Source organism: Callospermophilus lateralis, chromosome 1 (assembly GCF_048772815.1).
Source record: "Callospermophilus lateralis isolate mCalLat2 chromosome 1, mCalLat2.hap1, whole genome shotgun sequence".
NCBI classification, from domain to species: Eukaryota; Metazoa; Chordata; class Mammalia; order Rodentia; family Sciuridae; genus Callospermophilus; species Callospermophilus lateralis.
In genome coordinates, this window is record NC_135305.1 from 192815006 (window position 1) to 192887094 (window position 72089).

Here is a 72089-nt window from a genome sequence, read left to right on the forward strand (position 1 = left end):
CTCTCCTAAGAACAATCGGGTTCATCCAGCTTTGGTTACGTCCCATCATCTCAGTCCAGTCAGCTAGAGAAAAGGAATAAAGTTAGCTATTACTGAAAAAACAAAACAAAACAAAACAAAACAAAACTGGCTGTCAGACTCCGGGCCATATACTGTACATGGGTGTTCATAAACCTCCATACAGGAGAGAGTGCTGATATCACACTTCTAAATGGATATTTAAACCAAACCTCAGAGAATTTAAGTTACTTACTCAGTGTCACATAGACTGGTGTTTCAGAGCTAGGTTTCACATCCACCATCTACCTTTAGGCTACTTTACCAGTATTCACAGAGACTAGCTACCAAGGAAATAAGGATGAAGATCTATGGCTTGTACAGATCCTTTATGTTCCTAAGATTTATTTTTTAATCATTATTACTATTTTTTTAGTTGTCGATGGACCTTTACTTATATGCGGTGCTGAGAATCGAACCCCGTGCCTCACACATGCTAGGCAAGTGCTCTACCACTGAACCACAAACCCAGCCCAGGGTAGAGTCCTAAAACCGTAAATATTGGGTCACAAGGGATACTGCCCAGTCATTTTCCTGAAAAGCTACTCTAACTGATGTCCCAGGAGAAATGTATGAAAGCACTTCTCTCATCACATTTTTCCCAACATTGAGTATTTAAATTTTATTTCATTTTGCTAACTGAGTAGGGAAGTAGATTAGGCAGAATTCTGAGTGGGGCAATTAGGGAAATGTCCACAGAGGAAGTGGTATAGATGCTGGCCCATGAGAGCACAGCGAAAGCAAAGCATAAAGGTCTGGAACATCACAGCCTATTTGGAGGAATCAGGGCCACTGGGCTGGCTTGAAAATAGTATGAGAAATTATTCTAGTGAGCCACGAAAATCAGAATGAAATATAGTGCTCTTGTTAAAAACAGCTTAGAGATGAAAGGTGATGATATTCTACAAGAAAGTAGCCCCTGAAAAATCTTGGTGTGAGATATTTGCCTATGGTAGATATATATCTTATATGCATATGTACATATGCACACATATATATGTATACACACACACACACACACACACACACACACTTTTTTCTCTTTATCACCACCACCTCTCCCCTCCATTTGATCGTTTTCAAACAAGTAACCATTTTGTTTAGAAACTGCTGATGGGGCTCACGTAGGACTGCTTGTATTAGGGTAAAATGAATTCACTAATGGGGTGACAGGTGTGAAGGTTTTCAGCTTTGAAATGCTTCCACCAGCGACATTTGCATTCTACGAGAAGTCTATGCTAATATAACATTCACACTCACAGAGTTTAAATTGCAAATTCTGAAAAGCTTGAAGTCAGTAAATAATATTTGGAGGGAGAAGGGTGGTAGTGCCCAGACAATATCAGTGTGGAAGGGGAGTGGAAGGCATTATTTGCCAGGTGTTCTTGGAGCTGAGGTCAGGCCCAACAACTTCCATTTGTAGAAAAAAAAAAAAAGTAAAAAAGAAAAAAATCCCAGGTGCTGTCTATCCCAGAGACTGCACTCTGAAAAACCATTGTTCCAAGAAAACCTTAGGAGTGCACTTGCTTGCCAAAGTGGGTGGGAGAGGCTAACTGAATAATAACTAAAGATTCTGCTTGGTGAAGTTGAGACTGGTCAGTGTTTCTCCATGCTTTGAAAGGTTGCTTTATTTCTTGGAAGAACAGAAGGGCAGAGAGTAGGGGCAAATATTTCCCTCACCTTCCGGGGACCAACCCTGGTTCCCAACTCCTTTCTGTTCTGAGCTGGCAGTTTGGAAGGAGAGAAATCCCTAGTCTCCAGGCTGCTGCAGCCACTGCTGAGAGCAGCATCTTAAGCCAGTTTTCCCTGGCGGCTTTGGAGCCAGCCAGCCGATCACCCTCAGTGATGATGTCAGCACTCTGCTCCATCACACCTGGCTGGAGGAATCAGATAAGCTCCCTGGGAAGAGGCCTGAGGAATGAGGAATGAACACAGCCTTGACAGGTGAACCAAAGACCCTTTTGTTTTCTGGGCTGGGGCTGGCTGCCAGGTTGTGGGTTTCTGTCAATCAGCTGTTTGCAACACTTTTCTGCTTTTCTATTTTTCTGAATTAAAAGAAGAAGAAGAAGAAGAAGAAAGAAAGAAAGTGTTAGTGATTTGCAAAGCTGCTCCAGAGCCCATGAGGTTTTCATGTGAGACCAAGAGTCAGGTAGGATGGGGACTCCATCTTCCTACTTTGGCCAGAAGACACCTCCAAGAGCGAGACTTACCAATTAGCAGCAGCTGAAGGGGCTCTGTAGGTAGAAAGATGCACCCCTTGGTGGTGAGTGAGGCTTCCTGGGATCTTTTGGCAAAATCCTGAACAGTTCTTTTCCAGGTGCAGTGTAGGCTGATATGTCCCTGATAATGGGCATGGCAGCCACTTTATGCTCAGTCCTTCCAGGCAGGTGACTTACCTGGATTTCTTGTCCTGTTTGAGGCTCTCCAAGTTGGGACACCAGTGAGTTTTGTGCTTACCATGATTGCTGCTCTGTACACATGGTGGAACTCACAGCAATATTTTTGGGAGTTAGAACCTTTAATGTTCTTTGTCCCTAGAGCAGTTTGAGTCAATCCTATTCATTTTCCATCAATCAAGGGACAGTGATCTAACCTTGGCATCTGGCTTTCTTACCTTGTGATTGCTAGGTGTGAGGGGATGATGGGCAGTGTATACTCTCTGGATATGATCTATTCACTGATCAAAATTTTTTAAAGGGTGATATTTTACACACATACACACACACACACACACTTCTATGTATAATTACAATTGTTGGTAGGTCTGAGAATGCTCTTAAGAATTTTCTCCATGTGGGATGGGGTTTTAGCTCAGTGGTAGAGTGCTTGCCTAGAGTGAGGCACTGGATTCAATTCTCAGCATTGCATACGAATAAGTAAATAAATAAAATAAAGGTCCATTGACAACTAAAAATAAAAATATTCTTTAAAAAATTCTCCAAGTGAGAAGGGATAGGAAGGAAAGACATATACTCTTTATGTAGTACAAGACTGAGAAAGAATTCCAGGGGCTCACTCTGATCAGACCTGGACAAGCAGCCAGGGATAGGGTCTGCTTTCACCCCATAGGAGGGGCCTACCTCAATCTCAGCTTCCCACAGGACTCATGGCTTCCTCTCCTGTCAGGAGGACTACAACTTTCATGGACCCAAGGCCACCAGATACTGGACAGAAGGTGCTCCCAGATACCTACTGTAAATACCTGGCACCCAAATCTACACTGACTTGGACCAAAATGACTGTCCCCATGGACAGAATTGCTCTCATGCTTGTCTATAATGAGGTTTCACACTCTAAAAACTATTGACATTGGGGCCAGATACTTTTTCTTGGCAGTGGGCTATCCTGGGCAGTGTAGAATATTTAGCAGTTTCTTGGTCTCGGCCCACCAGATGTCAGTAGCAACACTCATACCCAGATATGACAAGGAAAAATACCTCCAGATATCTCCATGGATCCTCTGGGATTAAAGATGCCTGACACTGAAAACCACTGATTTCTACGGAGATGCAGCAGGGTTTAGAATTCTCTACAGGATCAAAAATCCATTACTGCATGGAATTTCCAGGACCCAGCTACCTTTTTCATAAGGCCAGTAAAAGGATGGTGTTTGTACCTTTTCTTCTGAAACTGACCCATGTCTTAATTTGGGTTTTTCCAAAAGCAGGGAAAGCTCAGGTAATTTATTTAGAAGGACAAGAAAGCACACACACCAAAAAAAAAAAAAAAAAAAAAAAATGAGGAAAGTGAGACTGGAAATAGAGGGAAGTTAATACAATGTATGCAAATGAGTAGATTACTGGTATGGATAAATGAGACTGTATGTCTTTGAGAAAAGTGTAGAAGGCACTTCAGCAGTAACCCTCCAAAGAATGGAGAGTTGAGCATTTATCTACCTATCCATTGGTATAGACTGCCCCTAAGGATGTCAGTCTCCTTGTACTTCCTTCTTGTAGTGCTTACTACCTAGCAAGCTTAGGTTGTGCACTGAGAATACCCTGAAGCAGGGTTCAGAGAGATGAGAAGAAGCTCTCAGGATGCTAGAAACTGTCTGTTGCAGCCAGAGAAGCCAGGTGTACCAAGAAGTTCAATACATTGCAACCTCAGCAGCATCTTCAGTATTTTTTTTTTGTTTCTTTTGTATTCAATTAAAAACCTGTTCCTTAGTCTATAGCATGTGATATTGCAGAATTTGTCCCAAACCCTGTCATGACAACTAGGACCCCTTCCAAAGGATTGAACTTGAAGGATACTCTGTGATTGCCATGCTGTGGGCTAAGGAGATAGTTTCCTGTATCTTTAACTCTCATTAAAGATACTGAAACTACAAATTGAAGAGAAAATAAGTAGTACTTTCTGAAAAATACTGGAGTGTCTGAAGGTTTGCTTTGCAGATGGCCTTGAAAGTGTTAAAATGAACTGTTTATCCCATTCTGTATTATCTATCTTTACGAGGGGTTTGTGATTTATCAGGGACATGCATGTGTTAAAAGTCTGTGGAATGTCCCTGGACTTAATATGCAGGCAGCATGTTTGTGAGATACTCTGAATTCCAACGAGCCTGATGAAAGATGGGAGTTAGAGTTATTGCGGTCTTTTGTGAATAAGGAAATTGAGACGCAATGTGGAGGGTCTACAGGGATTTCAATGACCTTAGCTGGTTCTGTGAGAGTCCACAATAGCCCAGGATTATTGTTGTTGCTTATGGGCGGACAGGTTTGAATGCCAACCTGAGGGGTTTGGATTAAGTATGACAAGCCCCAGGAAGCTCTGAGCTTTGGCTAGGAGGGAAGTGACATGATAGAAATGGTGATGGAGAGCTTCATTCTCACTGTTGTTGGAAGACAATTATTCTAGGAACTGCCTGGCCACTGGGAGGGTTGGAAGGAAGAGAAACTGGAGTGGCGGAGGCCAGCCAAGAAACTGTTATAATAATACAAGGAGAAGATGGTGAGGATTGTAGAGTCAAATCTGAACCCAGATAAGAAATTCAATCTTTCTAGATCTAAAAATAGTGAGGCAATACCAGACTATCCTGATATTAATGTAGAAAGTGTTCTCTGAGAAGTCTCCCTGTAAGTCATGGATTTATCTAATGTGGTAGCTGGAAGGATCCAAGGTGATCTACTTCAGGGGTGGTTAATTTGGATGTCTACAGAGGCCAGACAGGAAGTTATGTGTGCAAAGCAGGTGTGGTTTTAATGCACATCCCTGCATTCTATGGATGGGGATATTGGACATTGGTCAGTGGTATGGTGGAAACAGCTCATGAGGGCCAAATGTTAAATTTTCGAGAAAATTTTAAATTGTTTGACATCATGGTAGCAATTAGAAACTGTGGCAAGAGTATTTATGTCATTGTAGCCAGTGCTACAGATCAGGGCTCTCTTATTTCCCAAGAACTGGTTGTTAAACATTTGCTCAGGGGCATTGCTGGCACAGTGGCAAATGAGTATATACCTAGCCAGGTTGCAGTGATAGAGCTACTCAGCTTCCACCTTATGGCCTGATGGAAATGTGGGTTCATTGTATCCAGATCTTCAAATGTTTCAAGAGTCAAATACCTTCATTTTACACATGATGTCATACAGGCCTAGGTGCAAGGGTGGTATTTTTGAGTGAAAGTGTGGAGGGCCAAGGGTAGAGAAACCAAGGAAACAAGTACCTCCATCAAACAGTATATTATTAAAACATCTGTCTGTTCTCTGCTCATTGCCATAAGAGAATTAAACAAATAGAGCTCTACCATATGGTAAAAACCAAAAGAGGTCAAGGCATCCTTCAGCCTGAGTATAGCAACTGCCACATAGCTGGAGGAAATATTTCCTACTTCTACTATTCAGTTACTTTGAGAAACAAGTGTAAGTATAAATCTAAGAGCAAATCTAAAGCAAAATTAGTCACTGTAAGAGTCCTCTCTTGGGTGGGTCATCATAATTCTTGAGTTCCCTCAATATCCATGGAAACAAACAGGTACTTTCTGTGATCCTTTTAATTTAAACCTTGGGAGATGATTTTGCACAAATGACATACATATCTTATGCTTACAACGCTTCAATACCGTGTCAAAAGCTTATGATCTCTTCCATCCCATTTTCTCTTTTAATATTCAGGACTTCTTGTCATTCTAGGCAATTCACCGACACTTGGGAAAGGATCCTAAATTTGGCTAATTTCATAAGAAAGGTTCTAAAGTCTACTTTAGCATATATGAGGAACATAAAAAAAAATTAGAAAGGCCCTCCTAATTGACTGTCATGTGTGTGCAAGGTTCTGGAGAGAAATAACAATTAAGTTAAAATCTACTTTTGCATCATAAATCCACGTTCCTTGAAAAAGATGACTTATTTTAAATTAATTGCAAAAACTTTGTATGATATGGAATTTCGACTTCCTTTACACAGAGAATAGTATGACTAAGTATTTAAATTCTTTCTCTTTACCTGGAAACTTTAATTAAGGTTTTGTGTTTTATGACCTTGTCAGATCATTGTTCTGTCTTGGTCTTAAAATAAGTTTTATGGCCTTCTTGACCTTCATTTACCTTAGAAATAGAAACAGGCCCAAGTAAAAGTAGAAGAGCTCTGTACATTTAAAAATACTGCAGACTTACTGGTGACTTGGGATTGCATGGTTCTTTAGTGTTCTCTTGGAAGTGTTTGCTAGCTCATTAACCACTGTTCATGCACTCTTTAATTGCTCTTTATCTATATACCATTACAAGTTCTGTTCCTTCCAAAATCAGTTTAATGCAAAGGCCATCAGAAAGAAAGTTATTTTATTGACAAGAAACAGTGACCACAGTCATCCTATTATAGATCAGAGGAAGTCAAGCCTTAAGCCAAAGCTACAAGCTGCTCTCCACTGGTCTCCCCAGTTCCTCCTTTCACATGGAAGAAATGTACTTCTCAGGCCTGTGTGACAAGTCAAGGCTCTAGGACAGGTTCTAAATCACTGCATTGGATCACAAGTGGTTTGTGTGACTAGCAACATTCCGACTTCTAGCTGATATATCAGTTGGAACTCTGAGTGATTGACTTTGACAAGTGAGTGCCACCACCTGTTCCTTTCTAGCCACTCATATAGAAGTTTAGCTTAAGTATGAAATAAACTGTTTTTATTTCAAGCCATTTGAGATTTGGGAGCTATGTGTTATAGCAGCATACCCTATTCTGCCCTGAGTGACATAGGAGGCCTGTGATTCTGACAGAAATGATCCAAGTGCAAGGATGTATCTTTATCCCTGGGTGCTGTGCTGTTTTTCAGGTCATCTGGGGATTGGGGTGTAAGAGTTCAGAAAGATTCTCAATCATGCAGAATACTATGGATGACCAGTTTTGGTAGCCAGCTCTCAAGATACTATCAATACAATGACCACAATTACCTTTTCAGTTTTCTCAGGTCAACATTTTAGGGATTAGAAGAAACCATACAGTGTTTGGGGTAGAGTAAGGTTTTCAAGATAGAACAGCCAGTACAAAGGCCCAGAGTTGAGAAGGAGCTTGATATGTTAACCTGCAGCTGATGACCTGCTGACTTGGGCAACAGGAAAATTCTGTTCATGTTGTATGTTCCAGAGCTTCTCCCCATCTCTAATCAGCCCCTTTCTCTTTTCTACCATACCTTCCTCACTCTATTACATATTTGTTTCCTCAACAACCCAAACATAACCATATCCCTGTCTCAGGCTCTATTTCTATAAAACTCAATAGAAGACTGTACTGGATAAGAAAGAGTCCAAAGGGCAGAATATGTGGTGAACCACTGGGTGCTGTTGATTCTTCTTGAAAGTTCTTTACAACAGGGTATTACCTTCTTTTAAGTCATGCAACAGAGCAATTTGTCTGACTTCAACTTATTTAATTTTGAGAAGTGAAGGAGCTCTGATGTGGAGTTGAAGATCTTAATATCAGACCCCTGCTTTACAGTAACAAGTTTAGTCATCTTATGCAAGGTCCCTAATTGTCTTGAGCTTCCCTTCCCTCTCAACAAGATGGGACTATATTTATTGGTGGTGGAAAGATAAATGCAGAATTGCCAATTTCTACCCACGACAATTGGTAATATAGATCCACACTAAGATGTACATAAGTGTTCATAGTGGCATTATTTGTAACAAACATGGAGCCAACCCAAATATCCACCAACCATTCAGCAATCAAAGGTAAGAACTACTGATACATTCTACAACATGAACCTCAAAAACATCATGTTATGTGAAAGTAGACAAGCACAGAAAACTATGAAATATGTGATTCCATTTATAGGAAATTCCCAGATTAGAGATTGCCTAGGTCTTGTGGAGGTTGTGAAATCAACTATAAATGGACATGGGGGAGCTTTTGGGGAGTGCTGCAAATGTCATAAACATAGTTGTAGAGATGGTTGTATAACCACAAATTTAGTAAACATCATTTGAAAAATGGTATATTTATAATAGCTGAACTTTATGGTATGTATGCTATGCCAGTAAAACTGCCCAAAACAGAACTTCATTGCTTCATCCTCCCTTTATATACATATGTGTGATATGTGTATATATATTATATAATGTTATATATACATATACATATATGTGTGTATATATACATATAATTAGATATGGGGATTTATTCCTAATAAATAAAAATATAGATAGTAAAATATCAGGGTGTGGGTACTATCATAGTTACTTCCTGGGATTGCTCTAAGGAGTACATGAAATAAGTATGTGGTATTCAAATTATGATAATAATTCTTGTTGTTTTTTCTGTTGTAGTTGAGCCAACATTTCTCCCACTTAATTTTAAGAGCAAAACTTTTTTTCATGGAAGTGCTGATAACCAGGATGCTTTGGGATCTGCTGTATGAGACATTTTGTCCATTAGTGTAGACCTATATTACCAATTATCCTTGGTAGAAATTGGCAATTCTGTATTTATCTTTCCACTACCAATAAATATAGTGACATCTTGTTGAGAGGGAAGGGAAACTCAAGATAATAAATGTTTTAACATTTATTTAGTCATTTCTTGTAACTTAATTAGGGTACATTTGATTTGAGAAAACCTTTTCATTCCTCATGTAAACATAGGCTGCAAAACATGGTGACTTCTCAGCATTCCAGATGCAATAAAACGTTAACCTGTGGTTCGAGCAAGGACACAATTCTGCAACAGGCGTTACATTCTGATCAAATTCATATTATTTTTGAGAAATTGAATATAGTATGTTGGGCCAAGTATCTCTGAAAAACCAATACATATTTTCCCTCTCTATCTTGGTGACATTAGACACACTGAAAATTCTACCTAGATGACCTTGTATTTTTTGAAAGGCAAATACACGGGCTGGTGTGTTGTTTTGGGCTTAGCCAGAAATTATTGTTAATTTTGTGCGCCCCCTCCAAAAGCAGATTACTAAAATACATTATCTTTGGGGGCATATGCAGTATGGACCAATTTGGACCAATTTAAGCCTTCAGAGCAAGATTACACCCAAACAGAAGTGCTTGTAGAAATGAATTGACGACTCCAGTAGTTTTAAATCAATGCATGCTGGGCAATCAGACTCCCTTATCGCTCCCCAAAATGACCTGCTTACAGGAAATTGAAGCACTGTTATAGTTGAGATAGCTGTGCAATCCCCATGCTCAAAGTGGTGATCACCTTCAAATTTAAGCACTTAATTTAAGAGCTCCAATAATTTTAAATTGCTATGTGCCGCAAAGAGTGACAGACGGTTACCAGAGTGCGCCAGTATTTTTAAAACACTTCACTGTTCCGTTTAATATATTTCTGTGGAAAGGTTCACAGCAAGTTGAAGCAAATTTCCAAATTAACACTGAAAAATGAAAAGAGACATAGCAACAAACTTCAGATTGGTTTTCTTTTTCCTTTTCCTTTTTTTTCCCTCCCTAGCCAAAAGAACGGAGTAAGCCTAGTCACTCATCTTTCCTTTGTATTTGAAAAGCCTTGGGGATTTGTCAGGAGCTAAAAATAAGTCTGCCTTTTAAAGTATGGAACCCCCTGGCGAAGCCACACTTGGCAGTAGAATAGCTCTGCAGAGAGAACCAGCAAGAATGGCCCAGGGAGCCAAAGGGAGCCAGGCAGCTTGCATTAATAGTGGCTCTGAAAATCCCTGCTAGAGTTTTGAAGCTCCAGGGAGGCACCTGGAATCTGGCCTGTGTAGTGAAATTTAGAGGGTGCGATTTGGAAGCCTCACACAACCAGAGGCTGTGTCTGGAAGCGCCTCTGTGTCCTGATACCTTTCTTTGCTCTTTTGCCCTGAATTTCTGTGTAAACCCAGTGCCTTGCTCAAACACCTGCCAAGTCCCTGGCCTCACCCTGTCACTTTGCCTAGGCCAGGCCAAACCCCTGAGGCTCTGCTCACTATGCCTCCCTCTTCTCTCTTCCTCCTCTGGCCTCTCACTCCCCTTTTCTTCCCTTTATGGGTAAATTGCTAGTCAGGACTCGACATTGGTCCCTGATCCTTGCCTCCCCTCTCCAGTTTTATCTCTATTGATTTTATCTGTACAATGTTCCTTTACTTCCTAATAGGGTCTATTTTTTCTCCCTTGCAATTGGATATGTAGTCTATAGCCTCTTTTACCCTCTTCATTGACAACAAGTTTTTTTAAAAAATTTTATTTTTGTATACTTTAAACCATAAACTCTATCTGCTTTAGGTATACAGGTTTTTGTTGTTGTTGTTTTAATATTACATCCAAGTAATCATCACTGCAATCAAGATAAAGAATATCTGTCATCCCCCTCCCCTCAATTTTCCTTCATGCCCATTTGTGGTCAGCGCTGCTGATCCTGGGCCTAGGAAGCCTTTGCTCTGTTTTGCGCCACTGCCGATTTTTGTGCTTGATTCTTCACTAATGAAATGACCATGACAATAACCTACGGTTTATAGGCTGTTCTGAGATTTGAGTGGGGACCTAATGTTTCCTAACAACACTGAGGGCAAAGGAAAGAGCCTGCCCCTGGGATGGGGGAGAACTTTCTGCAGGCCTTCGTTTCTTTGGAAAATTTGGGTTTAAGTTAAAATTATTTTCTTTTACTTCTTCTGCATTCACATTTATCACTTAATAGTTACACTTTAAATTCCTTATCATCCAGTAAAAATAATGTTCATTGAGATGGGCTGCATTTACTCTGTGGTTTCTTGTGTATCCAGACAGATCAAGGCTCTCCCCAGAGTGAGGAACTATCTAGGAGTTACCTCGGTTTAGGGAAGTTATCTAAAATGTTTCTCCCAGCAAATCATGCCACGGAGCTGTCACTCAGGATCCACAAGTTCTTATAAATTTCAATCACCAACAAAGGTTGGTCTATCAACGTAGGGCTTCCTGAAATACTACTTAGGGAGGAATTTAGGCTTGAAAAGACATTGATTTGGCGATATGGAGCTTTAGGAGGAAGGTTGATTCATTTGCAAGCCTTATATGCATAGGGGCTAGGTCTACATGTGGAATTCTTAACTTTGCATTTATGATGTTAATTCACTAATTATTATAATTTGACCACATTCATTGAACATGGATGTGTCAGGAGCTGTTCTAGGTGTACAGTTGCTTTGTGCATTTAGCTTACCACAGGATTTTGCAAAGTAGAAACAAGTATCTTCATTTTGTTGATTGAAGAAACTGCCTCACCCCCAACCAGAGTATTTAGCGAAGCTACTAAAACTTGTATAGTCCCATAGTGAGTAGGTGGTGAACTCTGGAATCATAGTCACATTAGACCCTAAATGTATCCAACTATAACATCTCCATATTAAAAAAACAAAATTGGTACCCAAATAAAAGGTGAAAGTTCAATGTACTATTATCATCTCAGGCTTAGTATGACTTTACATTGTGAAATGACGTGTTTTAGCAAGAAATTTCCAGTGATGGAGTATGTCTCTCTCTGTGTGTGTGTGTGTGTGTGTGTGTGTGTGTGTGTGTTTAATCTCTCCTCTTTTTTCATCATCCCCACTTTAACCTAGTTCAGACCTGGAAAGGATGGTTCTCTTTGGAAAGTCAGATCTCTGGAAGGGTTAAATAACTTTGATCTTCTATGAGAAAAGGATCCCAAAAAGAAAATTGGCAAATGATGAACCATGTGGCTGTGATAGAGGTCATCAGGCACAATGGGCTGCCTGGACCTTGTGATATTGATTGGAAAGGGTCATGGATTTCAGCAAGAGAGAGAGAGAGAGAGAGAGAGAGAGAGAGAGAGAGAGAGAGAAGGTAGCAAGCATTCTTCATGTGAGAGGCTCTTATTCTGCTGCAGGCAAGTGGCACCAAAATAGATAGGGCTTGGCTGCTGTGGGATGTGGGGATGAGGGCACAGCATGTCCTTGGCTCTGGGAAGGATCTAGTTCCAAATGGAAGCTGAACATCTCAGCACCTCCTGTCTCCCAGCAGCCCCTCCAGTCCCTATAGAGGGAGGGTGACTTTTCATTTGGAACAATGCTAATGGAGTCATTCAGGTCAGTGTCTCTGAGATAAAATCTGTCACTCCCTTCTGCAGGCTCATTATTTCTACCTTCAGGCTGCAAGGAGGTGGCAGAACACTAGAGGATAGGGTTGTTTCCTCCTAGGGCTGACTCTGTGTGTGTGTTTTGTGTGTGTGTGTGTGTGTGTGTGTGGTCTTAAAGGTGTGATGAATTAGGAGAAAGCCTTTTGTCTTAAACAAAGAAGGTGTCCAAGTTTCAATTCCATACATAAATTTTATTGCCCCCCAATTCTGACCTCAGTTCACTTCTGTACATGCTTTAAATGAGACATTTAACAATGATAACAATGAAAACAACCACCAAAAATGAGCTGCATATGGGGCTGGACTCAGCCTGGAATTACACCCCTCACGGCTCTAATTGTTTAGTAATTTAAACAGAAGAGTGGCATTATGTTGAGTCTGCGATTCCAAATTATGCTAAAGCAGGATTTTGTCAGCTGGAACCTTGGCCTCGTTCAGGAACATACTTGGCGGTATGCAACAGGGACCACGAATCCACAAGGGTAGAGAAAAATGAAACGTTTTTAAAGACAGAGTCTTCCAGAAACCAGCAAACAATCACTAATCAAGATGCTACTACTTCACAATGAGTGGGAACACTGCAATTATGTGAGCAGTGTTAACACCTTGTCCTTCGGTGAGCTCAGCTGTCAATCAAAGATGAAATACCACCTTTGTCTAACAGCAAGGACAGAGGCACACACACTGGATATTTCTCTCCGATTCTTGGAAAGTTACATTTTTTCCTAAAGACTTGATTCCATTTTGTGCCTTCCTGCCTGGCAGTCTTAGGAAATATTGACAATAAATACCTTAGATTCACATATCTCTAAAGTTTTCATGGCCACCTGCAATTCAAATGCTTATAGAGTTTGCCACCTGTGGGCTGACCAGGGGCTGTGGTGAAATGTTACTCTTTGTTTTTACAAGGCAGGCAGCTCTTTTATTCTCCATTCTACAAGTTCCCATTGACTGACTACTTGGTAGCTTTTATGACCACCATTGAAGCCTCTGTGGTTGTTCTAATGACCACTGTCCCCTCAGAGTCCTCCCCTTCCAGCCACAGCTGACTTTGTAAAGCATGGAACTAGGCTCTGTGTTGCCAGATCTTTATTCTGGATTCTAATGTAAAATTTCCCATTATTTAAATATAAAGCAACTACCCGACAATGAAACAAACACATACCTACAGTGAAATCCAGAGAAAATACCTGTATGGGCCAGATAGGGCTGTCAGGACATTAGTTTTGATGCCTGGTCTCTCGCGTCTTGGATTCCCATGATTTGCTGCTCTATGGCATCTTCTGTCTTTTACTTTGTAGACCAAGGAGGTGTCTTTCCCCTCCTGGGAGGTGGCTATTGTAGGTGGCAGGAGCATTGCACTGGACATTAGGATTACTTTAGGTCAGACTGGGCTTTGATTCCTGAATGATCCTAGGTAGGTTGTTTCTCCACTCTGCACCTCATTAAGCTGCTCCATCATTGAGATGTGAATGAGTGCTAGCCTTGTTTCTTGTTTTTTAGATTTTATTTTATCAGGATTTAATGAAGAATGGATATGAAAGTCCAGTGCCTGGTGAACTATTGAGCACTACAGAGGAACAAAGCTTAGGATGGTGGTTAAAATCAGGCTGTGTCCTGTTGGGTACATAACAAACCAGCTGTGAGATATGGTTAGGTCTGTTATCTCTCTGGATAGGTCTGTGATCCCTCTGGATTTCAAGTTTCTCATTTGTAAGAATTTTTTCTTTTGGGTGGGGTGTAGGTAGTATAGTGAAGGGTAGGAGACACACCTGAATTCAAGTGGAGGCTTGGCAATTGTTTACTGGGTCAGTCCTGTGATCCCTTGCTACTCAGGGTGGTGGGGCAGCATCAGCATTTCCTGGAGCTTTTTTGAAATGTAGAGTCTCAGGTCCTGCCCCAAATTTGCCGATCACAATCTGTTCTCCAGGCAGTGTTTAATCTCATAAAAGTTTGGGAAACATTGACTTAATCTAATGGTGTTCAGATGTAGTCCAGGGCCAACAACATCATCATCTGGAAACTTATTAGAAAAGTAACTTCTTGGTGTCCCTTGCAGACCTGCTGAATCAGCAATGTGAGGATGCCTATCAGGAATCTGTGGCTCAACAAAGCTGGTAGGTGATCCGGAGGCACTACTGATTAACCTGTTTGAGGTTCTTTTACATCCTCATCTTTAAAGTAACTGCAACCCTTTGACAATCATTTAGATATTTGAAAGATGGCAAAAAACATGGTAGTCGTTTATCTAATACAACAGAATATAATATAGTAGAATGTAATATATTTTATAATATGTATACATGAATAATGATATACATGATGAAAAGAACTTAGTGTGCATTAAATAATGAAAAACAAATTGGAAACAGGCAATTGGTAGGGATCTGTACCTATGGCATGTTAGTTTCGAACCAATAGAAGCTAGCCTTGGATAACTGAAGGAAAATGGAATTTATTGGAAGGATATGGTGTGGGTCATATAATTAAATTTAAGAGCAAAAAATAAAAATGAGCCTCCAGCACTTGGAAAAGACAATGAGGAGGGAAGCTAGGACAGCTGTAGAAGTTGATAAATGGTCTCTCCAGGGCACCTCTGTCAGGGTGACTCTCTTCCAGTTGCCCTTAGGCCATTCCATTCAAGATCCAAATTCTTGGTGAAGTAATTGCCTAGCAGGGTTGAGTCTTTGGCAGGAAGAGACACCTGAATTGCCATGTGTACTGGGGGGGGGGGGTGTGTGTGCGAGAGTTTCTCAAAGTAATGTGCTATTCCCCCAAAATGCAGGAATGGGAACTGGATGAGCTAATTGACAGGAGCTTATCATGGATATTTCTAGCTCTAGCATTCTGAATCTAATATTATGCATGGACCTTGGACCTGTACAATGACGGGGAACTCCTGAAACAGCAAGGTGAAAGACGAAGTACAACTCTTTTGGGAAATCTGTCTGTTCCCTTCCATGCACAGCTGTAGGACTTTTCTTTGTATCCAGGCTTAAGTAGTTTTGCTTTGGATGATGAAAGGAGTTGTACGTGCCACCAGAACTAAGTGCTCCTTCACCTACGCCACTGTGGCTCACAAGCCTCCTAGCTCACAGCAAAGCTGTGAGGTTTCCCTTGAGAAAGGGCAGCTCCTGCCCACTCACTAATGAAGCCAGGAAGCAAACAGCAAAGCATGGGGGAATGACTTGTTGGACATCTTTCTTTTCCTCCCACAGAAGACAAGCTCAGGCTTGAGATTTGCCATATGGATTTAATGTACTGTTTGTTTTCATGGATATTTTGTTCCTGAGGGGCAAATGGCTATGCATTGCTTGGGCTCTGGTCCTATTATTTTTTCTCATGATGATTGTGCCAAATAATCACAAAAATGACTCTTCTGTGTGGGGTTTCCCCTGGCATGTGTCTGTGCCATGGTAACAGTAGAGATAATGTCTATTCTGTGAGGAAACATTGGCATGAAGGCTGGCTTATTTAATGTGCATGTGAGGGAACAAGGGGTTTGAGAGCTTTTTAAGATGATTGTGCTGATACCTTGACCATTGTCTTGTGCCTCCTAACTTTGCTAAGCAAAGCCTAGAACCCCTGAAGAGGCCAGGAAGGCCAGGATTGCAGTGCCCACCTGCCATCCAGCAGGTATGCCCAGCACGAGCCGTTAACTCACTTTTTTACATATCCTGGGTGACCTGGAATTTTTTTCATCACAACTTACAAGAAAGGTATCAATGATTATCTTACAACATTGTATTTAAAATAGCCAGTAGACCTAGGCCAAGGTAGCCAGTACCAATGAAAAAAAGTAAAAGTGATTAGTTTTCAATGTGAAGGAGTAAAGAGTTCCTTAGCTCAATGTCAGACCTATTTCTGTCTGCAGGAGGAAGGCTGGTGAAGTACTGTGAGAAGAACAGATGTAGTGACATCACCCCTTATGAAAAAGGTCTAATTCTCATGTATTTATTGAAGGTGGAAATTACATAAATTAAGATCATGGGCTGGGGTTGTTGCTCAGTGGTAGAGCACTTGCCTAACATTCACAGACCCTGGGTTCCATCTGTAGTAACACACACACACACACACACACACACACACACACGTAGAAAAATCTCTTGAGTTTCAAATTAAGTTAGAATCTATAGTTTCTATAGTTTTAAATATATATATATATTTATGCAGCAATATAACAGTATATATAGTATATGATATGTATATATGATGTATTATGTATTATATTTTATATGTAACACATTATGCAATATATTATATACCAGGTATATACACATACTAACAAATATCATATATTTATAATACATACATAAATGATAAATATGTAAATGTATACATTTAATTTATAATATTTTACATATAGTATGTATATTATATATATAATATACATACTATGCAAGCCCATATACCTGTATATTTAACATTATGTTTGGATGCATGTTCATAATATAATTTTAGAGAATTTTAATTATATATTTGAATGTGTTTATATTAGGAATCCCAGACATTATGGCACATGTGATTAACTTCTCTCCACCTCAAGGCCTTATTATAGAATAGGAAACAACTTCTCTTGGCTCCATCAGGAATTTTCTCATTTTCTCCCTGCATACAGGCATAGTCTGAGCTCAGCATTTGATATTAGGTCTGGTTTTTCTGCCTAAATGCTGTGAATTTAAGATATGTGTATGTGTAAATATAAAGCATAGGTCATATTTGAAGTGTACTTCTTCTTCTTCTTTTTTTTTTTTTTTTAACCAATTTTAGTTTTGGACCCAGGTAATTTGGAGCAAAAGAAGTCAAGGAAATTGCTAGTCTGCTAGAAATGTCTTCAAGAATAGCAATTGTTTTGTATCCATTCAAAGAGAAGCTGAGGATTCTGGCAAATGGATGATATTTTAAATCCTCATAATTTATTTACTCTTATTTTAACCATCATAAAATTATGATCAATTATACATGAAACTGAATATTAGAAGCCGGCAGAGAAACATGCTGGCACACATTTCCTTTGTGCTCGGTCACCTCAAATGATAAACAACTTACTTCTATACTTATGTCTGTGAAGATGCATATATATATATTATGCATGTCAAGTACTATGTAAATCAGCAGTTATCATTGCTGCACACACTATTTTCCTATAAACTCCAATTTGATTTTCATAAACAACTTTTCAAAAACGATGTTTAGCATTTTCCTCCCGAAGAACCTCTGTTGAACTAAGTATATTATGTGCTTTTTCCTTGCGTTGTCATTAAGAAGCAAAAGAGGGTACCTTGCAAACTAAACTTGTTCCTACTTTTCCTGTAGAAGATGATCGGATGGGGATAATTTTCTGATTTGTTGGATTTCTTTTTGTTTGGCTCTAATTTGTTCTGGATTGACTATAAAGAATTAAAATTAGTTTTTGAGTATGGTTCTTAGAATCCATCTCATTAGATTAGACTTTTACCTTAAATTTCATCATTGAAAAAGTTAACACTTGGTGGCGGGGGTTGGGGGAAGCCTAGATCAGGAAGTACAGAAAAAAAAAAAAAAGTATTTCAAATGAAGTTTTTCACTCGGTTTTCCCTACAACCTGTCAATAGAATATTCTAAGGAACTCTACTGACGACAGAATTTGTGCCCTCCAAAGGTCCCAAATATGCATAATACGTTGTGTTATGACAGGATTCTCTTCATTGTCATTTCAGGTTGTGTAGAATGACAGGAATAAAACAGAAAACAAGAGTTTTGTGTAGAATAAGAGTAGAGTTCATCACGGCTATTAAAAATTCTAATGACATGAAAGCCAATTATTGTGAATTCAGGTGGTTATTCTGAATGTACTTCGGTACGTGACAGCTGAGGTAAACATTTCAGTCCCAGACAGCTCCATTAATTAATTACCACTCAGGATTCTAAAGCTTGCTTAGGTGCTTCAAGAGCCACGCGGAATACTTATAAGATGCGCACTCCAGGCAAGTCCAGACAGGCAAACTAGTACCTAATAACAGTTTCTCCGTGTACTTGTTTGACATTTATTTATTAGAGCAAAGCTCTGATTTAAAGAATATTTTACCCCAAACTCCATTTTCCCCCGTATAGAAAATTGGTAGAAAATCTATAGCAACTTTAAAAGAAAAAAATTCTGTGTCTGAAGAGGGCAGCCTTTCCACAATTTCTTGGAATTCTCTCCACTTAAATGCACGTTGCATTGGTCAGTTAATTTTGTGTGTGTGTGATTTAATGCTTGTGAATGCTTTTATGCATGCCTGTTCTCTTCGAATTAGCCCTGATTCTTAACCTCATTTTCCTTTTCCATATTTGTTTCAAAATTTCCAATCCTGTAGACGGCAGCAAGATTCTACTCTGTAGACGTTTGTATTTGGAAGAAATAATTTCACCCCCAATTGAACAATTTAATTGTGTGGAGTTGCTTATTTCTGTATAAAATTTTAAACTTTACAAAGTCAAGTTGTCCCTTCTTTTAAGGATTCTACGATCTTAATTTCTCTGAAGAGGAAAAATGGACTATGTTTTCTTAATTTTCTACCCACAGGAAGGATCAGATCCATGCATATTTTCAAGAAAAGTCATAATAGCACTTTTTCTGACACTCTCTTTAGCTAGAGAGTGAAAACATCAGAGCTTTTCTACTTGTAGTCACATTTTCCTGGGAAACGTGCATGTCAAGGGCATTTTGTATGTGGCAGTTAGCATTGCAGGATGGAAAGTCATAGTCCATTTTAGAAGGGATGCCATGCTTTTCTGGCTACCCACATCCAAATGGTTAAGTCGGGGCCTTTTTACAACTGTCCACAGTTAGGAACTTGTTGTAGAAGAGGTAGAATCTGGGGCTGTTTTTGCAGAGGAGAACTTGGTCTTTCAGCTTCCTTTCATAATGCAGATGAAGAGGCAGGAGGAAACCCCAGGATAAACCTTTCCACCACACTATGTCACTGGACATATTAGTACAGCAGAGAACTTCTTGAGAGTTTCATGTCTCTGTGTGATAAGGCAAAGTATATGGGATAGGAAAGGGAATCTCTAATTCAATAGGAGTTTGATTAATTCTTAAGATTCAGTGAATGACACTACCGTCCTCAAACTTTTAAAAGTTCAAGTTTTGAAGAGCTTTGTGGAGACTAGGACCATGGTGGCTCCAAAGTGGAGGGAGGTCTGACTATCCTGAGGATTCTATGGCTTGAAGGAAAGGGAGTTGAATCCTAGATTAGAGGCAGCCCCCTTCTGGGAAATGGAGTTCTAGTCGACCTGCGGCAGCTCCTTCTGTATGGCATCGTTTATAAGAAAATACTTTGAAAATATATAATGTAATATATGAATACAGGAAGACTCATATTTTCACAGAAGATTTGACTTTTGTTCAACCTTCCCAATTTATAGATGAGCAGAAATGACCTGATTAATGCCATGTAATTAGTCTCAGATCCAGGAGGGGAAAAAAAGGGTTCTTCCTAGATTTATTTCCTTAAACCTTACGAGGCCATCAGTCCTCAGAAAGGCCTCTAATCCCTGCCTCTTGGAATTCACATCCTGTTTGGACCCTTCCCATGTTGTGCCATGATTGCTCTTTTTGGCCAATAATCACTGGTAATCATTGGTGATGAATGAGAAAATTTAAGATTTCTTTGTTTAAAAGAACTCTGCCAGTGCCTGACCATTGCTATTTGTGTCTTACAAGTTTAGAAAACACTGTACGAGAAAATCTTCTATTAATTAGGCCAGTGAAACCTACTCTTAGGTTGAGGTTATAGATATACTAATGTCTTCGCATTTTCTGGAGGTAATAACCCTATCTGTAACTTCCTAATGTGATGGTTTGCATAGTGTAAGTCTCAAAAGTAGTACTTACTCTGTGATGGGAGTATGGAAAGATTGAGGACCTGGGAAAACATGTCAAGCAGTTGATCAGTCTTCTATTAAAAAAAAATTTAAAACCCCAAACCAAACACTTTTTAGACTTCAAACCTTTGTGCAATTGTATGTAATAAAATCAAGAAGTCGAGTTTGTCTTAAAAGTGTTCATGGACCCTCCACTTTCCAAACCGGTTCCCTGAGGAGGGAGGATCAAATTATTTAGTTAGGCTGATATACCTGCAAGTTAGAGAAACCGTTATTTCCTTAGGGCTGTTCTAAGACTACTTTCTGAGATGTTAGTAGATATTCAAAAGTTCAATTGAGAGAGCAGGAGAGACAGATAAAAATTAAGTAAACAGGTGATTTAGACAAATAACATTGGGACACTGAGTTGAACAAATTGGTCCTGGCTATTTTAGTAGATCCATGCAGAAAACCACTCTGTACCAGTAAGTTTCCAAGAGCCTTGAAGGCCATCTGTGGAACAGTAATTCTCAGGGTTTTTTTTTTATATATATATGCTAAAATATCCAGTGATTCTTTAAGAGAAGGATCAGAGCACTGTCCTGCTTTCCTTGCACCTTAACATTCCATAAGAGTAAAGGACAGCAAAGCTGGCGAACCAAACCTAGCCCAAGACAGGTCTTCCAAAGATGTTTTAATGGTGTAGAGCCACACCTGTTTACCTTAGCCTGTGGCTACTTTTTCTTGGTACAGTGGCTCACTTGAGAAGTTGGGAAAGAGACTACATGGTTTACATGGTAAACTATTAACTGTGTCCCTTATAGAAAAGGTTGAGTGAGGCTTGGGGTGGAGCCATTATTCCGTAGCTCATTCTGTGGGCTCAATTTCTGTATAACACAGTTTGGGAACACTGAATCGACTCAAGCTCTCCAAATGGGTCTGTGTGTGCCTCACCTCCACATACTCTCTTAGAAGCCGAATCCCCTCACTGTCCTGTTTTGTGACTGGTAGAGGAGGATGTCTATTTCTCTAAGACATGGAGGGTGGCAGATTGAGCCCAGTAGCTAAAGTGAATCAGTGCCTTTCTGTACGATGCAGCAAGATCAAATTGAGTTACAGAGAGAGCCGCATGATAAGAGGAAGCTTATCATTTATTTACTGAGCATCCTGTTGGCTGTTTTTTAGTCTTGTGCAGGAAGAGAGCTAGAGGTTACCTCGTTCTCAGGTCTTCAGGGACTTAGGTTCTGTCTCCTTGAAGAAAGTGACTGCAAGGCATGCTAAATAACGATGTGAAAATCCAGGGACTTAATTTTTAAAAAGGACTTAAAGGTGGAAAGAGAAGTCCTAAAAGTCCTGTTTTCCATGATTCAGAATAATGTTTTCCTCTCCCTCAGGTATGATTCCCAAGATACAGTTTGCATTCTATAGACCTTTTTTCTTGTATTATGGTAAGATAAGAGGTGAATAGCTTTGTCTGGTAATAAGGTACTTTAGTTATCTATTGCTGTGTAAATCAAATTACCCCCATAGTTAGCAACTTCACATTTATTATCTTACTCCATTTCTAAGGATATGGATTATGCACGCACATTGGCTGGGTAGTTCTGGTTCAGGGGCTCTCCTTAAGCTCTAGTCAAGTCATTCACCAGGATGACAGTCTTCGAAGATTTGCCTGGGGCTCAAGTTTCTGTTTTCAAGTTCACTGGCTTGGCCGGGAACAAGAAACTTAAGTTCTTCTCCATGTGGAACTCCCCTAGAGGGACTTGTAGCTTTTTCTCAGAATGATTCAAGAGTGAGAGAGCACAGCAAAGGTCTTTTATAACCTCAGCCTTTTATAACCTAACCTAGGAAGTGACATGCCATTCCTTTCCACTGCATTCTATTGGTCAAATGGACTAATCTTGGGATGGTGTGGGAGGGGATTATACAACAGTGTCAGAAAGCAGAGATTTATAGTGACCATCTTGGAGCCTGGCTTCTACATTGTAGATACCTACAGCCGTATGTGTTGGTGGAGAAACAACCATGCCCTCCTTTCTTCTCCTCGACCAGGACACTCAAAACCCATGCCCAGGGAATTGCCCTAATGTTAACTCTCATATGCAACACCATTGCTATTCCCCTAGAACATCTTTCTGTAAATGAGAAAAAACTACCCTCCTTTAAATAGTTTACTTCCACCCATAGGAGACTTGCCATATTATATAATTGTGTCATAGCAAGACACTTTGTACTTTGGCTGGAAAGTGTTGTAATATACCAATGTTTGTTTTAATTTTGTACATGACTTCCTCATTCAGTGCACAATACACATAGTGAAGACCACACTTAGTCTTCAGTATTAGGATTCTAATCATGTAATGATACATTTAAAATGGCTAAATATATTGGCCACCGCATCTTGACTATAGTGTTTTTAGAATCTCTCAAACAGATTTAGTTTCTCCTTTTCAGTGTTCCCCTAACACTAACTCTTGTATTATAGCCATTGTATACTATTCCTTGTAAAAGAATTTGTTATGTATTAACTTCCTCAGTGGACTGTCAACTTTTGAGGGTAGGGACCTCATTCGCTCGCTCACTCACTCATCTGTCTCATATGTTCTGAGTCACTTCTTTGTGCATGATGGTAAAAGTAATGGTCAACAAAGAAAAGTGGTAAGAAAGACAACCCTGCTCTGGTATTTATGTTCTAGTGTGAAGCAGTGTGAAACAAATACATGAACAAGGAAATTCCAGATAGCCATGAATACTGTGAAGAAATTACAATAGGGTAAACGGATAAAGACTGACAGAGTGGACTTACACGTGGTTCTTTGGGGAAAGGGGGGAAGAGGTAGGAGAAGGAAAAACTTCTTAGAGGAGAATTTCATCCATCTTTTATAACTCCTGTTACTAATATAGTGCCTTTCACATACTACATAGGGAACAAGAATGGTTGTAAAGTTCAGGGAACTGAGGGTCAAAGAACTAGCAAATAAAAAACCCCTGGGTATACCATTTTGATTTCAATAATTACGTACCATATTTTAACTCCGAGAGGAAGACGGAGTCTTTGTTATTTCACATCTGCTTTTTGTAAGCAAAGCACAAAGGCTTGGTTAGGTCTCCTTAAATGAGATTCATTTATTTCTCCTCCCTCCCTGGAAAATAAATAAAACCAAGAGGCAAAGCCTATTGAATATAGTTACTGAATCAATCTTTAGTGCTTAATTGTATTGAGAATTTTCCCTTTTGTTATTTTGCACTGAGGCTAGCTCAGATTTATTTTACGTTTTGTATTGGAATGAGGACACAATGAGTAACTTGTCCAAGATCAGATTGCACAACTTCAGAGGGAGGAGGAGTGGTGATTTTGGAAGTGGTCTAGAGGAGCTCATTGAAATGATGGAAAGCCTGGAAAGTGGGGCCCAGGGAGAAAGGTTAAAAAACAAAACAAAACAAATGAGTTGATTTAATCAAGAAAAAAAAATACCAAAGGATGGTTAGTATTAAAAAGATATGGAGAATATGGAATATGTGAGCTTCTTGCCATATACTTTAATGATCTGGGGGTTTATTGAAACTGGAGAGATTTGGCTCCACTTTTACATAACATTCCTTTACCAATTGTTAGGAGTCTCTGTGGCATTAGGAATTTGTTAGAACTCCTTTTCTGAGTGAACTAGATCCAGACTTATTGGTTTCCATTATTGAGTTCAATAACTTTTTATTAAAATAAGGGCAATTAGAGCATGATTGTGTTTATACAGGTCAGAGTAAAGGTTATTTCTTATGTATCTCGTGGATACCAGTAGCATAGACCCTCAGGAAATTCTGAATCAATGTCGTTTCTAGATCCATACCTTGTGTATTGAAAATGCCACTGCTGTCTAGGTCATTTGCTTTGCTGGTCTTCTTGCATGATTCACTTCTTTGGAGTGGGAAAACTGTTTTTTTTTCCAGCTGAAATTAAAATTCCAAAACTTAGTTCTGCCATCCAGAGTTCAGTCTGTCTGAGCAACCCACGTTGGTTCCTGAATCATATTTGTCAATGACTTTCTTGTGCTAAGATGTGAAATGCAGATGTCGGATTGGCAACCTCTAACACGGTTTATTGGTTTTTCATTTTTCTTTCTTCAAACGCGTTCAAGGCTTAATACAGCAATACCAGGGAAAAAAATCTGGTTACTGAAAAATGTACAGGCTCCTAAAATTTCTTATCTTATGGTGATGGGCAATTGAGACTTGAAGGAGCTGGCCAGGTACAGGATAGTCGTGGGATGGAGCCTAGCGGCTGCCTAGTTGCCATCATTCTTTAACACTAAACTGCCATTACATTTGGTCTGTTTTCAGGGTTCCTATGAGGCACTTCTTCTTTTTCCTTTGTTTAACAGAACATTCTGTTAAAGAGGAATGCGCCAAATAGCATGCTTTTGCCACCCAAATGTTCTATATTATCTTCCTCCTAGATTCCCTTCTCTATCACATAAGTAACCTGGATTTTCCATAAGCCCCACCTACATGTGGAGGGAGAGAGAAAATGCAAAGTAGGGTAAATATTTTGGTCTCCATATTTCTTTGAAACTTCTGGCTTCTGCCTGCTTCTGTAGATCACCTAGTTCTTTCAAAGCAACCTCACAGCATTCCTGACTCTTTTCAGTGGGTACATCATGAACTTTAACTTCAAAGGGGTTTCTACCATTTTCATTATTCCTTGCCCTGGCTGCTTTTGCCATTTATATATATTTTTTTTATGAAAACATATGGAGGAAACTCCCCAGGTTAATTTTTTGAAGTCTGGGTCAATGACACTACACTTCCTAAGAAATTACAGAAGACATTGGAGCTCTTAAGTCCTACCAATTTTTATAGGTACTGGTTCTCAATTCCTTAATCACCAATGTCCTTAATTTGTCTCCTGATCATACTTGCCAGAGGTGAATAGGGTTAAGTTTACTGAAGCTATTAATTAATTCGTTTGAGGTTTACTTGGAAATTACTGTATTTCCAGCACAGAGTGGTCTGGTTAGATGAATGAATAAGACCCAGCCCCACTTTGCTCCTACCACCCACCATGACTATAAATATAGAGTCAATGGAGGGGGGCAATATTTAGAAGACCATCTCGAGACAGTGGAGTAAGAATTTTGGTAAGGGGCAAGCGTGGATGGGTTAGAAGCAGATCAGGAGGGCAACAGTCTTTCTTGGTATTCAGAGTTTTCCAAGGAGAAGGTGGGTTTGTAAACTAAAGATTTTGTTCAGCCATTTAATTGACATGTGGTTCAAGGTTCAATCTTTATTGTCAGTTAAAAATCAGACTCTTTCTTCCTTAGGTAACTTCCTATGGTTTCCAGAAGCATTTTTCTGGAGTTTGAGTGTTCATTTTATCTACTTAGAGAAAACTTAACTTCAATGACTATATGTGGCTGTAGAAGGGTGTGCAGGGATTATTCAGGAAATTTTCTTGGCTTCTAAAATTTCCTGTGAATAAATTAAAAAGCCTCTTAAAATGCAAATCACTGGATCCCACTCCCAGAAATTTGTAAATTCCTGAGGTCAGAAAATTTGCATTTTAAACAAGCATCCCTCATTATTCAAATCTGGATACTGCCCTTTAACTACTGGTTGCTAGGGACATTAGTAGGAGGAAAATGAGAATATGAAAAATTACTTAGCTGGTTTGTCAGGTAAGCTGAAATCCAAGCTATACATTATGGCTAGTCCTTTCCAAAAAAGCACATCAAGGAAACTTGGCCAGATTTTGGGATCTGAGTTTGATTTTTGACTATAGCCATATCCACTGGGCAATTCTGAACTTTGTCATATCTTGTCTTTCCCTTGTAATAGATGTTGACCAGTTGTTTTGTTGTTTAAGTCTGACTTTTCACATTTATCCTTAGCACTAGAAAGGACATGAATGGGTGAATCACAATAGACTGCAATTACCATTATAAAGTTAATTATACTTTTGTCAGTGCTGAAATGTGTGTGACCTTTTGTTAAAAGTTAAGCGAAGCATGGGCATGGGAATATTGTGACACTTATCAAGAAAGGATAGGTGTTCATTTCACATTGAGTTATCATTGCATTCAAATCCATAATGCCCATCTTCTTCCCTTCCTACTGTAAGGTTCCTTATTGACTTGCATTGTATGTTGCAAGCCTCAGGTCTTCCTTTAAAATGTGCTTTGCATATCAGCCATCATAGCTTGACTTTACCATAATTTTATTTTCTTATTAAGAAAAAACAAACTTTGTTTTTCTGATCATAAAAGATAAAATTTATTATTGCAGTTTCAGAATCCCATATTGTGGCATTAAACAAAGATGAGTTATATTCCAAAAACATGGTGCCTCAAATATTAGGCTGATGGTAAATTCCAAAGTATTGTGATTTAGAGGGATTTGCTGCTATAGGGACTCTCTGCTAAAGCCCAAATCATCAGGCTAGGAAACCAGTTGACAGCCCCTTCCTAAACATAGCAGAGAAGTTGGAATCTATTGACATATTCAGGCAAGGGTGTATTTTGAATTATTAATATTTTTGAATTAATTCAGGTTTAAAATGTTTCTTTGGTATTTTTAAAAACATAATATTGGAAGGAATCCAATCTTCTCGTGGACATGGTATCGCCACACTATCATCAGTAATCATTTATGCACTTCACAAGTGTAGAATCACTAAATTGTATAGATTGGGGCTGGATTAATTAACATGGAGGCCATCTAATTTAACCTTGTTTCACAATTAGGAAAATGAATATCAGAGGAGGTCATGATTATTCAGTAGTGGAGTCTGATATATTTGAAGTTCATTTCTGTTTCTTGTCAATGAGGAGATAAGGTTCAGCTTTTGGTTTAACATCTAGCTGTTTTCTTGCTAGCTCACCCGTCATTCAAGCTGAGACCCAAAATGCTGCATTTACACTTTGCTCTAGGGTCCAGCTCCATCAGCCTCAGGAACTGGGAAGACATGGGAGCTGAACCCAGCTCTGCCTCCTCAGATGGCCAGATGCTAGAAAGAAGTTGAATTGAGCTGACGGAGCACAGCATTTAGCCAGTATGCCATCCTCTCTGTGGCAGAGATTCAGGAAAGCTGTCAGAACCAGCGAAAGCCAAGACAGAATTACACAGGGACCCTGAAAGGCAGATGTAGTGTGTGGTGGTGAATGCAGGAGTTGACCGTATTACATTGGCATGCCGATCATTTTCCAAATGCCCCAATCCCTTGCACATCTTCACGCCTCTGTCATTCTGTTCTCTCCTCCTATAGCACCCATAGCTTCTGATGAATTAAATTCTGATAAATTGACTTTTCATTTGAATGAGATAGCAGAGTTCTATCATTAAACTCTGCAAGTAGCAGAAAAATGTGATTCCGATGAATGGCATAAGAAGGATTCAGGAAGAAAAAAAAAATTAGCAGCCTGAAGCTTTGCTTCATCTGCTTAACAACATCAAAATAGGCATCTCTGCTCTCCTCTGGTCTTTTCCTCATGGTCACAAAAATATTGTTCCAGCTCCAGAGAGCATATCTGTACGTAGAGTGGAAGAAAGGTGGTGGAAAGGTACAAGCCTCTTTTGCCCTTTGACTAGGAAAACAATTTTCCCTCAAAAGTATGAGAGTCGTGCTCCACTGACCAGAATCATGCTCCCTGTCCATTCCTGAAGGGGAAGAATTCTGGGAAAGTATGGAGCTTTCTTGCAGTAGACGCAAAGAAAATGGGAATGGTTTGGGATGAGTTTATTTATAACGGGATTACAGCACTTCTTAAACCCAGGGACTTAACAGCAATGATGTGGTCAGGTCTTTCCTAAGATGTAGGATCTCTTTATAACAAGACTGACTGACTCTCAAAGGATCTCATTTTTTAACTTGAATATTCCTATGCCAGTTTTGTTTCAAGTAGAAACTTCTAAAAATGTGATTTATTTTCTGTTTGTTGAAGTAATGCCTTATGTATGCGTAGCACTTTACTGTACCAAGTGCTTCATAATGTCATTTTGATCCTCACAGAAATTCATAATATAGAAGTGACTATCCCAGCATTATGGAAGAGAGAACTGAGTTAGGGAGGTGGGTTCAAAGAGCTCACACAAACTGAGACTTGAGCAAAGCAGGTGGCACACTCCTGTAATCCTAGAGACTTGGGAGGCTGAGACAGGAGGATGCAGAGTTCAAAGACAGCCTCAGCAAAATCAAGACACTAAGCAACTCAGTGAGACTGTTTTAGTCAGGTTTTTGCTGCTGTGACTAAAAGACCCAAGCAGCACAAGAGTAGAAGAGGAAAATGTATTGGGGGCTCATGGACTCAGAACTCAGTCCAAGGACAGTTGGTTCCATTCCTTGGGGCTCAAGGTGAGGCAGGACATCATGGTGGAAGAGTGTAGGGAAGGGAAATGGTGACCAGGAAGCAGAGGGAGTGAGCGAGCGACAGAGAGAGAGAGAGAGAGAGAGAGAGAGAGAGTGAGAGAGAGAGAGAGAGTGTCTCCACTTGCCAGATACAAAATGCATACCCCAAAGCCACATCCCCAATGAACCACTTCCTCTAGCCACACCCCACCGGCCTCCAGTCATCACCCAGTTAATCCCATCAGAGATTATTTCACTGATTAGGTTAAGGCTATGACCCAATCATTTCTCCTCCAAACCTCCTTGCATTGTCTCACACCACATGAACTTTTGGAGGACACCTCACATCCAAACCATATCAAAGACCCTATCTCTAAATAAAATACAAAATAGGGCTGGGGATGTGGCTCAGTGATTGATGCCCCTGGTACCCGCCCCCAAACCAAACAAACAAAAAAACCTGGGACTTGAATCTAGATAGATTTGCTATATCATCCTCACGTGTCTTTATCCTCATATGTGCTGTGGACAATAGGTTTTAAGACACGTGAAACAGGTTAAGTTCAGACTGAGTCTAGATGGGTTAGATTTTGGAACCGTAGGCATTGAATAAATAGTTTGTTTAGAGGAATATAAAGTGTCTTCTGTCTGGGTGACAGCATGAAAATCTTTTTTTTCCTCCCCTTTCTCAGAGATCCTCAGCCAGCAAATCTCTTGGTGCTCCTTCCTACGGCAGATGGTCCAGTTCACAGCCACATCAGGTAATATGCTCTTTTTAAGAACCTCCACGTACTTGTTTTCCTGGAAGTGTGTGCTTGAACTTGCAATTGCTTTTTTACCGGGCAACTGAGGGAAGCTACCAGGTTCTTGTGTACTCTCTCCATAAACCCTCTTGATAAGGGGCTGGGCAATTCACTGTGTCAAATTACTTTCCTCCACCTCAATTGGATTCGGGGCTTGTGAGGAGAACAGTGAGAGGAAAGTAAGGAGTTTAGAAAGGCTGAAGTTCCCCTTCCAAAGCCCTCCTGGGTGAATAACAAAGAAAAATCATCAATTTCGCAATTATTGGAAATGAAGTTTGCTTTATTTTCCCTCAGTGAACAATGTCCTTTCTGTATCTTTTATTCCAGGAAATTGGTGTACACACCCACATATATGTGCCTTCACATGTATGGTACACAGTCTCTCTGTAAGTTGATACATGAATACATTTGGAAAAGGTACTAATATTTCCAAGGATTGCTTTTGTGCTTAGTTTTTAGCGTGATTAACAACCCCTGTTGAGGTTGATAAACAGAGAGCATTATGTGCTTTTTTTAGGTAAAGTTAAGCTACTCTTGGTGTGATATCTATGTGTATGAAAGAACAGGGTCTTTTCTGTTGGTGAGCAGGTTTTACAGGTGACAACACTGTGACATGTGTGGTCACACCTTCCAATGCTTGAAGCTTCATGTAGTTGGAACACTGGCTTTGTACTGTCCTCTGGGGAGGACAAACGTTTGCATCACCTACTAGTTATGAGATCAAGAAGACCTGAACTCCTACTTGTCCTTTGAGTTCTTGGTTCAATTTCCTTCTTAGACTTTTTCAGGTCACCTCAGGTTCTGCAGTGATTTTGAAGACAAGCATGTGATCAATACTTTATATTCACACCCCCCCCTTCCATTTTATGGACTTTCTCTGAAATAGAGTATGGGTGCTAATTTACTCCAACTTCAGAATAACGGGAGAACTTTTTGTGTGTTCATTTTTACCTTTTGTTTTTGAATGACAAATTGATATTTTCAGTGAATAAAATTAATAAGAAAAGTAAATTATTACATGATGCAGTATTGTATCCAAGTGCCTATTTCTCATCTTGAATGGGTTGATGAAACTTGAAGTGAAGGTGATGGCTCTGCCCCCGTTGGCATTGGTTTTGTGAGGATGCTGTACCACCTGCTAACTTTGGAAGGACATATTGCTTCATGCATTGGAACCGAGCAAGGGGGCAGATGAAAGGGGCAGATGTCAGAAAACATAGGTTGCTTTGAATATCCAGGTTCCATTTATTTCTTACCAAGTAGCCATAGCCAGAAGGTGCACAGTGGGTTAGGAATATTTCTGAGCCTGCTCTGAGGCTTTCTAGGCCCAGAGTTGAACAAGTCACATCTCACCTCTCTGCTCTCACCCTGAAAAAGTCTTTTGGGATGTTCTAATCTAATCTTTAGTCTAGGGCAAGAGAGACCCTGAGATTGAAATTGTTTATGATTATATGAATTTAGTTGTTCTAAAAGTTTAAGAGTTTCCCAGAACTCATTCCATTTCACAATTCAGTAAGATCCTTCTGGATCTTTTGAGGAAACTTCCCAGTGAGATAATCCAATGTTTCTTTTCTGCGAGTCTGTGCTGATCTTGGAAAACTTTGCATGTGAGACAATGAAATAAGGAGTGAAGACAGAGAATTTGGGGCAGTCCTTCTAATGAGAATATATCCTTTTAGTTTTCTGTGGTTAAAATGACCTTATAGGGGCTGGGGCTGTAGCTCAGTGGTAGAGCACTTGCCTCGCTTGTGTGAGGCACTGGGTTCTATCCTCAGACCACATAAAAATAAATGAATAGATTTTTTTTAAAAAAAGAAAATATGAAAAATATTCTTTAAAAAATTACCATTATATTATGAAGTCATGGAATTTTTAGATAGCATTTATCTAGTTTTAATATCTGAGGCTAGTTAAAATAGTGGCTGTTCTATAAATATTTCCCAATTTTTTATCTTTGAACACTTACGGTCTATGAAATTCAAGAGTGGATGAGGTATCAAAAATTGATTTCAGAAAAAAAGGGGGTTTTTCCTGGGGTGGTGCATACCTGTAATTCTAGCAGTTTGGGAGGCTAAGATAGGAGAATTGTGAGTTCAAAGCTGTCTTCATCAATGGCAAGGCACTAAGCAACTCAGTGAAACCCTGTCTGTAATAAAGTAAAAAAATGGGCTGGGGATGTGGTTCAATGGTTGAATGCCCCTGAGTTTAATCCCTGGTATACCCCCCCCCCCCGCCAAAATGAGTTCCATTTTTACATGTCACATATGGGAAGAAATGTGCTTCTATGCTATGGATGGAGGGACTTTCAACCTGAGAGGTGTCTTTTTAATTGAGGGACATAACTGAGTGGCATTTCAAAATGGTACCCTGGTTAAAACTAATATTGGTGTTATTTCTTTTTGGATTGAAGGTTCCCTTTAATGGTAAGTGGAAGGAATTGGCCATTGTGGGTGAGACTCCATGTTTGTTCCTTTGCTTGTAGATCCACTCCAGGCTCTCTTGCTGACCAACTTCCAAGTAGGTTGTTTCAGTGGAAAAATTGGTGGCAATTAGGAAGGAAACAGACAGGGAAAGCCTAGGACATTCCTCATCTTCTCTGTCTGCTTGGGAAAATTTCTTTATAGGATCTGAGCATCTGGGTGGATTAGCTCCTAAGAGGCAGCCCTGTAACCTCTGTGGCCTCTGACTGCAATGTCTTTGTCTGTTGAGCCCCCAGAAAAGATAAAGGATACCTTTACCCTTCCCTGTTAACTTGTTAGCTCTTTGAAACCCTTGTAACTAGTTTTCTATATTAAATTCCTTCTCTTGCATTGCCTGGTATGGACTTTTTTTTTCATACAAGTTGGTCCAACTGTTTTTGAACGAATACATCTATCATGCATTATGTGCTTCATTCTTTTGTTCTAATAGTGGCATTTTATTTTCTACATGCTATGCGACTATTTAAAGGATCACTAGCCTTGCAGTTGCTGAAAACTCTGAGATTTATTCTCCTGAGGTGGCCTGGTGGGTGGTAATCCTTTTACACCCCTGTCCCACACAGAATAATTATTCCTCTTCTTTGTTACTCATGTGCTAATCCTTCCCTTTTAAATTTGTGTTTATTGCAAAAACCTTTGTCTTTTGTGTTTGCAATATAATAGGCTTATCAGCTTCAGTCTTTGAAAATACCTACACAGATTCTCAGCCTGAGGTTGAAAGTACAATTGCTATGTCTATTCCAGTTCCCATGTCTTCCTCTGATTTTTGGTATCAGCAGATTTTATATATATATGTGTGTGTGTGTGTGTGTGTGTGTGTGTGTGTATACACACAATTTTAAAATTGAGTTGTAGGTTTATATTCACTAGAGTCTAAGTGGGCAAGTGGGTCTTACATTTTTTGTTTTCATTACTTGTAAACCTGAGATAGATACAAACATAGATAAAGTAATAAGTAAATCAGCACACAGGTGAATACTTGCCTGTTATGAAAGTGTACTCATATAAGAATTAAATAATCACTGTTCCTTCTTAATCATTATCATCACTGCTAACAGTTATTGAACATTTATGTGGTGTCTGCTAATTTCTTCATGTGCAATATCTTATTTAGTTCTCTCAATATCTCTTGGATAAAGATGTCATACTTTCACAGATGAAAGACCGGACAACCTGAACATTTAATTGACTTGTCCAATGACACAAGGTTAGTTCTGTCAGATTCCGGTGCCCTGATTCCTTACCATATCTATAAAGGTTTTAGAGAAAACTCACTGGAAATCATTTTAACCAATAGTTACATTTTGAACTGACCAGAATATAACATTTTTGGCCTTTAGATACTTGTTCTATTTTGAAATTATATTTGTATGATTTTCTTTGTTGGAAAAGGGTTCATTGATTTTATTATAGGTCAATCTAGTTGCAAAAGGACAAATTGCAAAGTATAGACTTTAATATACTTATTAATATGTTTTTATTTTGAAAGGAATCATTTTGTGCTTAATTTGGAATAATTTGAAAACACACTTGTAAGAAAACGGTATTTCTTCTCATTGCATTGTAAGTAATGTGGTATAAAGTTTTATAAGCTTATGAATATCTATACCAAATAAAACAGTCATTAGAAATAAATGAAACAGACAAGTGAGAGTGGTGACTAGCTAGCTGGTATCTTCATATTTGAAATGCACAATGATAAACTAAAATTGTGATAGGTTTTCTATGCATGTTATATATTTCCTTTTTGGAAAGTTTCTTACTTCCCTCCATATCCTCCCTCTCATATTCAGAAAATTTCTTATGAATATTAATTCATCACTTCATGCTTTATAAATTGAAAAATTTTTCCTTTGAAAAATGGACACCAATCTAAGTCCTGTGTTTCTAAAACTCTCAATGTAAAGGTTTGGTCAATAGTGATTGATTGATAGATGATTCATTAACTCCTTGGTACACTATGTGTTTATAGTAGTCCTTGAGATGTGAGAACCTTAAATTTTACCTTATTAAAAGTGAAAACCGAGCCTGGCTCGGTGGTGCATGCCTGTAATCCTAGAGGCTCGGGAGGCTGATTCAGGATGATTGTGAGTTCAAAACCAGCCTTAGCAGTAGCAAGGTGCTTAGCAGCTTGGCGAGACCTGGTCTCTAAATAAAATACAAAATAGGGCTGAGGATGTGGCTCAGCGGTCAAGCGCCCCTGAGTTTAATCCCTAGTAACAACAACAACACCAAAAAAGTGAAAACCATGCCTATAATCCCAGTGGCTTGGGGAACTGAGGCAGGAGGATCACAAATTTAAAGCCACACTGAACAATTTAGCAAGGCCCTGAGCAACTTAGCAAGACCCTGTCCCTAATAAAGAAGGGGTGGTCGGCTGGGGATTTGGCTCAGTTATTAGGTGCTCCTGGGTTCAATCCCTGGTATTAAAAAATAAACAAAAGGTGAAACTCAGTGAATATTTTTTTAAGTGATATAATGTGTTCAGATGTAACAATTGACTCAAGGGAGTTCAGATTGTCCAGTAGTGTCTTGTAGTAGCAGAAAACACTGGCAAGACTCAAGGCTTAATTTTCAGGTATCAGGAAGGATTCATGTTAAATTAGGGAAGCAGAGAACATTTTTTTTTTGTTGTTTTACTATTTTCTTGCTTTACTTTCTCTTGCGCAGTAAGAGAAAGACAGGGAGTGTGTCCCACTGTTAAAAAGCTACAATGAGTATTTTTCCTGGATTGTCTCATATATAGTTTTTAGACCTCAAACTAGTACTCTTCAAGGAGTAGGGGCTCATGTAGTTTCTGGTGACTACATGAATGAATGAATGATTTGTATGAAATAGTAACAGAAATAGAATAGAAAATGTAGACTTCAAATCCACATTTATCAGTTTTTTCTTTCCTCAAAACATTAGTTTCTACCTTCTCTTTACCTGAAGTTAGCATCAAAGCTGATTGTTATGGATCGATTAAGGTACAATTAATTTACTCTTCTTTGGTGAGGGGAAATCCCCATCATTAAATATTATGGTGGGAGAAGTACAGGTGGACAGAGACCAGGACAGTCCATACTCCAAACCACTGGTCAATCCTGATATTGTGCTTTTGTATTATCTATGTTCTGCACTGGGGATTAATGTGGCATCCTTGAGATCTCAATGATGAACCTAAATGTCAAGACTATGTGTATGGTTGCTTGGTTTTATGGTATCCATGGAGACAAATGTGAACTCCCAGTGTTTTTTGGCTCAGGATTCTAAACAAAATTGACCCTCCTTATAAGTAGGGGATTTGCCAAACTATATGCTTATAATTTAAGTAGATAGAAAAAAAAATTGTTTAGATCTGTATTTGTATCTGTAAGTCTGTAATACTTACCAGCCAATGACCATCAGGAATAGACATGTGTTCAATATCAGGGCTTATGGTCTTAGTAGGTCCCCAACATTCATATGTTGAAACTTAATTGCCAATGAGATAGTATTAAAGAGGTATGGCATTTGGGAGGTGATTAATAAAGTTATGAAGATTTAGTCCTCGTGGATGGGATCAGGACCCTTACAGAATGACTGAGTGAATGGGCTCGACCCTTTATATTCATTTCATCCACTTCCAGAGGGAACAGCAATTAAGTTTCATAATTTCTGATAATTTCTTTACATGTACTATCTCATTTAACCCTCTCAATATGGTAATGACATTGAGAAACAGAGATCAGACTCTTACCAGACTCTACCAGACTTGCTAACATCTTGCCAATCTTGGACTTGAATCTTCCAGATTGTGAGAAAATACATTTAAGTCCTTTCAAGGTTACCCAGTCTCTGGTATTTTGTTATAACAACACAAATACACTGGTATAGAAATCAGTACCAAGAAGTGGGACATTGCTATAGCAAATATCTGAAAAGCAAATTTGGAGCAAGACAGTGAGTAGAGACTAAACTAATTTGGAGAAACAGGCTAGAAAAGACCTCAGGTATTTTGTTATGGCTGTATGAAGACAGCACATCATGGAAAGGAGGGTTTGTGAGTAAGGGGAGGTTATTAGGATGTGTTTGTTATAGGACCTGAGTCTGGTTAGATGATTTTGATGAGAGTTGAGAAAGAGGAGTTTGTTGAGGCTTGAGTAATTTTAGGGAGTGAGGTCAGTTCTCTGGTTTGGTATTTTAATAATTTTATCCAGAAGGATAAAGGAGCAAAACTAAAGACATACGTAGTAAAGAAGCAGTGGTCACTAATGTTACCTGGGTGAGGGGGAATGCTTGTTCCCTTTTGTGATTTAGATAGTGATCTTGTTCTTCACTCTGCTTGAACATGATTACGGAGTGCTCTTGTTTTTGTCTGGTTCAATTACAGTCATGAAGTAACTCGTCAGATCTGTTGTTGGTGTTCTGTGAAAAGTTTTTGTTAAGGAGGTAACTCCAAGTTCTGTACTTTAGACAGCTGTCTTACACACAACTTACATGAGTCATATGATTATAGAGAGAGAGAATGGAAGGACTGTGCTGTCTTTCCTGATGCTTGCATTTGTCCTGCATTTGCATCCATATATTTGAGAATCAGACCAGAATCGCAAAGTGGCAATGCCCTTAACTAAAGTTTACATCTAGGTAACATCCCAGCATTATAAATACAGACAACAAGAGAAATCTGAAGTATAATTTCTTATGCATTTGTAAACCATCTTATTTACAGAGAAGAATAAAACTGGAAGAGCAAATTGGATATAATATGAAACCTTATTTGTAAATGAGACCTTGGAATTTTAAATAAATTCATAGAATATGGAAAATCCGGTCTGATTTTGTTAATTTTTGTCTCCAAAGATTGCACCCTAATGAACCCTGCTTCCTAGTACTCACAATTCTATGTACTTTCCTCTCTTTGGAGCTAAAGCTAGCCCTGTCACTGGCTTTTGATCAGTAAAGATATCTTATCTATGTAACACCTATCAGACAGTGACCATCAGGCATAGACAAGTGTCCAACCATATTTAGAATTATGGTCTGGCACTGCATCAGTTCTGACCCTAGATGCTAAGGGATCTTACAGTTTGGGCCTTATGCTCATACAGTGATCATTCTAAGAGAAGCTATATGCCAGATTGATTCCCAACTGTCTTAAGAATGCCATGCTATGTGTGTGGAGGTCCAAGCTAGTGTTGTGGAGAGGCCAAGTGGAAGGAGAGCTGACCAGCCAGACCCCAGCTGTTTCAACAATCCCAGGAGAGATGTTGAACATCTGAGTCAGATGGTCTCCGATACCTTTTGACTGCAACCCCATAAAAGACCCCAAGTGAAGGAACTCAGCTCAGCTGGTAGTTTGTTAGACAGAAGTAGAGAACTGAAATGATCTCATCTTCAAATAGATGTTACTATTATCCATACTAATGACGAGGAAAGTGTTGGCAGTATAAAGGTCAGCTATGCTGGGTTGAATGAATTGTTCATATTGATTTGCATTGATCATACCTCTTATATGAAAATGAATACTATCTAGTGTTTGAAAAAGAAGTTTTACCCTCCCATCATCTTTTTATTATTCATTTGCTGAACACATATTTTCAGACACATCAATGCCATTTTAAGTCTCATTTAATGTTCACTCAGGTGGAAGGATTCAGAAATCATGTGCTGCACTTTTCTTGCAGTGTTGACTGAAGGAGTGGCTGAGGTATAGTGAAGACAGTAATGCTCATCAATTATTATATTTGGTCCTCTTCATTGCTCCTGGGATTTAGGACAGTTTTGGCCAATGAAATGCTAGTGGAAGGGACATGTCTCTTTTCATCTGATACATTAAGAACCTATCTGTAATTCCCTATTTTTTATTACCTGATAAAACAAACAAACAAACAAACAAACCAGGTGTTCCAGATAGTGCACTTTTAATATGATAGAATCTCTACTAGTCTGCATCCCTGGTAAATGAGGGGAGAACAATCCATTGTGAATTCTTCATAGACAGTTGCATGAACCAGACAAAAATCTTTGCTGTTCTTAAGCCACTGAGACTGGGGGGTTAATCTGCATCTATATTATAGTCTACCCTCTTGGGATGATTACAGCAGGCTTTAATATCCTATAACCTCCATCACAACTACTCCAGGCCATTCAATATCAACTTGCAATCTATATAAAAATACATGATATGATTTTTTGTGTAAAAAAATAGAATTTTAAGATAGAATTTCTGATTTGATCTCCAAATAGATTTCTACCTGTGAATCAATGCAGAAGTTTTGGCATTATTGTATTTATTTGGGTAATTTGAGAACACTTGATATGAAATTATTCTCAGATTTGGTTGTTTTCCTTTTTATTTTTGATAGTAATTTGCGGCAAGTTAATAACATTATTTATTAGGTGATTTAAAATGTTTATTCAGTCATTATTGATGAAAACATCTAATATTTTTTTTTCTTTTAAAAAGTGTTTATGATGGGCCTGGGATTGTAGCTAAGTGGTAGAGCGCTTGCCTAGCATGTGTGAGGCACTGGGTTTAATTCTCAGCACCACATATAAATAAATAAAAAAAAGATCCACCAACTACAAAAAAAAATATTTTTAAAAATGTTTATGATGAAATTTCCAGAATCGTATGAAAATAAAGAGAATAGTGTAATGAACCCCATGAGCACCTTAACTCAACTACAGCAAATATCAACTTGAAGGCAATTTTGTTCCAAAGAAGTTTCGGCTACCTAAAATTTTATTCTGTTTTGATTATTCTTTATAAACATATAACAATAATATCCTCTTCCCTCACCTCCAAAAATGGATCCAAATTTTCTCTGAACACTTGTATTCCATGTTCAGGATTATATCTTCCATATTCATCGCTAACTTTCTTCTGTTTGCTAGAATGGCTTATTGATAGGGTGGTCATTCCACTTGATTTGGTCAGGACAGTCTGAAGTCTACACTTTATCATAGGGTAAGTATCAATAGCATACCCTTTCATTCATTCAAAAGTATCCTGATTTGGATGACAAATTATGTGGTTACCCTCATTATTAGAAAGTTGGGCCTGGGGGGGCTGGGCTTGTAGCTATGTGGTAGAGTGCTTGCCTAGCACATGTGAGGGGGCAGAGGGTTTGACCTTCAGCACCATATAAAAAATACATAAATAAATAAAGTTCTAAAAAAATAGAGTCCACAATGTGAATGGATCTCGTTTGAAGGGGAAAAAAAAAGGGGAGGGCATACCATTATTCTACCTAATTCTTCCAAGAGGAAGAGGATGTTATTGTCATCCTACTTCTTCCATCCCCTAGACTTGGCTTCAAGACTCAGAGAAGTCTGAATCAATAAAAACCATCAAACTCTTCCCCAACATTTATCTCTGTGTGCTTGCAGAATATTCAGTGTCTAAAGATCACTGGCATTTGAGGACCAGCTACAATGATTTGTGAGACCCCATGCAAAATAATTTAAAATATCAAGAATTTTGAAAAAAAAATATCAAGAATTTAAAGATGAAGAGAGTTCAGGCATTGAAGGAAGTGTGAGGTCCTTCCAAAGAGGGCCCTGTATGACAGCAGAGGCAATAGACCTGGGAAGCTGACCATGGGCCTACCATACCTTCTCCCCACTTGCCACAGTCTGCCTACTTCCAAATGCTGACCAATTCTAGGACTGCATTCCTGCGTCAGACCCTCTGGTGTTATCTGCTTGGTCACTTTGCTCCTCAGTCCCTCATAGAGGGTGAGCCCTGGTCTGTCTAGCTATCCTCATCATCTATTCAGGGCTTTCCCATATTAATGAGTGGCAGAGCCAGAATTTGGACATGGGTGTGCTTGGTTTCAAAGTGGACGATTATAACCTTTCGGGTGTTCTGACTCTTAGCCCTTTATAGCCTACCGGAGTCTTGACAGAGTTCTCTCCCCAGTCCAGGAGTCCAAGGCATGGGATTTAAGCTTTCAAGAACACATGTCCAAGGAATAAGACACAGTTTTACTCTTCTCCATGTTTTCACTGGTCACCAGGAATTTCTGGCACGCCCATCAACTCAACTGTTTACTGTCCATGTCCCTTCTTCCTCATTAGGACTGTGTTTGGTGACTCTGGAAAATGGAATAGGTCAGGAAAACTAAGGGTCTTACTTTACTAGGAATATACCCATCAGTACAAAGGCCCCATTAACAAATGCCTAAGGTACAGAAGCCTCGAAGCTAACAAGGCAATAGAAGCCAAGCAATTGTTTTTAGCAACTTGCTGGTTAGTGCAGGCAGACTCAGGGATCTCCCCTGGCTGCTGCTGGCTGCTGCTGGCTGCTGGCAGAAACAAGAGTGGATCATTGGCTCTGTTGCTGTTCTACAGTGTGATGTCCCCTGTACCACAACTGTGGGCTTCTTAGTGGAGCTTGGTACACCCATTTATCTTTTTCACAACCACAGTGTTAATGACTACGTCTCTTGGAATTTGAGAAATAAGATGCAGGATTTGACCTGGATCAATCTAAAAAGCTGTTAGTTCCATAGTTAAGATAGAGACACATAGTTAAGATAAGACACATTATTTTTTTTAAATAAGGATGTGTGTGTACAAAATCTTTTACAACAGGAGGGAAAGAGGAAAACAGTGAGAGTGATAGGCTTGTCATATTGTATGGGAAAGCCTGGGAATTCCCACCACAATAACAGTTAAGCACTTGGACTCTAAAGACACACACAGCTAGATTCGTATCCCAGTTCTGTTACTAGCTTGATCTTCAACACGCAATGGAATACCTCTATGTTGGTTTCCTTCTCTGTAAAGTGGGAAAAATGATTGGACTTGATTTATATGGTATTTGAAAAAACAGTCAGCAACACCTCTAACATTTTAGTTTTCTGTGTAAAGCATGCCATGATGATAGCTAAGCCATTTCTACAATTCGCAGATACATGCTAGCGATGAAATTATACTTCGGTGCTTTATGGTTGTAGTTTGAACCATTGCTCATGCCCAGAGAACTAATGCTTCCGTATAGATAATCTGATTTAGACCAGCATCCATCTGTCACCATTCCAGGTTTGGATTGGAGTCAAATTATTAATACAAGTGAAGAAGGCTTCTTTTGACCCATTGGTTAAATTACCTCGACAATTAGTATGAAGATTATATTGGATCTGGCCACTTTTCAGAGTGTCTACAGACTAGTGAATAGCTAAGAAAAACTCAACAATATTTATCTCTGTAACTGAGATGGGGACCATAAAATTTTTAACTGTTAAAACAACTTACTAAAATGTAGTTAATGTTCAGGATTATCTACAAAAATATCCCCCATATTTAGCTCTCTGAGAACTCACATTTCTTTCAATGGCCAGTATGAACATTACAATTGTTACAAAGTCTAACTTATGTAAAACATAAATTTAAAGTAAATCTACATTTCATACTAAACAGCATTTTAATGAACAAGTGAAATGATTTTTCATAACTTTGTTTTTGAAATCATTTGAATACAAGAGCAAACACAAGTTATAAAGGGCTCTTATTTTTCACCAATGATTGTGCACAATTGAGCATTCTTGCTCAGTGAGACAAACTGAATCTGCAATTGTTTTCAAATGCAGTGATATTTTATATATACTAATTTAAACAATGATGAGGTAGCTGACTTTACATTTTACACATTTTTATGAACTACATTTTGTAGATTTGGTGTGATAGTTTTATTTTTCTATTTTGAAGCCAATAAATGTGCTTTTTAGTTTTCATATTTTTGCAGGCATAGAAAGGTCATAAAACCTGGATACTATATTTATTGTACTTAATGGACTCTGCTGCTATTCTGTTTGAGAATATGATGGTAGGCTTATGCTTCTGCAGAAAATTTAAGTTGGAAGTTGTGTAGTTAGATGATAAAACAAAATCTAGGCATTTGGTTATATTTTATATATCATGGCCTCTGTTCTAATGTAAGCCCATAGTCCCATTGATCAGATGACCTTTAAAATTTAGATTTTTCGGGGGTTTTTAGAAATTTTAAATAGCATATATTAATAAATTCTGTAACAATACTATAGGGTCTTGAGCAGCATCATTAACCAAACACATTAGTATTTCTGCAGTGAAAGTTATGAATATTCAGCAAATGGGACTAAGTAAATTAAAAGCTTCAAATCAGTTTAGATCAGGTTTTACTTCCAAGTCTGTTCATGTCAGGTGAAGTTTTGCTGCCAAAATGACTTTTGAAAAAGTTTTAAGTTTTCATAGCTTTTTAAATTTTGTAGTACTGTTGAGGATTTACAGAGCATTTACTGTAAATTTACAGATTTACAACAATTTACCTATAGATTGTTGCTAAAATGGGATATTTTTACTTTACGTGTGAGATAAGTGGGGAAGGCATTCCATCCCCAATGGAGGGTGGCAAAACCAGCACCCATGGATAACAAAGCAAGTACCTGAACAAAACAGGAATGCAACCAATATGTCCCTATCCTTTACCAGTGAATGTTCCAAGACTTCCTTAGTTATCAAAATCATTGTTTCATTTGCAACTTGGCTCATGCTATGGTTTGGGCATGTTGCCTGGAATTCTTATGTTGGAAACTTAATCCTGAAAGTTATTTGTTAATGGCATTTGGAGACAGGGCTTTGGGGAGGTGATTGGGTCATGAGGGCAGAGACTTCATTAATGGATTAACCAATTCGTGGATTAATGGATCCATGGATTAATGGATTAACAGGTTATTAAGGGAGTGGCTTTGTTATAAAAGTGAGCTTCTGCTGGTGTGCTTAGTCTGTCTTACCATATGAATTCTATGCCATGTTTCAGTGCAGCAAGAAGGCCCACCCTTGATGCTAAGCAGATGTTCGAGCCAATTAAACCTTCCTTTACAAATTATGCCATCTTGAGGAGTTTCTGGCAGTAATAAAAAGGAACCAAGACAGACCAAGATGGCAGACATTTCTCTAGACAGCTCAGGACTGAACATGTCTCAACATACCAATGCTGTGTGCCATTTCATTAGTTTTTGATGCATTGGGGGACTGATTGAGGTATAAGTGCTTTAGCTTTTCTTTAGAATAATTAACACAAAATATATATGTGTGACATTTCTGGGGATGTGCTAAATTAGGTCTCTCTGCTTCTTGCAAGGCCTATTTTGTTAGTAGTTTTCTTTACTCCCTTTGCTGAAGAGAACTGAAGCTCGTTCCCTGCTGTATCTCCTCCCAGCTCTTAAAAATCTCCTGCTCCGTTTGGCTGGCACCACACATGCTAGTACCCATGGTGCATTTTATTGCTGCAGCTGTTTTGCTTGCCTATTTTCGTCAGCACAGAGGTGAGTCTCAGAAGTGATGGCTTAAAATAATTCACCTGGTGTAGTCTTCTTGGACATCTGAAACCTGAATTATTTTCACAACACCTGAGGACACTGCGAAGCCTATTTCATCACTTACAGTGTCTTTAGCAGAAAGTCAACATTGAAATCCAGATTTTCTCTTTGTATGCAGGCACACATTCATCCCTGTATTTGTCTGTTCATCCAGCAAGCATTTATCAAAACCCTCGTAGTGGCTCGTTCCTAAGAAGGTCACATGAAGATCACTGGACAGCTGTCTCTCTGGAAATACTGTGAAAAATCATGCTTTTTAGAACTGGCATGGCAAAGTCATAAATTAGCCTAAGCATTCACAACTTTGTGATGTAGTGGGCCAAGACACCTTTCTTTCTTTCTTTTTTCTTTTTTTTTTTTCCACAGCTACACATAAAAAACCAGGCAAAGCAATGAAATAGCTTGGTTAGTAGTACTGGGCTTTAGGTGACATACAGCCCATTTAACAAAATCTAATTAGCAATTTACTAGGCTGGCTGATTTGTGTAAGTGACATATACATGGGGTACTTTTGAGATCCTCCTGACTTTCAGTTCTGTGAAACGAGATTGATGGAGGGTGTTAGTCAGCTTTGCATCACTGTGACCAAACTACCCAAGGAGAACAAGTTAGAGGAGGGAAAGTTTATTTTGGCACAGGGTTCCAGAGGCTTATTCCATAGTTGGTAGACTCCCTGGCTCTAAGTCACAGGGGAGGCATCACATCATGGTAGAAGGGAGTGAAGGAGGGAAACTGCTCCACTCACGGCAGGCAGGAAGCAGAGAGAGGGAAGAGGCCATAGGGAAACTGTGTCCTTCCAGGGCTGCTCCCAGTGACCCATCTTCTACGACCACGCCTCAGTCCATTTAAACGAGGCTGAACCAATTAGGTCATTAGGTTAATCTCACCATCCAACGTTTCACCTCCGAACATTCCTGAATCAATGCAAGAACTTTTGGGGGACACCTCACATCCAGCCATAACATAGAGTTTACTTCTTGGGGACTTAAAAGAGGTCATGAATGTGTGACTAGTTCATTAAACTGTTGAAAATACAAACAATCTATAGGTATTTTACTTTTTCTCCCATTGCTGTCTTTTGACATATTCTCTCACCTGTCCTTCTCTGTCTCTTGATGATAGATTCTCTAACGTTTTACTGCTTTCCACAATAAAAACAGTATTATTTTCAGGCATTAAACAAATAAACAAACAAGAAACTCCAGTCTAATTTAAATTAAAATTTTATGTAAACAAACAGAAGAGTGGTAGATGATATTTGAAGTACATGTATATATGATGACTGATCTATATCCAGAATATATAAAGAATATCTAAAAATAAGTGAGTCAAAGATGACAGCCCCATAGAAAATGGGCAAAATACTTGAACAGACACTTAGCAAAAGAGGATATCCCAGTGGTTAATCAATCTGTGAAAAGGTGCTTCAATTCATTAGTCCACAGAAAAGTATAAATTAAAGCCCCAATAACATACTGCTTCATAGCATAGTGGAAGAAGAAATAATTCATCTGCATGCTTAGGTTCAGTGCTTGGGGCCTGTGGATTAAATAATAATAATAATAATAATAATAATAATAATACAGACTAATAGTAAAAAGAGTTTAATCTCATAGGCACAAAGGAGCATAACAGAAAAGAAATGAAACTCAACAATTATACAATAAGTAAATAAATAAAGGGATACAAATAGGAAAAGAAGAGGTCAAACTATCCCTTTTAGCTGAGGACATGATTCTCTATTTAGAAGACCCAAGAAAACTCCACCAGAAAGCTTCTAGAATTCATAAATGAATTCAGCAAAGTAGCAGAATATAAAAGTAACACCCATAAATCAATTGCATTCCTACACACCAATGATGCAGCAGCTGAAAGAGGAATCAGAAAAACTATCCTATTCATAATACATAGCTTCAAAACAAAAACAAAACAAAAGCCAACTTGGGAATCAAACTAACAAAAGAGGTGAAAGACCTCTACAATGAAAACCAAAGAAAGAAATTGAAGTAGATACCTCAGAAGATGGAAAGATCTCCTATGTTCTTAGATAGGCAGAGTTAATATTGTCAACATGGCCATACTACCAAAAGCTGTATACAGATTTAAGGCAATTCCTATTAAAATCCCAATGACATTATTCATGGAAATAGAAAAAGCAGTCATGAAATTCATTTGGAAAAATAAGAAGCCCAGAATGGTCAGAGCAATCCTTAGCAAAAAAGTGAAGCAGGGGGCATCACAATACCAGAACTTAAATTATACCACAGAACTATAAAAGCAAAAACAGCATGATATTGTCAACAAAACAAACATGAAGACCTTGGAATAGAATAGAAGAGACAGAATCAAGCCCACGTAAATACAGTTATCATATACTAGACAAAGGCACCATAAACATATAGTGGAGAAAAGATAGCATCTTTAACAAATGGTGCTGGGAGAACTGGAAATCTATATGTAGCAAAATGAAATTTAACCCCTATTTCTAACCCTACACAAAACTTAACTCAAAGTGGATCACAAACCTAGGCATTAGACAAGAAACCCTGCACCTACTAGAGAAAAATGTAGGCCCAAATCTCCATCATGTTGTCTTAGGCACCAAATGCCTCAACTCCTTAAGTGCAAGGTGTAAATTTAAGAATTAATAAATTGGATGGTAACATACTAAAAAGCTTTTTCACAGCAAAGGAAACAATCAAGAATGTGAAGACAGGGCTAGGGTTGTAATTCAGTTAAGAAAACACGTGGCACTGGGTTCAATTGTCAACACCACATTAAAAAATAAATAAATAAAAGTTATTGTGTCTATCTACAACAAAAAATATATATACATATTTCAAAATAATCACATATGCAACCTAAAAATATTTTTAAAAAGAATGTGAAGAGAGAGCCTACAAAATGGGAGAAAAATCTTTGCCACTTACACTTCAGATAGAGTATTAATCTCCATGATATACAAAGAACACAAAAAATTAATATCCCCCAAACCCCAAATAAACCAATTAATCAATGAGCAAAGGAACTGAACAGGCACTTCACAGGAGAATTACAATCTGTTAACAAATATGTGAAAAATGTTCATCATCTCTAGCAGTTAGAGAAATGCAAATTAAAACTGTACTGACATTACATCTCACTCTAATTGGAATAGCAATTATCAAGAATACAAGTAACAATGAATGCTGGCGAGGATTTGGGGGAAAAGGCTCACTCATATATTGCTTGTAAGACTGCATATTGGCGCAACCACTCTGAACGGAAGTATCAAGATTCCTCAGAAAACGTGGAGTGGAACCAAAATTTGACCCAGTTATATCCCATTCCTTTGTCTATACCCAAAGGACTTAAAATCAGTGTAGTACAGTGTTGCAGTCACATCAGTGTTTAAAGCAGCTCAATTTACAATAGCTAAGCTATGGAACTAGCCTAGGTGCCCTTCAACAGATGAACACACACACATACACACACACATACACATACACACACAATGGAATATTACTAAGCCATAAAGAGAAATGAAACTATGAGATTTGCAAGTAAATGGATGGAATTGGAGAATATCTTGCTAAGTGAAATAATCCAATTTCAAAAATCCAAAGACTGAATATTCTCTCTGATATGTGGATGCTCACACACAATAAAGGGGTGGGGGAAATAGGATTTCATTGGATTAGACAAAGGGGAATGACGGGAAGGGAGAGATGATGGGAATAAGAAAGACAGTAGAAAGAACCAAATATAACTTTCCTATATTCATATATGAATACATGACCAGTGTAACTCTCATCATGTTCAACCACAAGAATGTGATCTTAATAAGCTGTACTCCATGTATGTATAATATGTCAAAATACATGTGTATCTAAAAAGAACCAATAAAAAAAAGAAATGAACTCAAGGAAGTGCTAAGACTGGCAGCTTCTCTATTATCTTAAAAGTGGACTATAAATTGTGGAGAAATGAGTAGACAAAGGAAAGGGCTTGAATTATGGGAAAAAATATGTAAAAGCAATGTAATAGACAACAAGGGCTACTTGGCAAGATTTGTTTATGCAGATTCATTTTGTTGACAACCCAGAATAAAGATTGTATTCCTTTCTTGGTACTGGAGAGGAAAGGAAGGAAACTTTAATAAAAGGAAATCTGTGCCCTCCCTATTTTAGGCACAAAGGAGATGAGCAAAGAATCCTCCTGTCTCTTATATTTCTCAATTATCTTCAGCTCAAAATAATCCTAATGCCAAAGTAACATAATTTGGGTTGGTACATTCTGATCCTCTTTGATAGCTGCTAAGAATATCTAAAATAAAAATAGAGAAAATATTATGTATCGAAGAGAGTGTAGCCCAACAAGAAGCTTCAATCACTGTTGATGAGAATATAAATTGACATTCCCAACCACATGGAAAATTCTTTGTCAAATTGATTAAAACTAGACATAAGCATATGCCACAACCCAGAAAATTTCATTTTAGAAAAATGAATAGATATATTCACAAAGACATGTTCTGGAATATTCATAGAGGTACTATCCATGGAAACTTATTTTTAGGGCTCAGAAAATGATATACCCAAGTGTGGTGCTTTGCATGCTGAGTACTTTAAACTAAATGAAATGGACAGACCATGGAAGCAGCCTCAGAACCCAGGTCTTTCTGACTTCTTATTTCTGCCACCAAGAACAGGGTGGAAATCATTGACATGAACTCATCTGAAATTCTTCTAGGAGGGACATAATTGCCTTAAACCCCCTCTCTGAAATTTCATTAGCCAGAGAAGACTAACCTTGCACCAGAGGAAGGAAGACTGAGAATGTCACTGTTTCTAGACAGACTTTGTCACAAGCTACTATCTGTTCTTTTATCCCATTTTATTTTCCAAAAGAATCATTTATAAACATTTGTCTGTCCTTTGGACCTGTTCAACTTCCTTCAAGTTCATTTCCAACCTCTCAGAATTGCCTATCTTCTCTGATCTCACTGTCCCCTAATAAGAGGGTTACAGGAACTTCTGAACCCCATTGAGTTACCAGGCACTTACTTTGTCATTTCCACATGCACATTAATATATTGATATGCTTTTCCTGGTGATCTGCCCATTGCCAGTTTCTTTTGACAGACTTGAAGACTCCAACATTCAGAGGAAGAGGGAAAAAATCCCTTCATGTCTATACCACCAACAGGAAACTCCAAATTGTCATCAAATCGTATATGACAATATGAATCATTGATTTACAACACATATGGATAAATGTCATAAGCAAAATATTGAGTAAAATAAGCCATCACCCCAAAGCCTAAATATTCTTTTATTCTATTGGGAATCAATGGGGGGAAAAAACTAATGGATAATGTAAGAATTCATACTATGGGGCTAAATTATTGGAAAGGGCTAAGAAAGAGGCTCTGTCATGTTTCTTAATTAGTGTGCTGGTTGCATGAAATATTCAGTTGTGAAAAAAAATTCAGACTACATGTTCATAATATAGGTACTTTCCTATTTGTTATATTTTAATACAATTCTCTCATTTTCCATTGGAAATATGGTCTGTACTCTTCTTCCTATTTTCTGAAACTTGCTTTTTTGTATCTCCCCATATCACTGATCCATTCTTTTTTATATTCCTATCATCATGAACATGCCCCTTAGCTTTGGGATTCTCTAATCTAAAAGCCTAAGGAGACCTGACATTCATTACCTAGAACAGTAGCCGAATACAGGTTGGAGGTTTTTTTTTATTTGTTTGTTTTGGTTTTTATTAATACCAATGTATCTTCATTTTCTAAAAGCATCAATTTCGTAAGACATTCACACAGGGAAACAGAGAAGCTGACTTTGATTAGATAATGCCTGTCTCAAAATTGTCAATGATTATTAGACCTATAGGACAGGGGAGTGAAGCATCAAAAAGATTGTTAAGAAGTGAGGGGCAATCTCTCCGACTTTTCATGTCCCCCGAGAAATGAGTTGGCATCTTTACCTTTCTGGTTGCTTCTTCTTGAAATGCCCTCCCAGATATTCTTTTTGGCCTAAAAATAGTTTTCTTCATTGGTTAGGGTATTTTGTTTTCATCCTAAGAAGACTTTTTAAATTAGTTACAAAAAATTAATCCCTGCCTACTATGATGCCTTCTAGAATTTCTCTCTCTCCTAATAAAACAATATTTCAAGGTAGTACAAGTTGAGTTTATGTTACTACCTTTCCTACTAAATTCTGAATTCTATGATATTTGGGACCTGCCTGTTCTTAGGATTTGTTCTGCAGCAAAGCATGTTTCTTCATATGATTGGTAACTAAGGGAATGATGTCAGAGTAACAGGAAGATGTGTTGGTCAACTTGCTTGATAAACTCACATGTGAACGTTTTGAAATGATCAGATGTAAGTTGTCTTACAATTCACGAAAAACATTTGGCAACATATAAAGATATTTTAGACAAAAAGATAAAATTCTTGCCCATGATCCTTCCTTTAGCAAAGGAAATGGTGTTTGAGTTAGTGGCTTCAAGACAACCGACTTTTCACTGTTATTGAGAGAGACTGAGAGTACAAATGAAAATGTTGCCAAGACATTTTTTTTCTTATGATTTTCAAGAAAAAACAATGGCTGTAAAAGGGTTCTATTGGATTGTAGTTTTTGCTTTGATAAAGCTGACATCTATTAGAAACAAACAATTTAAGGATCTATATCTCTGAGAAGAGGGAAGCCACAAGGTAGAGGTCTTGCTAAAACTTGTAGATTCTAACTGTAGTATAGGTTTAACTGTGCTTATTGTTATTGTGTGTATTCAGGTTGTAGTTCCAGTTTCACAGATTTTGATGGGCATGCTCCAATTCTGTTTTTATCATAAAACTCTTATTTTCCATAAGTGGGATGCAAGATTTTTCAGATTTATTTGCTTTTGCAGTAGAAAAGCACGCACTTGCAGTTCCTAGCAAAAAGAAGGTTCTCTAAAATATGTGCTGAATGGGAAAGAATTATAACTCTGGAGTATAGTATTCTTTGAACTTTTTGTCTGAGTGTTTCTAAATTATAGCTGAGCTCAAATTCTCTAAGATTCTGGATGAAGTATTTCCCTTGATCACCCCAATGGTAAAATAGACCACTTTTTGTTTTTCATGCTGTCTTATTTTTGTCCTCCAAACACAAGTTCTTAATTGTGTGTGTGTGAGTGTGTATGTGTGTGTGTGTGTATGTGTGTGTATTTTCTATTAGGCAGTGAGTACTGCTGGGCCATGTACTCATAGGCACTCCACAGATGCAAGTAGTTGAATGAACAAATCCATGTCAAATGAATATTTGTATCACTTTCCAACCTAGAATTTTTCTGTCTTGGGAAAGATAGAAAACAACAACTTATTTATCAACAACTTTCTGTGGTCCCACAAGATAGCCACTTCTAATACTGTCTAGCATGTATTTAGTAATAAGTATGTACAAAGGTATTAATTTCTGTAATTCTTGCAACTACCATATGAAGAACTGTATTTTATTTTTCCCATCTTGTATATGAGGAAATTAAAACTGAGGGATATTACATTATAATGTCAGTAGCTGATAAGTGGTAGAGCTGCCTGTAAAGCCCAGCTCTTAAGAGGCCTGTTTCACCACCTAAAAATTACAACAAAATCATTTCATCATTGAGGTTTTGTAAATGTGCTTGTATGAAAATCCTCTTTCATCATAACTGAAGATGCTATGGCCTATGACTGAGTGAGTCCAGTATGTTCCCCTCTTAGGATCTAACTGAAGACTCTTTCTGTACTTCAGGTCCAGAAGTAATATTTTGTGCACAGACTTACAAATTCATTCTGTCCCTGACTCATTTCGGATTGTAGTTTGCAATTCTTAATTAGCCAAGTCACCTAAACCACCCTGCCTTCCTGTTACATAGAAACCCTGACTCATCCACCTTCTTCCTCCTCCACCATTTTGTGAGAATCTTTTCTTAACTGGCAAGGTAATAATTCAGCAACAACTCTTCTTTGTCTGCCTCCTCTTCATCCTCTTCTTCTCTTACTTTTATGCCTTTGGTGGTCCTTGATTTATTTTTTGACAGTGTGTAGTGACGCAGGAGAATATTCCAGAAGGCCATTAACCACCATTAGATACCAAATTCTAGGCTTAGGAAATTTGACTCTATTTGAATCTTAGTCAAATTCACCTTATTTCTTAAATATCATAAATCATGTCACTATGTAAATTAGTGACAAGATGACATAAAACAAACTTTTATATGCAGAACCAAGTTCTATGTAAGAAGCAATTCAGCAATATTTGGTCTAATGGAGGACATTTGGGAGTTTGTTCTGAAGAGTAAAGAAGGACTCAGAATCAACTTATCAATGCTTTATAAATGGTTTCTACTCTGTGCTTGGTAATGCTGAATATATTTGAAAATAAATGTTTACTTAAGTAAGTTAAGATATCCCACTACTCCAAAGTATACCCAAATAATTACTCCAAATTATCTGGGATATTTCAACTATTGTTAGAGACAAGTTTTATATATGAGCTTCCATTTAATTCCTCTCCAAATATTGCAATTTTAATACTTGGGAGTCTGTGTATTAAGGCTTACTCTACTTGTTGTGTAGAAAATGGAGTTTGTACGTATGACTTTTGGGAGAGGGCAAGTGTGTAGGCGCGCTTGTTTACATATGCTTGTGTCTACATTGGATAGACTGAGCCATTCGGTACAAAGATGTTCTTCAATATAAATATTAAAAAGAAGCAGCATGGGGAAAATTACATACTTACATAACACCCCTCTGCACATCTTAAAGAGATTTTGTATGTGGATTTGTTTTCTCTGCAGATCTGAATTGGTTGTCTTGTGATAAGTATAGAAAGATTGTTGAACAGTTTGAACTAATAAATGGGTTAAAAAAAAAGAGTTGAAAAAAGACCAATTGGTTATAATCTATGACTTTTGTGGGAAAACAGAAGGAAAATGTAAATTTTTTTCTTAATTTGCAATGTAGAAGGAAATATTAATCTTTATAATTTGCTCGTCTTTGAGGCCGATATTTCAGAGATTTCTGGCCCCTTGGAACTAGATAATTTATAAATGAATGCTCTCAAAGGAACTTTTAAAATCAAAAGAAAAAATATGTTGCTTGAAAATTGATTTGTCACCAGTACTTTTTGGGTGTAAATATTCCCAACTCTCATCATTACCTGATTTTAAAATTCCGTATGCTTGAAGTCAGTAATATGCAAATAATGTCAATGGGAGGAATGGGCACTGCTGTGGGGTCTTAGACATATTTCAGCAGCATTTCTCCTGCATGTAGATGGTATCATCCAACTGTACTTATGCACCTCAAATTTAGTATTTGAAAGAGCTGGGAAAAGAGAAAACTCGGGCTCACCCTAGATTATCAGATCATTTGGGTAATGGGCCTTGCAGCATGCATTTGTCCCAGTTGGTATGATTTCATTCTCAAGGCACTCCTGGGAGGAAGGCGGATCCCTATGTTACAGATGGGGAGAGGGAGTCAGAGAGGTTAGGGAACCCTCCGCTTTCACAGCCAGTTTTACTAAGAATTAGGGTTTCTTTACACTTTTCCACTAATAGCATTATCTGAAAATCTGAGCAAGTGTTAAAATTATGAAATACAGATGTCAGGACCCTACTCTCAGATGTTCTCAGTCAGTAGATGTTGATGAGGCTGAGATTTTGCATTTCTAATGAGATTCCAGGTGATGTTGTTGGAGCTAGTCCTGGGGTTATACTTTGAGAACAAGCATACTGTACCATACTATACACTTTCTAAACCCCTTTCAATTATGTCCCATCAATAAAAAGTGTGTATTCAGTGCCTGAGTGAAACTGTGAAAAAATGCGGCCTGCTGAGCGGTATGCTCCTCATGCACAGATGGCTACAGGTACCCACTGGGAGCGAGGTGGTTTGCCTGAGGGTTCTCAAAGCTACAGGATAAACTTCAGGCATCTTCAAGGAGTCCCAGTTTTCCTTGATGGTGAATAGTTTAACATGCTATTTTTATATTAAAACAAACACATCGCTGTGTTTTGGAGTAGAATATAAATTCATATGGATTTATAAGATAAAAACTAGATTTCAAAGGAATTCCGTCCTTATGGTGGATTGCTTTAGGCTATGCTTCAAGTCTCGGAGGGTACCCATTTGCTCTCCTCTGGCAGTAAGCAGATTTAGCTGAGCAAAAAAACAACAACAGCAGCAAAAGATTACTTTATTCAGGTATTAAGTACTTTCTTAAGCTAAGAGTTTCTATCTCTGGATTCTGGTTCTAGCCTCTTCTCTGAGCTTATGGAGAAGTATTCTTCAGGGTTAACCTTCAGGATACGGCACATCCACTTTTTTCTGAAGGTGTATAGAAACTCTAGCATTAGAGATGACACCTATGTCTATCATTGGTGCAATGAAACTTAAAACTTTTTTTAAAATTTAAGGAAATGAAATGTATTTTAAGCCTCTTGAGGATCTGTTTTTTTGTTTTTCTTTTTTCCCTTCAGACTGGGTTCCAGAAACATTTGAGATTGATTTCATGGGTATTTCCATTCATGAACACACACACACACACACACACACACACACACACACACACACACACATCCTAGCAAGTACGATCCAAGTTTCCAAGTTGGTACACACTACTAAGTCCAGTGCACATTGTCCCGGACTGTGTTTTCCACATGAGATGAGTGGCAGTATTCTTTTTATGTGACATATGAACAAAGTACCCCTTTCTCAGGTCCCCAATATGACCCTCAATCACCTTCTACAAGTTATTACTACAGGGGGGAAGGGAGACAAACTCTGGCCTGTGGGCCAAATCAGGCCTACCACCTATTTTTATAGGGCTCACAAGCTAAAAATTGTTTTAGTTTTAAATAGTTGTAAAAAAAATTAAAAGAAGGATAACGTTTCATAACACATGGAAATTGTGAGAAATTCACATTTCTGTTATAAGAAATCTATTTTCCATAAATAACAGTTTCACTGGAACACAGCCACACTCATTCAATTTCTTATTGTTCTAATATCTTTGGGTTGCTTTCCTGTTACCAATGCAGAGGTGAATTATTGCAACAGAGTCCTTGTAGCTCACAAAGCCAAAAATATTTACTCTTCAGACCATTACAGGAGGTGTTTATGGATCCCTGCTCTAGATTTTGCACAGCAGTAGGTTTATGTTTGCCTTTAGGAAACCTGTACCAGTGCAGACCCAGAATCAAACCAGTTCCACCTATTCTATAGATTCTCCCATCTATTTATTCTTCCTCCATGGAATGATGGGAAGCTAGTAGTTGTCTGAATCTCCAAGAACTCTTTGTTACATAAAAAAGCATGAACTTGTCCAGAGAGAGAGAGAGAGAGAGAGAGAGAGAGATATCTGAGTCCAGAACTCAAGACTGTTGGTGTTGACAAAGGGAAAAGTAGCTTCTTTTCATTTTTAAACCAATATTTAAAAAATTAAATATCATTTCATCTTCTTATTTTGCCCTAAATGCTTTAAGTTCTTGCAAGGAAAGGCTTTGAGAAAATAAGAATGTATGGGAATTGCCCTTTATCTCATTGCTGGAGGAAAGTAATCAATTGAAGAACCCGGTGACTCTCTCTAGATGATGATATTTGTAGTGGTGTTGCCTTCTGATGTATTCATTGTCCAAGGAGAAACATACTCACTTACAAGCACATGTCTCCATCCTGTATCATCTACAGAAATAGGAGCCTGGCTGGGCACAAAATAACCGAACCTCCACGAGGCACTTGTAGGTTCAAACAGGAACTACTTTATTGCCTGAACTCTCACCCGCACTCCACATGCACTTCCCTGGAACTCTCCGGAACGCCACCCACACGGCCCCTCTCCAGCACACCACACCAACCGGAACTCCCTCCCCTGGAACTTCACCAACCAATGCGAACTCCCCAGGAAATCCCCGCAAGAACTCCAAAGTAGCGGGCACCCGAGGCGGACAGCAGGGGTCTATATACAATTGAATCAATCCAGCATCATCTTATTAATGGCTGGCCTCTCAACCATTACTTCTGGCAAAATGCCAGGGGCCATTCTGACTCGTGGCTCTCAACATCTCCCCCCTTCTGTTTAATTAAACAACAAGTAATGTGGCTTAGGGACCGTGCCTGTCTTAGGTTGTCCAATACTACATATGGTTCTTACCCGTCATCGGATGAGCTGACTTCAAGGTGTCAGCCTCCTGTCTTAGGTTGGTACCATTGCAATTGGATCTTACCCGTCATTGACTACTGGTCCAGCATACAGCCATACTTGTGGATAGGCCTTTGCACCAGTGGAGGGGTGAGGTTCTTTGCCTCACTTCTGTTGGCCCCCAGATTTGGCCTTTGCCAGGGCCATTCCAACTCGGCCATGACTCTCAACAGCCTGAGTCAGGGCTTACCAAAAAACCAAAAAACAAAAATGACAGTTTTGTCGAGATATACTTTGCATATCATTCAATTCTCCCATTTAAAGTGTACAGTTCAGTAGTTTTTCATATGGAGTTGTGCAACCACCATCACAATCAAGGTTTAGCATATGTTTTTTCATAACCCCTAAATGAAACTTCATTCCTATTAGCAGTTACTTCCCATCCCCCACCCTCTTCCAGACACTGGGAACCACAAATCCTCTTGCTGTTTCTATGGACTTGTCCATTGCAAATAGTTCATATAAATGCAATCAGGTACCTAAGACTGGCTTATTTCATTTAGCATAATGTTTAAAGTTTCGTCCCTTTATAGCATGAATAGGGTTTCACATTGTTTTATTGCCAAACAACATCCCCTTGTATGAATAAACTATATTTTGTTCATTTATTTTCTAACTGATAGACATTTGAGTTTGTTTTCTATTTTTTGGCGATTATAAACAGTGCTACTAGGAACATTGTATACAAGTTTAGTGTGGACATGTGTTTTCAATTTTATTTGGTATATACCTAGGTGATCATATTTGATCCGTAATCGCTGGATAATATGGTAACTCGATGTACTCATTACTCATTTTGAGTAATGGCCAAACTATTTTTTGAAGTGGTTAAACTAGCACATTCCAATTAGCAATGTGAAGGTTCCAAGTTCTCCACATCTACAACCCTTGTTACTACCTATCTTTTTTATTTTAGTCATCCTGGTTGGTGTGAAATGGTCACATTGTTTTGCCTTTGCCTGACAGCTAATTATCTTGAGCATGTTGCATATCTTTGGAGAACTATCTATTAAGATCCTTTGATTATTTTATAATTGGTTTATATTTTTTTCATTGACTTATCAGAGTGTTAGAATGTTTATACGGTATGCCTTATCAAATATATGATTTGCAAATACCTTCTCCCATTCTGTTTTGTCTTTTCACTTTCTTGATGGTGTCTTTTGAGGAATAGAAGTTTTAAATTTTGGTGAAGATCAATTTATCTAATTTTCCTTTTGTCCACTGTACTTTTGGTGTTTAATCTAAAGTTTGGCCTAACTCAAGTCTGTGGAGATGTATTCTTATATTTCTTTCTAAGAGTTCAATATTTTTAGCTCTTATATTTATTGAGGTACTTTTTTGTTTCATTTTGAGTTCATTTTTGTGCATGGTGTGTGAGAAAATAATTTAAGTTTGTTTGTTTGCAGATGTATCTCCTATTGTCTCAGAACTACTTAGTGACATATGATTCTTTCCCTTATTGACTTGTGCCAGCACCCTTTTCAAGAAATAATTGACCATAAGTATGGGGTTGTATTTCTGGAATCTCAGTTTTGAGGGAGGGAAGGAGGGAGAGAGGGAGGGAAGGAGGGAGAGAGAGAGATTGATTTGCCTTTGTGCAGGGCCATAATCTTGATTACTATTACTTGCTCATAAGTTTTGAAATTTAGAGAGTTAATCCTCCAACTTCAAGAGGACTTCATTGAGAGTATTTCAAATTTTTTGAGGCCGTTTTGGCTATTTTGAGACTTTTGAATTTTAGTATAAACCTGTCAAGTTCTTTTGCAATTTTTTTCCTGCAAGAAATGCAACTGGGATTTTGATAGGAATTGTGTCATTTCTCTAGATCACTTTGGTGATATTGCCATCTTAGTCCTCTGACCCATGAACATGAGTTTCTTTCCATTTATTTATATTTCCTTTAATTTCTTTGAATAACTTTTAGCATTTTCAAAAGTATGTTTTACATTTGTCTTATTAAAATTATTTATTTGTAAACATTTTATTCTGTTTAATGCTGTTGCAAATATTATTTTTTAAATTTCATTTTTAGATTGTTCACTGTAGTGTATAGAAATACCATTTCATTTTTAAATAATAATCATGTACTTTGCAACATTGGGGAAAATGTTTATTTATTTAAGTCATTTTATTTTCTTGGCTAATTGCCCCACTAAGTACCTGCAATACAAATTGGAGTAGAAACAAGGACATAGTCTTCTTTCTCTTATGCCCAATTTTATGAGATAAGCTTCCATTTTCTATCTCTAAGTTTGAGGTTAACTGTAGATTTTTCACAGATATACTTTCTCATGTTGAGAAAATTCTCTCCTCTATACTGACTTTGTTGAATCTTTGAACCGTGAAAGGTTTTATATTTCGTCAAATGCGTTTTCGGTATCCATTAGGATGATCATGTGATTTTTGCCCCTTTGTTCTATTAATATACTAAATTATGCTGATCGAATTTTAGATATTAACCCACATTCTGTTATAAGTCACATTCCTGGAATAAATCCTATTTGTTTATGTTTGCTATCTTTTTTTATATGTTGCTAGTTTTGGTTAGATACTGGGTGTTTGGAGTATTTGGTGTCTATATTCATAAGGGATATTGACTGAAGTTTTCTCTTCTAGTGATATTTTTTTCTCTGTCTTTGCTATGAAACTACTAACTGGCCTCATAGATTAATTTCTCCTCTTCTATTTTTTTGGAAGGATTTGTGAAGAATTAATACTGCTTCTTTAAGTATTTGGTAGAATTTACCAATGAAGGAATCTGGAAGGGTACATTCTTTAGTAGATCCGCAGTATAGGTCACTGTGGCTGTCACAGAGCCAGGTCCTGCCACAGAGTCAGGTCCTGCCACAGAGCTGAGGCAGCTATGGAGGTCCTCAGTTACCAGTTTTGTGATCGTGTGGGAAATATTTCAGACATATCACTCAGAGTAGCTCACATGAGTTTATTAGAAGGGTTAGGGAAAGAGAAAAAGGTAACACTCTCAAGAGAATAGATCCTCTTTGAGAGGAAAAGGGATGATGCTCCCCTCCTGATTTGTTTTATTGTGGGTTCAGGGAAGACCCAAGAAAGCCGTGCAGGGGCACTTCTTGACATTTGGCTCCCATTAGAATTGCATCAGAATTCCAAGTCCCTACTGCACATGGTCTTAGCCTGTAGAGGGGGGAGACATGCCAAAGATCCAGGCAACTCTGTGTCACTTGGGCCCATGGTGATTCGTTCTACTTGAAACTTGTTCATATAGATTTTATGGTTAGGAGATTTTCTTTACAGTTTCATATCTTCCTGAGTTCTGGAATCTGGTCTGTGTAAAGGTCACAAAAGTCTCTCCTTCTAGGATAACTGCATTCTTATCAGTATGGAGGAGCCTTTTGGCTTTGCATTTCTCCTTCAGATAATAGGTTGTTTGCTGAGGAATATAGCATGTCCTATTGATTTAGGCCAGGCAGGGCTACAGGTGAATTGGTTTTAAAAAGAAAGCATGCGGGGGTTTGCACAGTAGGCCCACTTTATAGAATTATCCCTTCAACTTCAGGTTCCTGCTGCTCATATCTCTCTGTTACCTGTCAGCTGGATTCTGCCATATCCCTCTGAAAGACCAAGTGGGCTGAATTTCAGAAATGTGTATCACAGAGTCAAAAGAGGAAAGCATTTATTCAGCTGCCAGTTCTAATCTCCTATTGTTCAATGGTTTTCCAATAAAGTGTTACCTTCTTTGTACTTTCAGGATTTTTGTGTTTGAGTGTCAAGTGACACTTCTTTTTCTTCTTCTTCTTCTTTTTTTATCAGGTCATAATAGTTATACACAACAAAAGAAATCATTTTGACATAATTACAAATGTATAGAATATAGTTTGCTCCAATTATGTCCCCAGTACTTACCCTTATCTCATGCTCCTCCCATTCCCTTTCTTCTACTCTACTGATCTATTTACTTTTTTTTTCTGTAAAATTAGTGTCTTGTGGATATACATAATGATGACATTGTTGTAGTATATTCATCTGTGTACTTTGGAAAGTAGATGAGATTCATTCCACTGTTTTCCTACCCTCAATCCTCTTCTTCTACTCCCTTAATCTTTATTTTGATGAAATCTACCCCCATTTATTTTCTTTCTTTTTTTTAACCCCCTCTCTCTCTTTCCCCTAATTTTAGAGTAGATTCTACATAGCACAGAAAATATTCAACCTTTGGTTTTCTGAGTCTGGCTTATTTCACAAAGCATTATATTCTCCAGTTCCACCCATTTCCCAGAAAATGACATATTTCGTTTTGCTTCATGGTTGAGGAATAGTCTAATATGGATGAATACCACATTTTTCTTTATCCATATGTCTGTTTAACAACATCTAGGTTGGTTCCATAGTCTGGCTATTGTTAATTGTGTTGCTGTAAGTGTTGATGCGGCTGCATTCCTATAAGTACACTGATTTTAGATCTTTTGGATGTGGATAACTGGGTCATACTATGATTCCATTCCTAGTATTTCGAGGATTCTCCATACTACCTTCCAGAGTGATTATACTAGTTTACAGTCCCACCAAAAATGTGTGAGTGTACCTTTTTCTCTACATCCTCAACAACACTTATTATTTATATTCTTGATAATTGCCAGTCTGACTGGAGTGAGATAAAATCTTGATGTAGTTTTGATATGCATTTCCATAATTGCTAGAGATATTGAACATTTTTTATATATTTATTGACCATTTGTATTTCTTCTTTTGACATGTGTCTATTTAGTTCCTTTGCTCATTTATTAATTGGGTTATTTACTCCTTTGGTGGTAAGGTTTTTGAGTTCCTTATAAATTCTGGATATTAAAGCCCTATCTGAGGAGCATTTGGCAAAGATTTTCTCCCATTATGTAGGCTTTCTTTTTATGCTCTGAATTCTTTCCTTTGATGTGAAGAAGCTTGTCAGTGTGATGGTATCCTGCCTATTGATTTGCAGTTTTATTTCTTGCACTTTAGAAGTCTTGTTAAGGAAGTTGGTTCAAGTGCCAAAATGTTGGAGTGTTAGTCCTTCATTTTCTTCTGATAGTTACAGAATTTCTGGTCTAATTCCCAGGTCTTTAGTCTACATTGAGTTGACTTTTATGCAGGGTGAAAGACAGGGATCCAGCTTCATTCTTCTACATATGGATATCCAATTTTTCAGCACCATTTGTTAAAAGATGATCTTTCCTCCAATGTATATTTTTGGCACTTTGTCTACAAATACAGATAACTGTATTTATGTAGGTTTATCTCCATGTCTTCTATTCCATCTGTCTTCAAATCTGTTTTAGCCACTACTTTGTTGTTTTTGTTACTATAGCTCTATAATATAATTTCAGGTCTTGATTAGTGATGTCTCCAGCATTGCTCTTTTGTCCCGAATTACTTTAGCTATTCTGGCTCTCCTTTTTTTCCAAGTGCATTTTAGTACTGCTTTTTCTAATTCTAATTGGTATTTTGATGGTTGCATTGAATCTGTATGATGCTTTTCATAGTAAGGCCATTTTGACAGTAACAGTTCTGTCTATCCAAGAACACGGGCAGTCCTTCCATCTTCTAAGTTCTTCTTCAGTGTTCTGTAGTTTTCATTATAAAGGTCCTTCACATCATTTGTTAGATTAATTTCCAGGTATTTAATTTAATTTATTTTTTTTAGGTTATAGTGAATGGGATTGTTTTCCTAATTTCTTTTTCAGCAGATTCATCATTGTGTATAGGAAAGCATTTGATTTATGTATCTTGATCTTTTATCCTGCTACTTTACTAAATTTATATATCAGCTGTGGAAGTCTTCTGGTAGAGATTTTGGGTCTTATAAATATAAGGAACATGTCATCAGGAAATAGGGATAATTTGACCTCCTCTTTTCCTATTTGTATTCATTTGATTTTCTTTCTTTGTCTGATTACTCTGGTTAATGTTTTGAGAATTATGTACAAATGGAGTGGGAAGAGTAGACATTTTTATCCTGTTCCTGTTCTTAAAGAAAATGCTTTCACTTTTTTTTACATTCAGTATGACTTTGGTCTTGGGTTTGTCAGATATAACCTTTACAAAGTAGAGGTAAGTTCCTTCTATCCCTGCATTCTCTAGTGTTTTAAATATAAATGGATGCTATATTTTGTCAGATGTTTTTTCTGCATCTATTGAGATAATCATGTGATTCTTGTCCTTAACTATACTTTTGTGATGAATTACATTTATTGATTTGCATATGTTGAACCAAGTTTGCATCCCTGTAATGAAACCCACTTGATCATGGTGCACTATCCTTTTAATATACTGTTGCATGAGGTTTGCCAATTTTTAAAATTGAGAATGTATTCATTTATGTTTATTAGGGATATTGGCCTGAGGTTTTCTTTCCTTGATGTGTCTTTGTCTGGTTTTGGCACCAGGGTGACATTGGCTTCACAGAATGAATTTGTCAGTGTTCTCTCTTTTTCTGTTTCATGGAATAATTTGAGTAGAATATGTGTTAGTTCTTCTTTTAAGGTCTAGTAGAACTCAAATCCGTCTAGTCTTCAGCTTTTCTTTGTTTAAAAGTTTTTGATAGCTTCTTCAATTTCCTTACTTAATATTGGTTCCTACTCTCTAGGAACCACAGAAATTCAGAAAATCATTAGAAAGGATTTTGAAATTTTATACACCAATAAATGAGAAGATTTAGAAGATATTGCAAGTAAATTCATATAGATGCAGAGACAGAGAAATGGCAGTGCAACTGAGGTGAGGGTCTATTCTATATGACCATGAAGCTAGTTGATGCATTAACTGCTGGAATAAATGGCTGCAGCAAAGAAGTGATTGAGCATGTAAGAGCTCTTCAGTATAGTACATCCATTGAAGCACTTCAATCTTCTTGTACCTTCCATTATGTTTAATCAATTGCAGCAACTTTAAAATTGTGTTCACCATCCTCCCCGATCTCTAAGACTTAAACAAGAGAGATTGTGGACCACAATTCAGCTGCTACTTTTACAACTAATTCAGAGCCATAATTAATATTCATCTCTTTTCTCCACCTCTCATTCTAGATTCCCCTCACTTCAGTGCTGGTTTGGTTGGATAACTCAGAAACTGTATGGAATAATGAGACCTCAATTGTTTTACCTTTGCTGAACTGTGGTTTCTGAAATTCTCCATTTACAGTTATTATTCAGCAAGGAAACACTACATGATGTCTCAGAGAATCCCCTACATACTAACTGTATGCCTTCAATTGTATAGAGGCAACCCTACTTCCTTGTATTTACAGGGTCAATTTCCAGCTGCCAATATAAATTCTTTCCTTGTTTGATGTCCTGCTTTCCTGAGGAGCCCAAAATAGTTGTAGTTTCAGGTTTAGTTGGATTTAACTTAGCAAAGACTAAAATTTTCGAGATAGGAAGAACTGATCTGAAAAGTAAAAAAACTGGAAGTGGTGATGAAATTATCTATCTTATTTGCACCTCTTGGTTTTTCTGTCCAGTGAAGTCTAGCTTTTAGGGACATAGTATCTTGTATATCAATCCTTCCTTTAATGCCAAATTCCAGAGAGTTTCTCAAACTCATTGGTTATGGTACCTGAGATAGACCTTATCCGAGACTTCAGTGAGCAGTTCTATCATGCCTTCGGAATGATTATTTTTGAGCAGTGTGATATAAGGTAGGCTTAGTGGATCAAGTGGTCACATGCCCATCACTGCACCTATATTGTCATAAAAATGATTTCTTTTTTAAAGGTGATTAGTAGGACATGATGCTATAAATTACAGGTCCTACTAGTTTTTGGATAGTGGTGTTGACAGTGGGACTGCAAGCTGGGAAATCAATCTCATATTTGGAGTAGATGTTAATTCCCGTAAGTAAAAATCCAGGTGGAAGTTTTTAGATAAGTCACTCTGCCAGTAAGTGGACATTGTCTCCACAGGACATATTCGATGTTCAGCACTGGACCCCTCTTTTGGGAGGTTGTACACTCAACACTGGACTTCGTAGAAGGATTCCCCTTCTGTTTGACACATGCATAACCTTTGTGGGAAGTTCAGGTTTAATAATGTAAGTCTACTAACTAAGCTGGCAATACACAGATTAACAAAAGAGAAATCATACATTTGGGAGTCATGCAAAAAAGTATTAGACTACAAGTTTGGCTAGGTTGTTGCAGCTTATATACTGCATAGGAAGAAATTTGGGGCTTATGGAGGGAAGTGGTGACAGGTTAGAAGAGGGTTAAAGTAGACAAATACATTTAAAAAGGTTGTCTACTTACGCAGATAAGAGGACTCGTAGGTATAGTCAAAGAGCCACCTATGGTCACCTTTGTCTGGAGGCAGGTGTCAGAAACCAAGACTCTTCTTTCTGAGACAAAAACTTTCTTAGGTTGATGGGGAATATCAGATAGAAAACAGTTACCTGAATCTGTTGGTTAGTAGTTCTAAATTGCTTTTTACAAAAGAACAGCTTTTCAGAGTCATTCTTGTTTCTGAAGCACTTCTGAATAGGCATCTCAAAATATTCTAAAGAAGTATGCTTTGGGTGGCTTGATTGATTTGCTATCCCTCACTTTCATCTTTGCTGTTCTTATCAATTGCCCTTTATGCAAGCTCTGGATGCAGTGGTAACTTTATAATTATTACTCTGATTGGTTGGCTACCTCTCCACAGGTTGCCTCTTCCCCAAATTTCTTTGTTTCTCATTTTCATATCTGATTCCCTTCAAGACAGCTTACCAGTCAGATAACTCATTCAGCACTGCTAAGACAGAATTCCATGTTACGCTACACCTCGGGTCTTCCTTCTCCCACACAAAGTGAATGACCATATGTACTGGTCTCACCTTTGCCTACTAGGAGGATTTCCCTTCACCAGTTTCCCTGAAGGCCGCCTATGACGGGGACTACAGTGAGGCTGCATTTTCAACTAGTATTAACACAGAGAGGCGATCCATCAAAGAACCAGGTTTTCGTATTTTCTTCTTCCAAAAGATGTTTGCAGCATCTCTGTCCCTCTGAGGCCATAGGTTTGACTTAAGAGAGAGGCATCAGTATAATTCAGGTAGAGGTATGAGCTCTGAGAGTCTGGGCCATCTCTTTATGCAAGTTATTGATGACTTGTAGTCCTTCTTAGATCTGATCCTGAATATAGAATTCCCATCACAGGATGGGTTGCTCTTAAAGCCATCTGGTATCTTGATGTAGGGGATCTGATAATATCAACTCAAAATGGACAGTTTCATGCACATGATTTCTTAGTGTCTTTGGTCAGGCTCTGAAACTCTGCTAGGGATCCTTTGCACTTCAAGAGCTATTTTTTAAATGGTCACCAGTTTTCTCCTGCAGAAGGCATGGCCTTATTGGAACACAAAAGATATGAATTTGAGCCTTCCATGGAGGCTTGGCAGGGACAGTATATTGCATTTACTATTCAACATGTCGCTAGCATCATCACATCTACAGGGTCATGTGGCCTGGGTGGCAGGACAGCTTGCACTGCATCTTAGAACTGCTGCAGAATTTTTTCTTGCCGTGAGCGTCACTAAAAATTGGCACCTCTCTGCGTCACCTGATAAATGGCTTAAAGCCAATATTCCTAAGTGTGGTATGTGCCACCTCTAACCTTCACAGAGGCTCACTGAATGTTGTACTTCTTTTTTAGAGCTATGAGATACAAGGTGAAATGACTTGTTCTTTACTTACAAGAGGATATCCTTACATGCCACAGACAGTTAGACATCTATCCTGCTCTTAGCAATTCTACGGTCTGTTAGCTATAGTCACAGATCTTAGCAGGTCAAGACATACTGGTTGCCACTTTGGCTTTGCTTTCCCTCACAGTGACTTCATCCATCTTACCTCTGTCTGTTCAGTAATGCCGCATGGCCTCTGCTATTGTAGAATTCCATCGTCCTTATTGAAGCTATAAATCCCGTTTCTGTGTCAGCATCTCCAACTGTTAACTCTGTTTTACAGAGTAGAACATTAGGGAGCTTTTAAAAAAATGCTGCTGTTCCCCTCAGCAATATAACTTCTGAATCACCCACTGACCCTACTCCCTGAGCTTATCTGTATGTCCATCTTGGGGTCTGTCTTAGTCCATTTGAAATACCTAAAATATCTTAAGACTAAATAATTCATAAATAACAGACATTTATTTCTCATAGATCTGGAGGCTAGGAAGTCCAAGCTCAAGGCACCATCAATGAAATGTCTGGTGAAGGTTCTCTGCATTGTAGGTGGTACCTTATAGCTGTATCCTCACATGGCAAAATAGATGAGCAGCCTCCCTCAGATCTTTTTTGTACAAGGGCACTAATGCCCTTTGTGAGAGCTGAGCCACCATGGCCCAATCATTTCCTAAAGGCCCAACTTCTTAATAATACTGTATTTTAGGTATTAAAATAATCCTATCTTATATATTAATAATACCAGGTTTTATTCTGTGAATCCTGAGGGTAGGGAGCACAAACATTCAGATAATAGCAAGTTCCATAGACTTTTCAATCTGCCATAACAATGATAAGCCACTGGGAGCCAGTTGGAGATGGTAGACACAACCTACTTCCCCAGTATGCCATTCCATGAAGTCTTTGTGCCTCAAAAATGAATGACTTTTTGGGTGGCGGGGATTGGGGATGGGAGTGAGTTTGTATTTTAGAAATCTCCAGAAAAGAAACAAGTAAAGGCTTCTACTCTCAGAATTACTCATCGTTTGAAGAGGATTCATCTCAGATACCTTTTGTCCATTGGGATGGGTTCTTTTTTTTTTTTTTTTTTAAAGAAAGAGTAAGAGAGAGAGAGAATTTTAATATTTATTTTTTAGTATTTGGCGGACACAACATCTTTGTTTGTATGTGGTGCTGAGGATCGAACCCGGGCCGCGTGCTACCGCTTGAGCCACATCCCCAGCCCGGGATGGGTTCTTGATCTCCTATTTCCCTGGTATTCTGTCTGCTTCTGCACACAGAGATTGTTTAGCTCTCATCTGGGGTGTATGTGTGGAGGTATGTAGCCATTACTAGTGCTCACTAAAACCTAGTTTCTGATGAGGGCTTCCTCTGTAGTTTATAGTATGGCCTCCTTCCCATAGTGTTTGCATATGGCCTTGTCTCTGTGCACGGAGACAGCAAGACCTTTGGTGTCTCTTCCTTGTATAAAGGCATCAGATAAGGGATTTATCTTTACTCCCTCATTTAGTTTTGACCAGTTCCTTATAGCCCATCTCCAAATACAGTAAAATTGGAAGTTAGAGTTCCACACATGGATTTTGAGGCTACACAACTTAGGCCATAAAAGCACTAAAAATAACCTGTACCCTTCCCAGTTTTCATTTTCTCAGCCTTGGAAACCCTAAAGGGCATGTGTTCCAGGTAGCATGTTTACAGTAGGGCAGTCGAGCTGGACCCTGAGTAAGTACTGGGAAGGCCTTGGAGAGCCAATGGGACCATAGAACATTTTGAGTAAGAAACAATACGTACTAAGCCATGGAGATTTGGGGGTTGGATCATTACTCTAGCTTAGCCTATCCTATACTGACTAATATGAGAGAGGGGGAATACTTTCTGATATAGCTATCTTTCTTAATTCTTTTTGTCTCATGACTGGAACAGGGTTGTTAAAATCTAGAAACTCATTTCCATCTTTCTGTACCCAAATGGTCACAGGGGAACAGGGCACATCTTTTGAAGTTTCAGTTAATTATTTCTTTACAAATTAACCCTTCATTTGTCACCCTGCTTTCCGGTGTATCTTTCTTATCCATCTCCCATGCAGAGGGTGGTTTAGTTTTCCTGGATATTTTTAAGTAATACGTAATAATTTGCATATGGCTTTTCCCCATGTCCTTACTTTGTTTCTATAATTCACAATATTTAAGTCCATTGACTTAAGACACTATGATTTTGTAGATATTCAAGCTATTATTTTATGTATGAATTTGCTAATGAAAAGTCTTTCTACTATTTACACTGAACCAAGCATTGCCTCTCTTGTAGTGAATTATCAGTTTAAAAATGCATCTTTATTTTTAATTTAAAGTTAATGCGATACTCAGGTTCACTAGGTAATGATATATGTAATTCCAGAAATATAGCATTCCCACCCTCTCTAGCTCTGGCTCCCAGGTAGCTTTATTTTCGTGCTACTTCCCTGTACACACAGCTTTCTCCTAGAATGACTTCTGTTGGACAAATAACAGAAAGTTCCTTCCCTAAGGAGCAAGAGTCTACATGCAAGTCACCTAATGTAAGATGAAGAATAAAAAGCAAACAGCATGTGTGGGCTGAGGTTTTTTTTTTTGTTTCTGGAAAGATCGGCAGCAGCAAAGGTGTGTTTTTAGCCTAGTGACACACAACTGATGCAATGGCACAATGATTTATCATGTAAAAGGAGACATTTAACAACAAAACAGGCTATTAGGGAGCCACCAGTGAGTCATTACAGTGGGCATTTCTGTTTTAAGAATGGCCTCGACCTTGTAGCAGAGAGTGACAAAGAAATGGTTTCCCCTTCAGGAGATCTCAGCATGGCTTAAGGCTTAGCTATTTTTTAATGCTTGTATGTGGTACCTGAAGGGAACACAGGAGGACAGAGAAACAAATACAGTTAGCTTTCCGTCGCCACCAGTGACAATACTATCTTCAATTATAGCCCTCCAAAAGATCCCTGAAATTGTATTTCTGAAATGATCATTTATTAAAAGCTTACGGTGCTCCTGATAAATAAAATGGGAGGTTCTGTCACATTCACAGGGGCCAAAGGGAGGCTGTGTTTGTGCTGTTGGTGTGAAAGGAGGTGGGTGCAGGAGGGTGGGTGGAGGGAGAGAGAGGTGCAGGAGTTCAAGGATGTGATTCAGCGGCATGAGTAATGAAGTGACAGGCTGCAAGGCAACTTCATTATCGGTGTACCCTGGGTCCATCCATCTGTAGGAACAAAGCCAGAGAGAAGCAGGGGAGAGAAGCAGGAGTCCTGCAGAAAGGAGGAACGTGTGGTTGGTGTTCAGTGGGCGATCGATCGTGGAAGGTAGAGAAATTGGAGTTTGAATCCTGGATCCAGCCTGAGAGGTTTGGGACTGGCCTTCCTAACTCCTCTCAGTCTCAATGATCTCCTCTGTAGAACGGGGATAACACCAGTGCCTTGTGGAAAGATTGTTGTTTATATTCTATAAAATAATTTGGATGAAATACTGAGTCTAATGCCCGAGAACAAGCACAGTGGTAGCAACCATTTACTTGTGTGCCTCCCCGCTGAGTGCTTTATGTGTTATCACAGAAAATCTTCCACTTGCAGCCTACTAAATCTCTGCAAGAGATCATATGCACTTTGTAGGAGAGAAAACCAGAGCCAACCGGTTTTTGTCTTGGCCACTTGAAAGGATATCATTCTACCTGGTGATTTTAGGGAAGTACAGTCTGTCAGCACATAATTGTCACAACTGCATTAACATATATTCATGTATTTCATGCATCCTAATCTTGAACCAAAGGCAGTTTAGTAATAAATGATTTTTTTAAAATAATACTGGCACCATTTTTTAAGTCAAAGTTTCACATAATGGCCACACCTACTTATTTGCAAAAAATAAATGGCATAAAATATGCGCTAATTATATGCTGAAATATGGTAATTAGGAGTGAGTGTTTCATTGTGTAAGGAGGATTGGCAAACGTTTACCATCTTCCTCCTATATGCTAAGATTACTTGAGCTAATACACCACACATTATAAAATGCTAGGCATCATTATATTTGCTGCTGATATCTGTTGTGATATAGATTTTGTAATTTCAACCAGTTTTTGTAAAATCACGTATCTCAAGCCACCACACTCCTTTGGGATCTGTTCCATTATACCAGGCAACTGAAAGAAATACTTTATATGAGGATTGTTTGCTTCTAAATGCCAACAGGCCAAGGTGATGGTGTGAACATCACTGAGAAAGCAATAGACTCCTGTGTTACTTGAGATGTTGAGAGTATGGAGGATGACTGGGCCAAGAGTAAGTGAGTATGACCTTCCAGGCACGGTTCTACTTCTCATCATCTGTTTTCACATTCATCAATAATTTATTCATTGAATGCTGGACCCAAGTTTAACTAAGACTCAGTCTTTCTACCAAAGCTAATAGAGAAAGAAGTAAGACTCCTAAGCAAATAACAAAAGCTCTCTTGGAATAGACATGAAAGAGTCTATCCATTTCAACTTAAAAAGATAAGATGAATTCCCTATCTGGGAAACAATAAAAGAATTTTTAATGGCATTATTCACTTCCATGCACATTTTGAAGTGCCTATCTATATCAGAAACTACCTTATAGACTGAGATTATGGATAGGAAAAAACAGAGAATGCATACCCTCAAGGACTTCCCAGAAAAGAGGTAGGTAAATAGGTGAATTGCCAGAGTGAGTTGGACACAATAATAGAACCCTGACTCAAAATGGATCAAGGACCTTGATATCAAATCAGAGACTCTGCGTCTGATAGAAGAAAAAGTTGGCTCCGATCTACATATTGTGGGGTCGGGCTCCAAATTCCTTAATAGGACACCCATAGCACAAGAGTTAATAACAAGAATCAACAAATGGGACTTACTCAAACTAAAAAGTTTTTTCTCAGCAAGAGAAACAATAAGAGAGGTAAATAGGGAGCCTACATCATGGGAACAAATTTTTACTCCTCACACTTCAGATAGAGCCCTAATATCCAGAGTATACAAAGAACTCAAAAAATTAAACAATAAGAAAACAAATAACCCAATCAACAAATGGGCCAAGGACCTGAACAGACACTTCTCAGAGGAGGACATACAATCAATCAGCAAGTACATGAAAAAATGCTCACCATCTCTAGCAGTCAGAGAAATGCAAATCAAAACCACCCTATGATACCATCTCACTCCAGTAAGATTGGCAGCCATTATGAAGTCAAACAACAACAAGTGCTGGCGAGGATGTAGGGAAAAGGGTACTCTTGTACATTGCTGGTGGGACTGCAAATTGGTGCGGCCAATATGGAAAGCAGAATGGAGGTTCCTGGGAAAGCTGGGAATGGAACCACCATTTGACCCAGCTATTGCCCTTCTCGGACTATTCCCTGAAGACCTTAAAAGAGCGTACTACAAGGATACTGCCACATCGATGTTCACAGCAGCACAATTCACAATAGCTAGACTGTGGAACCAACCCCGATGCCCCTCAATAGATGAACGGATAAAAAAAAATGTGGCATTTATACACAATGGAGTACTACGCAGCACTAAGAAATGACAAAATCATGGAATTTGCAGGGAAATGGATGGCATTAGAGCAGATTATGCTAAGTGAAGCTAGCCAATCCCTAAAAACAAATGCCAAATGTCTTCTTTGATATAAGGAGAGCAACTAAGAACAGAGCAGGGAGGAAGAGCAGGAAGAAAAGATTAACATTAAACAGAGTCATGAGGTGGGAGGGAAAGGGAGAGAAAAGGGAAATTGCATGGAAATGGAAGGAGACCCTCATTGTTATACAAAATTACATATAAGAGGTTGTGAGGGGAATGGGAAAAAAATAAGGAGAGAAATGAATTACAGTAGATGGGGTAGAGAGAGAAGACTGGAGGGGAGGGGAGGGGGGATTGTAGAGGATAGGAAAAGTAGCAGAATACAACAGTTACTAATAGGGCATTATGTAAAAATGTGGATGTGTAACCGATGTGATTCTGCAATCTTTGTAATGTTTTGAATAACCAATAAAAAAAAAATAATAGAACCCTGGACATCAGTAATGGGAAGAATCATTGTGGGGATATTATATTAGTAGAATTCTTAGTTGCAAGCAACACAAATTAGCTGTGGGTAATTAAAATAAAAAATGAACTAATTGAGACTCCATTAGGAACTCAATGAATTTCCTGAAACGATGGCAAAATAGGTAGAACTAAATGGGAGCTAAATGCTCTAAATCAAGTCTTGCAAAATGAATCATTTGCTGAATCATCTGCTGAGGATTGACTGTCAGAGCACCATCTTGAACGTTTATTACTGCTGGCACTGAATGCGGCCCAAGATCTATTCTGAGCTCATGTCTAAAGAGGATGTCTGTTGGAAAAAATGTAGGTCACATGCTTTCTCCTTAGTTTTGAATGAGCTGGAAAGGTATCTTTGGCAATATCTATAGAAAGAACTGGTTCTGTTTCCCACTAAATTATAAACTAAGGAATTACTCAAAGATAGGAAGGGTGTTCAGAAACTGGCCAGCAAAAGAAAAAAAATACATATACATACATATATTTATAATTATATTTATACGTATGAGTATATGTGTATGTGTGTGTGTGTGTGTGTGTGTGTAATGAAAGGTAATGTTTTCATCTTGTTGACTTTCTTATGCCTATTGGTAAATAGATTTCTGATCATTTCCATGCTATGTAAAAAAAATATATGTAAAGCTTCATAACATTCTATAGTAATATAGTAATTAATCAAAAGAAAAACACATGTACTTTGGCCTCCATAAACTGTGTGTTTTATATATTTGTTCTATGCTAGAAATAAGATAT